Source organism: Phyllobates terribilis, unplaced genomic scaffold (assembly GCF_046119375.1).
Source record: "Phyllobates terribilis strain yellow unplaced genomic scaffold, ASM4611937v1 Scaffold_4__5_contigs__length_816908805, whole genome shotgun sequence".
NCBI lineage: Eukaryota > Metazoa > Chordata > Amphibia > Anura > Dendrobatidae > Phyllobates > Phyllobates terribilis.
The window spans coordinates 15,606,992-15,679,080 of NW_027362764.1; positions in this window are offsets into that span (position 1 = coordinate 15,606,992).

The following is a 72,089-nucleotide window of genomic DNA, read 5'->3' on the forward strand; positions in this document are numbered from 1 at the left end:
AACCCCAACGGCCCGGTCCTGGTCCGCGGACCGGCGGTTGGGGACCTCTGCTCTATAGGGTGTAAATCAGGGGATTGGCTCGGCCATTGCAACAGGTGAACATTTTTAATTTCTAACCAATTCTTGACTACATTGAATATCGCTTAGGATCATTGTCTTTCTGGAATCTCCATCCCCTGCCTACTTTGGTTTTACCATGTGGCAGTATTACATTCTCCAGTATATCCTTGTACATGGCAGCATTCATATTTCGATCAATCCTATGCAGAGGGTCAATGGCAGATACAGAAAAGCAACCCCAAACCATGACATTGCCTCCACCATGCTTCACTGTAGGTGTGTGGTACGTTTTCAAACTGGGCGGTATATATAGTGCTGCCACCACTACCAAACAGACTGACATTGGATTCATCCGTCCACAACACCTTACACCAATCTGTCTCTTTCCATTGTTCTTTGGCAAAGTCAAGTCGGACCTTCCGGTTCCTTACAGAGATGAAAGGCTTCTTGACTGGACCTCGTGCATTCAGCCCTCCTGGTCTCAGCCGTCACCACAGTTTGGCGACTCACTTTGACCCCATATTCTTCCTTCATTTCATGTGAAATATGTCCAGCACTTCTATGGACGTCAGATACCAGACAGAAGTAATCACACACAAAAAATGCAAAACTTTTGGTCTCCACTGTATATAACTGTTCATTGCACAGGTTATGACATTGACTTGCTGGGAAGTTCCAGTAATTCGGGGACTCTTTCCTGTTATATTAATTTATTTTAAAAAAACAATGTAGGAAGGATAAGACCCGGACGACTTTGTGCTTCTATCGCTTTCCTCGTTCACCTCTGTAGTTTACAAGGAGACACGTCCCGCTAATGATCCGCCGGGATGTGGTGGAGGCTCATAAATAACGACATATTGTATCATCCGCCTATTACACGACCATTACTGCCTCATCGAGCCGACGCTGCAGAACCAGAGGAGACGTATTACAGACTGCCCCGTCCTCTGTGTGCACATTGTGCAATGTCGTGTCCAGAGGTTACAAGGGGCGATCGTACCTGCCATATAAAGGAACAGTATGTGCAGCTAGCTGCAGTACCAGACCCAGGCACAGGGGAGGCGCTCTTTCTCCATTAAATCAGCCATGATTTCTAAATCCAAAAAAATCCCTTAACTCTTTCCTAACATCCATTGCACATGTACGTCGGATATATCCTGTGTCAATGTATATAGTGGAGCTGAACTTGCAGCTTACATATGTGGTGCCAGCGCCGGCCTCCAACAGCAGCAATTACAGTAAGATTATGATATCCCACCCTAAATACATAGGAATTAGCATGGAGCTGGTCCCCCTAGTGGTGACTGCACACAGAATCTTATCATGTATCTCTGTACACAGGGAGCTCCCCCTAGTGGTGGCTGCACACAGAATCTTATCATGTATCTCTGTACACAGGGAGCTCCCCCTAGTGGTGGCTGCAGACAGGATCTTATCATGTATCTCTGTATACAGGGAGCTCCCCCTAGTGGTGGCTGCAGACAGAATCTTATCATGTATCTCTGTATACAGGGAGCTCCCCCTAGTGGTGGCTGCAGACAGGATCTTATCATCTATCTCTGTATACAGGGAGCTCCCCCTAGTGGTGACTGCAGACAGAATCTTATCATGTATCTCTGTATACAGGGAGCTCCCCCTAGTGGTGGCTGTAGACAGAATCTTATCATGTATCTCTGTATACAGGGAGCTCCCCTAGTGGTGACTGCAGACAGAATCTTATCATGTATCTCTGTATACAAGGAGCTCCCCCTACTGGTGACTGCACACAGAATCTTATCATGTATCTCTGTATACAGGGTGATCCCCCTAGTGGTGGCTGCAGACAGAATCTTATCATGTATCTCTGTATATAGGGAGCTCCCCCTAGTGGTGACTGCAGACAGGATCTTATCATGTATCTCTGTATACAGGGAGCTCCCCCTAGTGGTGGCTGCAGACAGGATCTTCTCATGTATCTCTGTATACAGGGAGCTCTCCCTAGTGGTGACTACAGACAGGATCTTATCATGTATCTCTGTATACAAGGAGCTCCCCCTAGTGGTGACTGCACACAGAATCTTATCATGTATCTCTGTATACAGGGTGATCCCCCTAGTGGTGGCTGCAGACAGAATCTTATCATGTATCTCTGTATATAGGGAGCTCCCCCTAGTGGTGACTGCAGACAGGATCTTATCATGTATCTCTGTATACAGGGAGCTCCCCCTAGTGGTGGCTGCAGACAGGATCTTCTCATGTATCTCTGTATACAGGGAGCTCCCCCTAGTGGTGACTGCAGACAGAATCTTATCATGTATCTCTGTATACAGGGAGCTCCCCCTAGTGGTGGCTGCAGACAGAATCTTATCATGTATCTCTGTATACAGGGAGCTCCCCCTAGTGGTGACTGCAGACACGATCTTATCATGTGTCTCTGTATACAGGGAGCTCCCCCTAGTGGTGGCTGCAGACAGGATCTTATCATGTATCTTTTGTATACAGAGAGCTCCCCCTAGTGGTGGCTGCAGACAGAATATTATCATGTATCTCTGTATACAGGGAGCTCCCCCTAGTGGTGGCTGCAGACAGAATCTTATCATATATCTCTGTATACAGGGAGCTCCCCCTAGTGGTGGCTGCAGACAGAATCTTATCATGTATCTCAGTATACAGGGAGCTCCCCCTAGTGGTGGCTGCAGACAGAATCTTATCATATATCTCTGTATACAGGGAGCTCCCCCTAGTGGTGGCTGCAGACAGAATCTTATCATATATCTCTATATACAGGGAGCTCCCCCTAGTGGAGGCTGCAGAAGGACATTATTTATATTTCTAATAAATTATTTAAGCATATGTATTCACTTTAATGTCTAAACTGACTTTGTCTTTAAGTGTTAATATTCTTTGCATTATTACTATAATCCTGTTTTTGCTTCCATCTTCTCGGATCAGACTTGTTGTCAGAAGCCAGCGCTCTCCAGTAATGTGATTAGACTTGGATTTCTGCTTTTATAGCTGATTCTCTAGAACAATTTCCTGCATCAAAAGTGAAATAAAGCCAAACAAATGTAGCAATGATAGTGTCTATCGAGTTATTGGCATCGCGTGATCGCGCTGCTCCTCCGGTCTTGGCGGCAGCGTTACCTCTCCTCATGTTAATGCCACTAATGACAGGAATAATACCAGGCGGCACCAGCAGCGACTAATGTCCCCGGATCAGGAATACATCACCTCAATCAATAAAATTGATTCTAATCGGTGGAAAACGAAATGAAATGGACACATTACTGCATCAGCGCATCATTGTGTGTTTGTAGCATTGGGTTCTTAATTGGAAAGTGCTGACAATGCAAAAATAAAGTTTGTTATTATTTTTTGGGGTGGGGAGGGGGGCAGAATACAATGTTTTCTTTACAACAGAAAAATGCAGCACCCCGATACTTTTCTTCTGTCCTGCTCCTCACTCGCGGCTTCCTTCCATAGTTCAGTGTTATCCTCCGGCAGGAAGAAGATTCTCTATCAGGTTCCGTACATAGAAATCATGGAGCCCCATAGCAGAAGTCCTAATTGGGTACGCAAGCCCCCCCCCCAAAAAAAAGTAGTAGATGGGGTCACGGTGCACATTCATAGTCACAGAAGGTCTCCCAACTTTTAAAGACAGAGAGACAGATAAGAATTGCAGCACTTACAAAATAATTTTGTCCCTAGTGAAGCCCCTTAGTTTTCTCACCCACTGCGATAAATGCCATTTCAGTGCCGGTATTGCGGGATCGGCCACTATTAGCCATAAACCACTGATTGCAACATGAATGGACATTATACAGCGGTACTGAGACATGTAACTGTGCATCCAACACTGGAGTGAGATAAAACACTTAATAGAAGCATGAGAAGTATGGAGAAGCTTATACAGCAGCACTGAGACATGTATCTGTGCATCCAACACTGGAGTGAGATAAAACACTTAATAGAAGCATGAGAAGTATGGAGAAGCTTATACAGCAGTACTGAGACATGTATCTGTGCATCCAACACTGGAGTGAGATAAAACACTTAATAGAAGCATGAGAAGTATGGAGAAGCTTATACAGCAGTACTGAGACATGTATCTGTGCATCCAACACTGGAGTGAGATAAAACACTTAATAGAAGCATGAGAAGTATGGAGAAGCTTATACAGCAGCACTGAGACATGTATCTGTGCATCCAACACTGGAGTGAGATAAAACACTTAATAGAAGCATGAGAAGTATGGAGAAGCTTATACAGCGGTACTGAGACATGTATCTGTGCATCCAACACTGGAGTGAGATAAAACACTTAATAGAAGCATGAGAAGTATGGAGAAGCTTATACAGCAGCACTGAGACATGTATCTGTGCATCCAACACTGGAGTGAGATAAAACACTTAATAGAAGCATGAGAAGTATGGAGAAGCTTATACAGCAGCACTGAGACATGTATCTGTGCATCTAACACTGGAGTGAGATAAAACACTTAATAGAAGCATGAGAAGTATGGAGAAGCTTATACAGCAGCACTGAGACATGTATCTGTGCATCCAACACTGGAGTGAGATAAAACACTTAATAGAAGCATGAGAAGTATGGAGAAGCTTATACAGCAGCACTGAGACATGTATCTGTGCATCCAACACTGGAGTGAGATAAAACACTTAATAGAAGCATAAGAAGTATGGAGAAGCTTATACAGCAGTACTGAGACATGTATCTGTGCATCCAACACTGGAGTGAGATAAAACACTTAATAGAAGCATGAGAAGTATGGAGAAGCTTATACAGCAGCACTGAGACATGTATCTGTGCATCCAACACTGGAGTGAGATAAAACACTTAATAGAAGCATGAGAAGTATGGAGAAGCTTATACAGCAGCACTGAGACATGTATCTGTGCATCCAAAACTGGAGTGAGATAAAACACTTAATAGAAGTATGAGAAGTATGGAGAAGCTCATACAGCGGTACTGAGACATGTATCTGTGCATCCAACACTGGAGTGAGATAAAACACTTAATAGAAGCATGAGAAGTATGGAGAAGCTTATACAGCAGTACTGAGACATGTATCTGTGCATCCAACACTGGAGTGAGATAAAACACTTAATAGAAGCATGAGAAGTATGGAGAAGCTTATACAGCAGTACTGAGACATGTATATGTGCATCCAACACTGGAGTGAGATAAAACACTTAATAGTGGCATGAGAAGTATGGAGAAGCTTATACAGCAGTACTGAGACATGTATATGTGCATCCAACACTGGAGTGAGATAAAACACTTAATAGTAGCATGAGAAGTATGGAGAAGCTTATACAGCAGTACTGAGACATGTATATGTGCATCCAACACTGGAGTGAGATAAAACACTTAATAGAAGCATGAGAAGTATGGAGAAGCTTAAACAGCAGTACTGAGACATGTATATGTGCATCCAACACTGGAGTGAGATAAAACACTTAATAGTAGCATGAGAAGTATGGAGAAGCTTATACAGCAGTACTGAGACATGTATCTGTGCATCCAACACTGGAGTGAGATAAAACACTTAATAGAAGCATGAGAAGTATGGAGAAGCTTATACAGCAGTACTGAGAAATGTATATGTGCATCCAACACTGGAGTGAGATAAAACACTTAATAGAAGCATGAGAAGTATGGAGAAGCTTATGCAGCAGCACTGAGACATGTATCTGTGCATCCAACACTGGAGTGAGATAAAACACTTAATAGAAGCATGAGAAGTATGGAGAAGCTTATACAGCGGTACTGAGACATGTATCTGTGCATCCAACACTGGAGTGAGATAAAACACTTAATAGAAGCGTGAGAAGTATGGAGAAGCTTATACAGCGGTACTGAGACATGTATCTGTGCATCCAACACTGGAGTGAGATAAAACACTTAATAGAAGCATGAGAAATATGGAGAAGCTTATACAGCAGTACTGAGACATGTATCTGTGCATCCAACACTGGAGTGAGATAAAACACTTAATAGGAACGTGAGAAGTATGGAGAAGCTTACACAGCAGTACTGAGACATGTATCTCTGCATCCAACACTGGAGTGAGATAAAACACTTAACAGAAGCATGAGAAGTATGGAGAAGCTTATACAGCAGTACTGAGACATGTATCTCTACATCCAACACTGGAGTGAGATAAAACACTTAATAGAAGCATGAGAAGTATGGAGAAACTTATACAGCAGTACTGAGACATGTATCTGTGCATCCAACACTGCAGTGAGATAAAACACTTAATAGAAGCATGAGAAGTATGGAGAAGCTTATACAGCAGTACTGAGACATGTATCTGTGCATCCAACACTGCAGTGAGATAAAACACTTAATAGAAGCATGAGAAGTATGGAGAAGCTTATACAGCAGCACTGAGACATGTATCTGTGCATCCAACACTGCAGTGAGATAAAACACTTAATAGAAGCATGAGAAGTATGGAGAAACTTATACAGCAGTACTGAGACATGTATCTGTGCATCCAACACTGCAGTGAGATAAAACACTTAATAGAAGCATGAGAAGTATGGAGAAGCTTATACAGCAGTACTGAGACATGTATCTGTGCATCCAACACTGCAGTGAGATAAAACACTTAATAGAAGCATGAGAAGTATGGAGAAGCTTATACAGCAGCACTGAGACATGTATCTGTGCATCCAACACTGGAGTGAGATAAAACACTTAATAGAAGCATGAGAAGTATGGAGAAGCTTATACAGCAGTACTGAGCAGTGCAGCTGTGAATCCAGAACTGTTGTAAGATAAAATTACTGTATAGAATCTGCTGCATGATCTGTGTCTCTATGCTTCTGTCAGCACCTCTCCCTGCTTCTCCATCCTCCTCCTTCACGTCTCCATAGACTTTAAAAGAAGCAGTAACCTGATACTTCAGGCCATTTTGCTAAGACTAGGCAGGAATTTAGAAGAGGAAGAGAACAGGCTCATACATTTATGGACATCTCTGGTGATTTCTTTCCTGTGTGGATTGGATGGGTTGTTACTAACATCTGGGGAGAATTTCATGTCAATAGCACCTTTAGAAATAGATTTACTTAGAAAATTGGTGACTTGCTCAATACTTATTTCACCCGCTGTATATTTCTTCCGTTTGTTTGCACTATTGACTTTTGCAAACTTTCTTGAAATGACAGTGACCATTTATTGCAGCGCTCAATGCCAGTCTGGTGCACCGAAAGCCACAGAGAAAGTGTTGTGTATTTGTAGCTGATGTCCTCAAAAGAAAACCAAAAAAAAAGTTTTATATCAAATGTCTTTCCCCAGAGAAGTAAAGTCTTAAGGATGATATGCCAGCTTTACCCAATCATATAAATTGCCTATTAAACATTCTATGTTAACTTTTCAGAGAGAGAACACAAGGTCACAACTTGCAGCTTAAGGAAAAAAATAAATGTAAATTCAAATTAGCAAAATGGTCACTGTCCTCTCAACAAACTTTACATAAATCAATAGTGCATGTGAATATAAGAAATTTTGTAATAGTTTATATAAAAACTATGCTTCTTTAATCAATTATGAGTTACTTTTTCCCTACCCCCACATCAAACTGAGAGCTATCAGTTTATAGTTATTGAAGTCTATGGAGAGTGGAGGGGACGCATGTCTGCCCTGCCGCTGTGTAAGGGTTTTATCTCACAACAGTCCCAGATTCACAGCTACATTGCTGAGTCCTGTTGTATTATGTCCTCTATGCTGCAGCTTTCTAGTAAGTGTTTATATTACCCAGAGATGGATTCACAGATACACTGCTCTGTACTGCTTCAGTTACTGCATTCCAGTAAGTGGTTTAACCTACATCAGCTGTATATTGTCCTCCATGCTAATACTACTATATATAATAACGAAAGGGATCTAAACCTCCTCCAAGAGCATCATCCAGGACAATGTGGAGATGATGCCTTTCCCCCATGATGGAGACTAGGTCACAAGGTAAAAATGAGAAGTAAGTGGTCGGGGAACAAAACATTGACATTTTGGGTCCAGGAAACTCATCAGAATCCCATTGAGAACCTGCAGTGAATCCTCAAAAATCAACAAACAAAACCCAGAAATTGTGATAATTGGAGGGGATCACTCACAATGTGTGGGGGCTTCTCATCTATGGAGGGGGTCACTCGCAATGTGTGGGGGCTTCTCATCTATGGAGGGGGTCACTCGCAATGTGTGGGGGCTTCTCATCTATGGAGGGGGTCACTCACAATGTGCGGGGGCTTCTCATCTATTGAGGGGGTCACTCACAATGTGCGGGGGCTTCTCATCTATGGAGGAGATCACTCACAATGTGCGGGGGCTTCTCATCCATGGAGGAGATCACTCACAATGTGCGGGGGCTTCTCATCAATGGAGGGGGTCACTCACAATGTGCGGGGGCTTCTCATTCATGGAAGGGATCACTCACAATGTGTGGGGGCTTCTCATCCATGGAGGGGTCAATCACAATGTGCGGGGGCGTCTCATCCATGGAGGGGTCAATCACAATGTGTGGGGGCTTCTCATCCATGGAGGGGGTCACTCACAATGTGCAGGGGCTTCTCATCTATGGAGGGGGTCACTCACAATGTGCGGGGGCTTCTCATCTATGGAGGGGGTCACTCGCAATGTGTGGGGGCTTCTCATCTATGGAGGGGGTCACTCACAATGTGCGGGGGCTTCCCATCTATTGAGGGGGTCACTCACAATGTGCGGGGGCTTCTCATCTATGGAGGAGATCACTCACAATGTGCGGGGGCTTCTCATCCATGGAGGAGATCACTCACAATGTGCAGGGGCTTCTCATCAATGGAGGGGGTCACTCACAATGTGCGGGGGCTTCTCATTCATGGAAGGGATCACTCACAATATGTGGGGGCTTCTCATCCATGGAGGGGTCAATCACAATGTGCGGGGGCGTCTCATCCATGGAGGGGATCACTCACAATGTGCAGAGGCTTCTCATCCATGGAGGGGGTCACTCACAATGTGCAGGGGCTTCTCATCCATGGAGGGGTCACTCACAATGTGTGGAGGCTTCTCATCCATGGAGAGGGTCACTCACAATGTGTGGGGGCTTCTCATCCATGGAGGGGGTCACTCACAATGTGTGGAGGCTTCTCATCCATGGAGGAGGTCACTCACAATGTGTGGGGGCTTCTCATCCATGGAGGGGTCAATCACAATGTGCGGGGGCTTCTCTTCCATGGAGGGGATCACTCACAATGTGTGGGGGCTTCTCATCCATGGAGGGGTCAATCACAATGTGCGTGGGCTTCTCTTCCATGGAGGGGATCACTCACAATGTGCAGGGAGCTTCTCATCCATGGAGTGGTCAATCACAATGTGCGGGGGCTTCTCTTCCATGGAGGGGATCACTCACAATGTGTGGGGGCTTCTAATACATGGAGGGGGTGACTCACAATGTGTGGGGGCTTCTCATCCATGGAGGGGATCACTCACAATGTGCGGGGGTTCTCATTCATGGAGGGCATCACTCACAATGTGTTGGGACTTCTCATCCATCTAGGGGATCACTCACAATGTGCGGGGGCTTCTCATTCCTGGAGGGCATCACTCACAATGTGTGGGGGCTTCTCATCCATGGAGGGGCTGCCTCACAATGTGCAGGAGCTTCTCATCCATGGAGGGGATCACTCACAATGTGCAGGGGCTTCTCATCCATGGAGGGGGTCACTCACAATGTGCAGGGGCTTCTCATCCATGGAGGGGGTCAATCACAATGTGCAGGGGCTTCTCTTCCATGGAGGGGATGACTCACAATGTGTGGAGGCTTGTCTTCCATGGAGGGGGATCACTCACAATGTGTGGGGGCTTCTCTTCCATGGAAGGGATCACTCACAATGTGTGGGGGCTTCTCTTCCATGGAGGGGAATCACTCACAATGTGTGGGGGCTTCTCATCCATGGAGGGGATCACTCACAATGTGTGGGGGCTTCTGTGACATGCAGAAATAGTGCTGTTGCTTTAAAAGCATTCAGCAACTATTAGAAGTAACACAAGCACAGGAGACAGGAAGTGTTGTGCTCCAGAAGCATCAAGCAACTAGAGGGGTTAACACAGTCACAGGAGACAGGAAGTGTTTTAGCAGAATCCCAGGGGGGATTGTGGGGAAGTTGTTTACTGTCTGGCTAGAGCCCAAGAGAAAGGTGGCTTATGATCTGTATCTCACAGAAGGCAAGGGAACAGAATTCAGGTCAGTAGGGAATCTATACAAAGGTCAATTAGACTCCCTGAGCTGCCAGGAAGATAAGGACTGGAAGGCAGCCTGTCATAGAGATCACCTCCCTCATCTCCCTTCCCCCCTCCATCTCCATGCAGGATAAAAAATGTGGTGTACTATTGAATCCTTGTGAAGGAAAAGCCTGTGGTTGTGTATGCATTAAAACTGTGCTGTACTGTGCTATCGGATAATAGACTGTGTACTGCTGTGCTACAAAGGAGACTGTACTGTTATTACTGGAGCCTGTTGCTCAAAGAGACATTTGCATTGCACTGGCCGTGCCTCATTAAATGTTACTGTTCTACCTTTTGTGAAGACTCTTGTCAGATGTGTCTGGTCAGCAACTGAATCTATCGTGTGCCTGAGAGAAGCTGCAGCCTATGGTCGCCCTGAGTAAGGGTTCCCCCAGGATTCCAACGAATTCATGTAACCGGTCTCGTCCCCTATCTGAACTTAGGTGGCGTGCGTGTAACACTTCTCATCCATGGAGGGGATTGCTCACAATTATACCTAAGAACGCGGCCATGAACAAAGAATAAGATCTAAACCTCCTCCAAGAAAAACTTCTCCCATCATCCAGGACAATGTGGAGATGAGTTCTCCTCCATGATAGAGACCAGGTCACAAGGAAAAGTGAGAACTCAGTGTCTCGAGGGAATAAAACATTCACATTTTGGATCCAGGAAACTCCCCAGATATGAATCCCAGTGAGAACTTGCAGTGAATCCCCAAAAAGCCACAAACCCAGATTTTGTGATAACTCCGAGCTGTGATGAGACAAGAACGGGCGGACATCAGTCAGGATCTGCCCAGAAGCCGATATCCATCTCCTGGGGGAAGAGTAGAAATGTGCAGAATAAGGGGCATAAGTGTGGAGAATAAGGGGGCAGAAGTGTGGAGAATAAGGGGGCAGAAGTGTGGAGAATAAGGGGCAGAAGTGTGGAGAATAAGGGGCAGAAGTCTGGAGAATAAGGGGCAGAAGTGTGGAGAATAAGGGGAAGAAGTCTGGGAATAAGGGGGCAGAAGTCTGGAGAATAAGGGGGCAGAAGTCTGGAGAATAAGGGGGCAGAAGTGTGGAGAATAAGGGGCAGAAGTCTGGAGAATAAGGGGCAGAAGTCTGGAGAATAAGGGGGCAGAAGTCTGGGGAATAAGGGGGCAGAAATGTGGAGAATAAGGGGCAGAAGTGTGGAGAATAAGGGGCAGAAGTGTGGAGGCTAAGGGACAGAAGTATGGAGAATAAGGGGCAGAAGTGCGGAGAATAAGGGGCAGAAGTGTGGAGAATAAGGGGACAGAAGTGTGAAGAATAAGGGGGCAGAAGTGTAGAGAATAAGGGGCAGAAGTGTGGAGAATAAGGGGCAGGAGTGTGGAGAATAAGGGGCAGAAGTGTGGAGAATAAGGGGCAGAAGTGTGGAGAATAAGGGGCAGAAGTCTGGAGAATATGGGGGCAGAAGTGTGGAGAATAAGGGGCAGAAGTGTGGAGAATAAGGGGCAGAAGTGTGGAGAATAAGGGGCAGAAGTCTGGAGAATAAGGGGGCAGAAGTCTGGGGAATAAGGGGGCAGAAATGTGGAGAATAAGGGGCAGTAGTCTGGAGAATAAGGGGCAGAAGTGTGGAGAATAAGGGGGCAGAAGTGTGAAGAATAAGGGGGCAGAAGTGTGGAGAATAAGGGGCAGAAGTGTGGAGAATAAGGGGCAGGAGTGTGGAGAATAAGGGGCAGAAGTGTGGAGAATAAGGGGCAGAAGTGTGGAGAATAAGGTGGCAGAAGTGTGAAGAATAAGGGGGCAGAAGTGTGGAGAATAAGGGGCAGAAGTCTGGAGAATGAGGGGCAGGAGTGTGGAGAATAAGGGGAAGAAGTCTGGAGAATAAGGGGCAGAAATGTGGAGAATAAGGGGCAGAAGTGTGGAGAATAAGGGGCAGAAGTCTGGAGAATAAGGGGCAGGAGTGTGGAGAATAAGGGGCAGAAGTGTGGAGAATAAGGGGCAGAAGTGTGGAGAATAAGGGGCAGAAATCTGGAGAATAAGGGGACAGAAGTGTGGAGAATAAGGAGCAGAAGTATGGAGAATTAGGGGGCAGAAGTCTGGAGAATAAGGGGGAAGAAGTGTGGAGAATAAGGGGCAGAAGTGTGGAGAATAAGGGGCAGAAGTCTGGAGAATAAGGGGCAGAAGTGTGGAGAATAAGGGGAAGAAGTCTGGGAATAAGGGGGCAGAAGTCTGGAGAATAAGGGGGCAGAAGTCTGGAGAAAAAGGGGGCAGAAGTGTGGAGAATAAGGGGCAGAAGTCTGGAGAATAAGGGGCAGAAGTGTGGAGAATAAGGGGGCAGAAGTCTGGGGAATAAGGGGGCAGAAATGTGGAGAATAAGGGGCAGAAGTCTGGAGAATAAGGGGCAGAAGTGTGGAGGCTAAGGGACAGAAGTATGGAGAATAAGGGGCAGAAGTGCGGAGAATAAGGGGCAGAAGTGTGGAGAATAAGGGGGCAGAAGTGTGAAGAATAAGGGGGCAGAAGTGTGGAGAATAAGGGGCAGAAGTGTGGAGAATAAGGGGCAGGAGTGTGGAGAATAAGGGGCAGAAGTGTGGAGAATAAGGGGCAGAAGTGTGGAGAATAAGGGGCAGAAGTCTGGAGAATAAGGGGCAGAAGTGTGGAGAATAAGGGGCAGAAGTCTGGAGAATAAGGGGGCAGAAGTCTGGGGAATAAGGGGGCAGAAATGTGGAGAATAAGGGGCAGAAGTCTGAAGAATAAGGGGCAGAAGTCTGGAGGCTAAGGGACAGAAATATGGAGAATAAAGGGCAGAAGTGCGGAGAATAAGGGGCAGAAGTGTGGAGAATAAGGGGGCAGAAGTGTGAAGAATAAGGGGGCAGAAGTGTGGAGAATAAGGGGCAGAAGTGTGGAGAATAAGGGGCAGGAGTGTGGAGAATAAGGGGCAGAAGTGTGGAGAATAAGGGGCAGAAGTGTGGAGAAAAAGGTGGCAGAAGTATGGAGAATAAGGAGGCAGAAGTGTGGAGAATAAGGGGCAGAAGTGTGGAGAATAAAGGGCAGAAGTGTGGAGACTAAGGGGCAGAAGTATGGAGAATAAGGGGCAGAAGTGTGGAGAATAAGGGGCTGAAATGTGGAGAATAAGGGGCAGAAGTGTGGAGAATTAGGGACAGAAGTATGGAGAATAAGGGACAGAAGTGCGGAGAATAAGGGGCAGAAGTGTGGAGAATAAGGGGCAGAAGTGTGGAGAATAAGGGGGCAGAAGTGTGGAGAATAAGGGGCAGAAGTCTGGAGAATAAGGGGCAGAAGTGTGGAGGATAAGGGGCAGAAATGTGGAGAATAAGGGGGCAGAAGTGTTGAGAATAAGGGTAGAAGTGTTGAGAATAAGGGGGCAGAAGTGTTGAGAATAAGGGGCAGAAGTGTTGAGAATAAGGGGCAGAAGTGTGGAGAATAAAGGGGCAGTAGTGTAGAGAATAAGGGGGCAGAAGTCTGGAGAATAAGGGGCAGAAGTGTGGAGAATAAGGGGCAGAAGTGTGGAGAATAAGGGGCAGAAGTGTGGAGAATAAGGGGGCAGAAGTGTGGAGAATAAAGGGGCAGTAGTGTGGAGAATAAGGGGCAGAAGTGTGGAGAATAAGGGGCAGGAGTGTGGAGAATAAGGGGGCAGAAGTGTGGAGAATAAGAGGCAGAAGGGCAAGTGGTCCGTGATGTAACACCCACATAATTTTTTTAAAGTGTGTTTATGATGCCCGTAAAAAAAATTTTTATACAGTATGTTCATGTATACCCCCCAGGGGTAAATGTTTGTCAGCCCATGCACTTAGTGCATGGGCATTACAAGTATAGGAGGCCCGCTCCTTTCTAATGGGAACATTTTTTTATGAGGCCCTCCTCCACGTCTCTTCCAAGGGGCATTGAAGTGCCTCCAAATTTTTTGCAGCCCTCTGAATAGGCCAACACTATGGGAGACCCTCTCCTTTCTAATGAGAACATGTAGTACCTTGTTACTGTGGCCCTCCTTTATGTGTCTTTAAATTCTTAGTGGGGTTTTTCCTAAAATTGGTCAGCCGTTGGACTCACTGCATACCCTATAACTGTATAGAAGACCCTCTCCTTTCTAATGGGAACATGTCATACCTTGTTACTGTTGCCCTGCTCTATGTGTCTTCAAATTCTTAGTGGGGTTTTTCCCAAATTTTGGCAGCCCTTACAGTCACAGCATGAGCATTACCACCTGCTCCTTTATAATGGGAACATTTTTTTTACTGAGACCCTCCTCTATGTCTCTTCAAAGGGGTATTGGGTTGCATCCAAATTTTTGGCAGCCCTTGCAGTCACTGGATACTCAATAACAGTATAGGAGATCCACTTGTTAATAATGGGAACAACAAAGCATAGCCGGCTGATGGCTCTCTAACAATAGCGGGGGCCGACTGCTGGCCTTTTAAGAATAGTAAGGGCCATCTGATGTCCGTATAAAAATAGGCTTTATGACTTTCAGAGTCCCTCCATCATAAATGAAACAGGATGTGTCTGATGATGTGTCACACACCACATTGCCAGATAAGGTTGTAAAATGTTAAAATGACATTTCCCGGTGAATGCATTTGTCTTAAAAAATAACGTAAAAAAAAACAAACAATAGGATCTTTCTTTAGTATAAAAAACAGCGTCACCAATTTAACCTCAATGTAATTACATTGTTCAGCTCCTGCACATCCTCCTCCATCTCCGAAATGACTACATCAGTCACAAGCTGACAGCACTGCAGCACTGCCTTGGCCAAGCGGCAACAGGCTGTGCTGAAGATAACATGCTTAATGCTTAATTGACAAACCGCCCAGCACTGCAGAGTTGTTGAAAACTGTAACACAGCAGCCTGATCTGTGGCTCTCACCGCTGAACATACAGCCAGGCATGGTCGTGTGTGACAATGGGTGGAACCTGGTGACGGAGAAATGACAGCCGGAGTAGGTACGCTTACCCTCCATGTCAGTCCTTTCACCGAGCTAAAGAATATGGCTGTGGTGAAATACAACTCCCACTGAGAAGCTGTTTCAGATTGAAAAACATTGTGCCCACCAGAGGATTTGATTCTGAGGGCTAACCTTTCTCACCTGCTCAAGAGCCCCATAGCAGCTGCAAAGTTAGCGCTATCATGAACTCTCCTGAGGTAGAAGCCAAGGCACACCAGAAGATTCTCTGGTGGGACCGTCCAACCCTGCCGAGAAGCAGTCCTGGCTAAGAAAAGTGTGTGGAAAGGTTCCCAGACACTCTATTTTTACTGAGGAGGAAACCCACGCAAACATGGGGAGAACATACAAAGTCCTAGCAGATGTTGTCCTTGCTGGGATTTGAACCCAGGATCCCAGCGCTGCAAGTCTTCAGTGCTAACCACCGATCCAATGTGCTGCCGTTCACCCTCTAATATCTAACAGGCTGCAGAAACTTGCACCTACTGCCACTCTATCTTCAGCTCCTTTGTGAGAAAATGTATTTGGGCAGCCACTCAGTCTACCAAATAAAATTCCTGAGAAGGAAATTGGGGATGGCTTCGCTACTGGTACTGGGGGCAGTGCTAATACCATGGCGTCGTACCATAGTTTTCTGGAAATATTCCAGGCTGGTAGGAGGCAAACAGATTCCCACAGAAAAGTACCAGCGGTAATGTTCAGGCCACATTTCAAGTGCAAGCAGCTTTAGAGGACTTCCTGTGAGAAATGACACGCAGGGTAGATACGGTTTACCTCTATACCAGTCCTTTCACCGAGCTAAATACAACTCTCAGCAAAAAAAGTTGTGGACTGGCTCCATACCGTCCCTGGCCACATTCACCTGTCCACGTGTTTGTGGTTAGGCGGTCCTTCCCAGTAAGTGCACTGGGGAGGGCACGGGTAATGTTGTGGGACCCGTGTTGTGGAAGGCGGAGGCGATACCAGGAAATATAGTGGCAGCTGGGGACCGAGTATGGACACCCGGCCGCCGCCGGCATGAGGTTGTGAAAAGCTTCCGCCTCCACGAGCTTAAAAGGCCACATTTCAAGTGCAAGCAGCTGTCAAAAATTTGGCAGTATAGTATTGCAGCCTGTGGGCGGGTGGGTGGCTGGCTGCATACTTGTGCTTGCATTCCAAGGAATGGGGTAGGGACAACTGAGCGCTGCACTGGGACAAGGACGTGGACGGTGAATGTTGCAAGTCTGCAACCACAGGTGCATGGCAGGAGGCATCTTCGCATGCGCCAAGGATCACTTATGATGGGCACACTTTTAGGCAGTGACCAGGGAGTCAGAGATGCTTCCAGAGGTCTTCCCCATGCTGTTCCCATGTCTTTTCAGCGCTGTATGCATGTGTCTGATGATGTGTCCCCACATGGCCAGATAAGGTTGTAAAATGTTAAAATTACATTTCCTGGTGAATGCATTTGTCTTGGTTGAAAGCAATGCAAAAGTGCAAAAACGCATCAAAAACGCTATGTGTGAACATAGCCGAAGTTGTGGAGGAGTATTTTTGTTTTTGGTTTTTTATTTTGCCTTATATACAAGTAATAACCCTGGAAAGAATGTTCTTTAACATATTTCCCAGGAAAATCCATTTTGGTTTCGTTTTTATATGTTTTATTGTGAGTCCGTAAAAGTGTCGTAATACTCTGACAACGTTGCTGACAACAGTGATCTGGGAGTCAGAAATGCTTCCAGGGGTCTTCCCCTTGCTGTTTCCATGTAATTTCAGCACTGTTCCCATCGATTTGGGCAATTTTTAGGCCCTCTGCAGACCGCCGGGGGAAGCCGCCTGAAAAATGCTCGAGTTTCCCATAGACTTACATTGGGCTAGTTACTTGGTCCGAGCTCCCGAGTATTCCAATGTGCTTGACCCGAGCAAAGAGCACCCGAGCAGTTTAGTGCTCGCTCATCACAAATAGGGAGACATTTAGGTTGCTGTATGTATAGGGAGACATTTAGTTTGCTGTAGGTATTGTGAGACATTTAGGTTGCTGTATGTATCGTGAGACATTTAGGTTGCTGTATGTATAGGGAGACATTTAGGTTGCTGTATGTATTCTGAGACATTTAGATTGCTGTATGTATAGGGAGACATTTAGGTTGCTGTATGTATAGGGAGACATTTAGGTTGCTGTATGTATTGTGAGACATTTAGGTTGCTGTATGTATAGGGAGACATTTAGGTTGCTGTATGTATAGTGAGACATTTAGGTTGCTGTATGTATAAGGAGACATTTAGGCTGCTGTATGTATAGGGAGACATTTAGGTTGCTGAATGTATAATGAGACATTTAGATTGCTGTATGTATAGGGAGACATTTAGGTTGCTGTATGTATAATGAGACATTTAGGTTGCTGTATGTATAGTGAGACATTTAGGTTGCTGTATGTATCGTGAGACATTTAGGTTGCTGTATGTATCGTGAGACATTTAGGTTGCTGTATGTATAGTGAGACATTTATGTTGCTGTATGTATAATGAGACATTTAGGTTGCTGTATGTATAGTGAGACATTTAGGTTGCTGTATGTATAGTGAGACATTTAGGTTGCTGTATGTATAGTGAGACATTTAGGTTGCTGTATGTATTGTGAGACATTTAGGTTGCTGTATGTGTAGGGAGACATTTAGGATGCTGTATGTATAATGAGACATTTAGGTTGCTGTATGTATAGTGAGACATTTAGTTTGCTGTATGTATAATGAGACATTTAGGTTGCTGTATGTATAGTGAGACATTTAGGTTGCTGTATGTATCGTGAGACATTTAGGTTGCTGTATGTATAATGAGACATTTAGGTTGCTGTATGTATAGTGAGACATTTAGGTTGCTGTATGTATCGTGAGACATTTAGGTTGCTGTATGTATCGTGAGACATTTAGGTTGCTGTATGTATAGTGAGACATTTATGTTGCTGTATGTATAATGAGACATTTAGGTTGCTGTATGTATAGTGAGACATTTAGGTTGCTGTATGTATAGTGAGACATTTAGGTTGCTGTATGTATAGTGAGACATTTAGGTTGCTGTATGTATTGTGAGACATTTAGGTTGCTGTATGTGTAGGGAGACATTTAGGATGCTGTATGTATAAGGAGACATTTAGGTTGCTGTATGTATAGTGAGACATTTAGTTTGCTGTATGTATAATGAGACATTTAGGTTGCTGTAGGTATAGTGAGACATTTATGTTGCTCTATGTATAGGGAGACATTTAGGTTGCTGTATGTATAGTGAGACATTTAGGTTGCTGTATGTATAATGAGACATTTAGGATGCTGTATGTATAGTGAGACATTTATGTTGCTCTATGTATAGGGAGACATTTAGGTTGCTGTATGTATAGTGAGACATTTAGGTTGCTGTATGTATAATGAGACATTTAGGTTGCTGTATGTATAGTGAGACATTTAGTTTGCTGTATGTGTAGGGAGACATTTAGGTTGCTGTATGTATAGGGAGACATTTAGGTTGCTGTATGTATAATGAGACATTTAGGTTGCTGTATGTATAGTGCGACATTTAGGTTGCTGTATGTATTGTGAGACATTTAGGTTGCTGTATGTATAGGGAGACATTTAGGTTGCTTTATGTATAGTGAGACATTTAGGATGCTGTATGTATAGGGAGACATTTAGGTTGCTGTATGTATAGGGAGACATTTAGGTTGCTGTATGTATAGTGAGACATTTAGTTTGCTGTATGTATAATGAGACATTTAGGTTGCTGTATGTATAATGAGACATTTAGGTTGCTGTATGTGTAGGGAGACATTTAGGTTGCTGTATGTATAGGGAGACATTTAGGTTGCTGTATGTATAATGAGACATTTAGGTTGCTGTATGTGTAGTGCGACATTTAGGTTGCTGTATGTATTGTGAGACATTTAGGTTGCTGTATGGATAGGGAGACATTTAGGTTGCTTTATGTATAGTGAGACATTTAGGATGCTGTATGTATAGGGAGACATTTAGGTTGCTGTATGTATAGGGAGACATTTAGGTTGCTGTATGTATAGTGAGACATTTAGTTTGCTGTATGTATAATGAGACATTTAGGTTGCTGTATGTATAATGAGACATTTAGGTTGCTGTATGTGTAGGGAGACATTTAGGTTGCTGTATGTATAGGGAGACATTTAGGTTGCTGTATGTATAATGAGACATTTAGGTTGCTGTATGTATAGTGCGACATTTAGGTTGCTGTATGTATTGTGAGACATTTAGGTTGCTGTAGGTATAGGGAGACATTTAGGTTGCTTTATGTATAGTGAGACATTTAGGTTGCTGTATGTATAGGGAGACATTTAGGTTGCTGTATGTATAGGGAGACATTTAGGTTGCTGTATGTATAGGGAGACATTTAGGTTGCTGTATGTATTGTGAGACATTTAGTTTGCTGTATGTATAGTGAGACATTTAGGATGCTGTATGTATAGGGAAACATTTAGGATGCTGTATGTATAGGGAGACATTTAGGGTGCTGTATGTATAGTGAGGCATTTAGGTTGCTGTATGTATAGTGAGACATTTAGGTTGCTGTATGTATAGTGAGACATTTAGGTTGCTGTATGTATTGTGAGACATTTAGGTTGCTGTATGTATTGTGAGACATTTAGGTTGCTGTATGTATAGTGAGACATTTAGGTTGCTGTATGTGTAGGGAGACATTTAGGTTGCTGTATGTATAGAGAGACATTTAGGTTGCTGTATGTATAATGAGACATTAAGGTTGCTGTATGTATAGTGAGACATTTAGTTTGCTGTATGTGTAGGGAGACATTTAGGTTGCTGTATGTATAGTGAGACATTTAGTTTGCTGTATGTGTAGGGAGACATTTAGGTTCCTATATGTGTAGGGAGACATTTAGGTTGCTGTATGTGTAGGGAGACATTTAGGATGCTGTATGTATAGTGAGACATTTAGTTTGCTGTATGTATAGTGAGACATTTAGATTGCTGTATGTTTAGTGAGACATTTAGGTTGCTATATGTATAATGAGACATTTAGGTTGCTGTATGTACAGTGAGACATTTAGGTTGCTGTATGTGTAGGGAGACATTTAGGATGCTGTATGTATAATGAGACATTTGGGTTGCTGTATGTACAGTGAGACATTTAGTTTGCTGTATGTGTAGAGAGACATTTAGGTTGCTGTATGTATAGTGAGACATTTAGTTTGCTGTATGTGTAGGGAGACATTTAGGATGCTGTATGTACAGTGAGACATTTAGTTTGCTGTATGTGTAGGGAGACATTTAGGTTGCTGTATGTATAGTGAGACATTTAGGTTGCTGTATGTGTAGTGAGACATTTAGGTTGCTGTATGTATAATGAGACATTTAGGTTGCTATATGTATAATGAGACATTTAGTTTGCTGTATGTATAGGGAGACATTTAGATTGCTGTATGTATAGTGAGACATTTAGGTTGCTGTATGTACAGTGAGACATTTAGTTTGCTATATGTGTAGGGAGACATTTAGGATGCTGTATGTATAATGAGACATTTAAGTTGCTGTATGTATAGTGCGACATTTAGGTTGCTGTATGTACAGTGAGACATTTAGGTTGCTGTATGTATAGTGAGACATTTAAGTTGCTGTATGTATAATGAGACATTTAGGTTGCTGTATGTATAGTGAGACATTTAGGTTGCTGTATGTATAATGAGACATTTAGGTTGCTCTATGTACAGTGAGACATTTAGGTTGCTGTATGTATTGTGAGACATTTATGTTGCTGTATGTATAGTGAGACATTTAGGTTGCTGTATGTATAATGAGACATTTAGGTTGCTGTATGTACAGTGAGACATTTAGGTTGCTGTAGGTATAGTGAGACATTTAGGTTGCTGTATGTATAGTGAGACATTTAGGTTCCTGTATGTATAATGAGACATTTAGGTTGCTGTATGTATAGGGAGACATTTAGGTTGCTGTATGTATTGTGAGACATTTAGGTTGCTGTATGTATTGTGAGACATTTAGGTTGCTGTATGTATAGGGAGACATTTAGGTTGCTGTATGTATTGTGAGACATTTAGGTTGCTGTATGTATTGTGAGACATTTAGGTTGCTGTATGTATAGGGAGACATTTAGGTTGCTGTATGTATTGTGAGACATTTAGGTTGCTGTATGTATTGTGAGACATTTAGGTTGCTGTATGTATAGGGAGACATTTAGGTTGCTGTATGTATTGTGAGACATTTAGGTTGCTGTATGTATAGAGAGACATTTAGGTTGCTGTATGTATAGTGAGACATTTAGGTTGCTGTATGTATAGGGAGACATTTAGGTTGCTGTATGTATTGTGAGACATTTAGGTTGCTGTATGTATAGTGAGACATTTAGGTTGCTGTATGTATAGTGAGACATTTAGGTTGCTGTATGTGTAGGGAGACATTTAGGATGCTGTATGTATAATGAGACATTTGGGTTGCTGTATGTACAGTGAGACATTTAGTTTGCTGTATGTGTAGAGAGACATTTAGGTTGCTGTATGTATAGTGAGACATTTAGTTTGCTGTATGTGTAGGGAGACATTTAGGTTGCTTTATGTATAGTGAGACATTTAGGTTGCTGTATGTGTAGTGAGACATTTAGGTTGCTGTATGTATAATGAGACATTTAGGTTGCTGTATGTATAGTGAGACATTTAGTTTGCTGTATGTGTAGGGAGACATTTAGGTTGCTGTATGTATAGTGAGACATTTAGGTTGCTGTATGTGTAGTGAGACATTTAGGTTGCTGTATGTATAATGAGACATTTAGGTTGCTGTATGTATAGTGAGACATTTAGTTTGCTGTATGTGTAGGGAGACATTTAGGTTGCTGTATGTATTGTGAGACATTTAGGTTGGTGTATGTACAATGAGACATTTAGGTTGCTGTATGTATAGAGAGACATTTAGGTTTCTGTATGTATAATGAGACATTTAGTTTGCTGTATGTATAGGGAGACATTTAGATTGCTGTATGTATAGTGAGACATTTAGGTTGCTGTATGTACAGTGAGACATTTAGTTTGCTATATGTGTAGGGAGACATTTAGGATGCTGTATGTATAAAGAGACATTTAAGTTGCTGTATGTATAGTGCGACATTTAGGTTGCTGTATGTACAGTGAGACATTTAGGTTGCTGTATGTATAGTGAGACATTTAAGTTGCTGTATGTATAATGAGACATTTAGGTTGCTGTATGTATAGTGAGACATTTAGGTTGCTGTATGTATAATGAGACATTTAGGTTGCTCTATGTACAGTGAGACATTTAGGTTGCTGTATGTATAGTGAGACATTTAGGTTGCTGTATGTATAGTGAGACATTTATGTTGCTGTATGTATAGTGAGACATTTAGGTTGCTGTATGTATAATGAGACATTTAGGTTGCTGTATGTACAGTGAGACATTTAGGTTGCTGTATGTATAGTGAGACATTTATGTTGCTGTATGTATAGTGAGACATTTAGGTTGCTGTATGTATAATGAGACATTTAGGTTGCTGTATGTATAATGAGACATTTAGGTTGCTGTTTGTACAGTGAGACATTTAGGTTGCTGTAGGTATAGTGAGACATTTAGGTTGCTGTATGTATAGTGAGACATTTAGGTTCCTGTATGTATAATGAGACATTTAGGTTGCTGTATGTATAGGGAGACATTTAGGTTGCTGTATGTATTGTGAGACATTTAGGTTGCTGTATGTATTGTGAGACATTTAGGTTGCTGTATGTATAGGGAGACATTTAGGTTGCTGTATGTATAGAGAGACATTTAGTTTGCTGTATGTATACGGAGACATTTAGGTTGCTGTATGTATAATGAGACATTTAGGTTGCTGTATGTATAGTGAGACATTTAGGTTGCTGTATGTATTGTGAGACATTTAGGTTGCTGTATGTATAATGAGACATTTAGGTTGCTGTATGTATAGTGAGACATTTAGGTTGCTGTATGTATAGTGAGACATTTAGGTTGCTGTATGTATAGGGAGACATTTAGGTTGCTGTATGTATAGGGAGACATTTAGGTTGCTGTATGTATAGAGAGACATTTAGTTTGCTGTATGTATACGGAGACATTTAGGTTGCTGTATGTATAATGAGACATTTAGGTTGCTGTATGTATAATGAGACATTTAGGTTGCTGTATGTATAGTGAGACATTTAGTTTGCTGTATGTGTAGGGAGACATTTAGGTTGCTGTATGTATAGGGAGACATTTAGGTTGCTGTATGTATAATGAGACATTTAGGTTGCTGTATGTATAGTGAGACATTTAGTTTGCTGTATGTATAATGAGACATTTAGGTTGCTATATGTATAGTGAGACATTTAGGATGCTGTATGTATAATGAGACATTTAGGTTGCTGTATGTATAGTGAGACATTTAGGTTGCTTTACGTATTGTGAGACATTTAGGTTGCTGTATGTATTGTGAGACATTTAGGTTGCTGTATGTATAGTGAGACATTTAGGTTGCTGTATGTATAGTGAGACATTTAGGTTGCTGTATGTATAGTGAGACATTTAGTTTGCTGTATGTATAGTGAGACATTTAGGTTGCTGTATGTATAGTGAGACATTTAGGTTGCTCTATGTATTGTGAGACATTTAGGTTGCTGTATGTATAGTGAGACATTTAGGTTGCTGTATGTATAATGAGATATTTAGGTTCCTGTATGTATAGTGAGACATTTAGGTTGCTGTATATGTATAGAGAGACACTTAGGTTGCTGTATGTATAGAGAGACATTTAGGATGCTGTATGTATAGTGAGACATTTAGGTTGCTGTATGTATAGTGAGACATTTAGGTTGCTGTATGTATAGGGAGACATTTAGGTTGCTGTATGTATAATGAGACATTTAGGTTGGTGTATGTATAGTGAGACATTTAGGTTGCTGTATGTATTGTGAGACATTTAGGTTGCTGTATGTATAGGGAGACATTTAGATTGCTGTATGTATTGTGAGACATTTAGGTTGGTGTATGTATAGTGAGACATTTAGGTTACTGTATGTATAGTGAGACATTTAGGTTGCTGTATGTATAAGGAGACATTTAGGTTGCTGTATGTATAGGGAGACATTTAGGTTGCTGTATGTATAATGAGACATTTAGGTTGGTGTATGTATAGTGAGACATTTAGGTTGCTGTATGTATTGTGAGACATTTAGGTTGCTGTATGTATAAGGAGACATTTAGGTTGCTGCATGTATAAGGAGACATTTAGGTTGCTGTATGTATAGGGAGACATTTAGGTTGCTGTATATATAAGGAGACATTTAGGTTGCTGTATGTATAATGAGACATTTAGGTTGCTGTATGTATAGTGAGACATTTAGGTTGCTGTATGTATAGGGAGACATTTGGGTTGCTGTATGTATAGGGAGACATTTAGGTTGCTGTATGTATAATGAGACATTTAGGTTGCTGTATGTATAGGGAGACATTTAGGTTGCTGTATGTATAATGAGACATTTAGGTTGCTGTATGTATTGTGAGACATTTAGGTTGCTATATGTATAATGAGACATTTAGGTTACTGTATGTATAGTGAGACATTTAGGTTGCTGTATGTATAGGGAGACATTTAGGTTGCTGTATGTATAATGAGACATTTAGGTTGCTGTATGTATTGTGAGACATTTAGGTTGCTGTATGTATAATGAGACATTTAGGTTACTGTATGTATAGTGAGACATTTAGGTTGCTGTATGTATAGGGAGACATTTAGGTTGCTGTATGTATAATGAGACATTTAGGTTGCTGTATGTATAGGGAGACATTTAGGTTGCTGTATGTATAGGGAGACATTTAGGTTGCTGTATGCATAGAGAGACATTTAGGTTGCTGTATGTTTAATGAGACATTTAGGTTGCTGTTTGTATTTTGAAACATTTAGTTTGCTGTATGTATAGTGAGACATTTAGGTTGCTGTATGTATAGTGAGACATTTAGGTTGCTGTATGTATAGTGAGACATTTAGTTTGCTGAATGTATAATGAGACATTTAGGTTGCTATATGTATAAAGAGACATTTAGGTTGCTGTATGTATAGTGAGACATTTAGTTTGCTGCATGTGTAGGGAGACATTTAGGTTGCTGTATGTATAATGAGACATTTAGGTTGCTGTATGTATAATGAGACATTTAGTTTGCTGTATGTATAGTGAGACATTTAGGTTGCTGTATGTATAGTGAGACATTTAGGTTGCTGTATGTATAGGGAGACATTTAGGTTACTGTATGTATAATGAGACATTTAGGTTCCTGTATGTATAATGAGACATTTAGGTTGCTGTATGTATAGTGAGACATTTAGGTTGCTGTATGTATAATGAGACATTTAGGTTGCTGTATGTATCGTGAGACATTTAGGTTGCTGAATGTATAGTGAGACATTTAGTTTGCTGCATGTGTAGGGAGACATTTAGGTTGCTGTATGTATAATGAGACATTTAGTTTGCTGTATGTATAGTGAGACATTTAGGTTGCTGTATGTATAGTGAGACATTTAGGTTGCTGTATGTATAGGGAGACATTTAGGTTACTGTATGTATAGTGAGACATTTAGTTTGCTGTATGTATAGGGAGACATTTAGGTTACTGTATGTATAGGGAGACATTTAGTTTGCTGTATGTATAATGAGACATTTAGGTTGCTGTATGTATAGTGAGACATTTAGTTTGCTGTATGTATAGGGAGACATTTAGGTTACTGTATGTATAATGAGACATTTAGGTTGCTGAATGTATAATGAGACATGTAGTTTGCTGTATGTATAATGAGACATTTAGGTTGCTGTATGTATTGTGAGACATTTAGGTTGCTGTATGTATAGTGAGACATTTAGTTTGCTGTATGTATAATGAGACATTTAGGTTGCTGTATGTATTGTGAGACATTTAGGTTGCTGTATGTATAGTGAGACATTTAGGTTGCTGTATGTATTGTGAGACATTTAGGTTTCTGTATGTATAGGGAGACATTTAGGTTGCTGTATGTATAATGAGACATTTAGGTTGCTGTATGTATAGGGAGACATTTAGGTTACTGTATGTATAATGAGACATTTAGGTTGCTGAATATATAGTGAGACATTTAGTTTGCTGTATGTATAGGGAGACATTTAGTTTGCTGTATGTATAATGATACATTTAGGTTGCTGTATGTATAATGAGACATTTAGGTTGCTGTATGTATAATGAGTCATTTAGGTTGCTGTATGTATAGTGAGACATTTAGGTTGCTGTATGTATAGTGATACATTTAGGTTGCTGTATGTATAATGAGACATTTAGTTTGCTGTATGTATAGTGAGACATTTAGGTTGCTGTATGTATAATGAGACATTTAGTTTTGCTGTATGTATAGGGAGACATTTAGGTTGCTGTATGTATAATGAGACATTTAGGTTGCTGTATGTATAGGGAGACATTTAGGTTGCTGTGTGTATAATGAGACATTTAGGTTGCTGTATGTATAGTGAGACATTTAGTTTGCTGTATGTATAATGAGACATTTAGGTTGCTGTATATATAGAGAGACATATAGGTTGCTGTATGTATAGGGAGACATTTAGGTTGCTGTATGTATAGGGAGACATTTAGGTTGCTGTATGTATAGTGAGACATTTAGGTTGCTGTATATGTATAGAGAGACATTTAGGTTGCTGTATGTATAGTGAGACATTTAGGTTGCTGTATGTATTGTGAGTCATTTAGGTTGCTGTATGTATAATGAGACATTTAGGTTCCTGTATATGTATAGAGAGACATTTAGGTTGCTGTATGTATAGTGAGACATTTAGGTTGCTGTATGTATAGAGAGACATTTAGGTTGCTGTATGTATAATGAGACATTTAGGTTGCTGTACATGTATAGAGAGACATTTAGGTTGCTGTATGTATAATGAGACATTTAGGTTGCTGTATGTATAGGGAGACATTTAGTTTGCTGTATGTATAATGAGACATTTAGGTTGCTGTATGTATAATGAGACATTTAGTTTGCTGTATGTATAATGAGACAATTAGGTTGCTGTATGTATAGTGATACATTTAGGTTGCTGTATGTATAATGAGACATTTAGTTTGCTGTATGTATAGGGAGACATTTAGGTTGCTGTATGTATAATGAGACATTTAGGTTGCTGTATGTATAGGGAGACATTTAGGTTGCTGTGTGTATAATGAGACATTTAGGTTGCAGTATGTATAGTGAGACATTAAGATTGCTGTATGTATAATGAGACATTTAGGTTGCTGTATATATAGAGAGACATATAGGTTGCTGTATGTATAGGGAGACATTTAGGTTGCTGTATGTATAGGGAAACATTTAGGTTGCTGTATGTATAGTGAGACATTTAGGTTGCTGTATATGTATAGAGAGACATTTAGGTTGCTGTATGTATTGTGAGACATTTAGGTTGCTGTATGTATAATGAGACATTTAGGTTCCGGTATATGTATAGAGAGACATTTAGGTTGCTGTATGTATAATGAGACATTTAGGTTCCGGTATATGTATAGAGAGACATTTAGGTTGCTGTACATGTATAGAGAGACATTTAGGTTGCTGTATGTATTGTGAGACATTTAGGTTGCTGTATGTATAGAGAGACATTTAGGTTGCTGTATGTATAGGGAAACATTTAGGTTGTTGTATGTATAATGAGACATTTAGGTTGCTGTATGTATAATCAGACATTTAGGTTCCTATATGTATAGAGAGACATTTAGTTTGCTGTATGAATAGAGAGACATTTAGGTTGCTGTATGTATAGAGAGACATTTAGGTTGCTGTATGTATAATGAGACATTTAGGTTACTGTATGTATAGTGAGACATTTAGGTTGCTGTATGTATAGTGAGACATTTAGTTTGCTGTATGTGTAGGGAGACATTTAGGTTTCTGTATGTATAGTGAGACATTTAGGTTCCTGTATATGTATAGAGAGACATTTAGGTTGCTGTATGTATAGTGAGACATTTAGGTTGCTGTATGTATAATGAGACATTTAGGTTGCTGTATGTATAGTGAGACATTTAGTTTGCTGCATGTGTAGGGAGACATTTAGGCTGCTGTATGTATAGAGAGACATTTAGGTTGCTGTATGTATAGGGAGACATTTAGTTTGCTGTATGTATAGTGAGACATTTAGGTTGCTGTATGTATAATGAGACATTTAGGTTGCTGTATGTATAATGAGACATTTAGGTTGCTGTATGTATAATGAGACATTTAGGTTGCTGTATGTATAGTGAGACATTTAGTTTGCTGGATGTATAGTGAGACATTTAGGTTGCTGTATGTATAGTGAGACATTTAGGTTGCTGTATGTATAATGAGACATTTAGGTTGCTGTATGTATAATGAGACATTTAGGTTGCTGTATGTATAGTGAGACATTTAGTTTGCTGGATGTATAGTGAGACATTTAGGTTGCTGTATGTATAGAGAGACATTTAGGTTGCTGTATGTATAGGGAGACATTTAGTTTGCTGTATGTATAGTGAGACATTTAGGTTGCTGTATGTATAGGGAGACATTTAGGTTGCTGTATGTATAGGGAGACATTTAATTTGCTGTATGTATAGAGAGACATTTAGGTTGCTGTATGTATAGAGAGACATTTAGGTTGCTGTATGTATAGGGAGACATTTAGGTTGCTGTATGTATAGTGAGACATTTAGGTTGCTGTATGTATAGGGAGACATTTAGGTTGCTGTATGTATAATGAGACATTTAGGTTGCTGTATGTATAGTGAGACATTTAGGTTACTGTATGTATAATGAGACATTTAGGTTACTGTATGTATAGTGAGACATTTAGGTTGCTGTATGTATAGTAAGACATTTAGGTTGCTGTATGTATAGGGAGACATTTAGGTTGCTGTATGTATAGGGAGACATTTAGGTTGCTGTATGTATAATGAGACATTTAGGTTGCTGTATGTATAGTGAGACATTTAGGTTGCTGTATGTATAGGGAGACATTTAGGTTGCTGTATGTATAATGAGACATTTAGGTTGCTGTATGTATAGGGAGACATTTAGGTTGCTGTATGTATAGGGAGACATTTAGGTTGCTGTATGTATAATGAGACATTTAGGTTGCTGTATGTTTAATGAGACATTTAGGTTGCTGTTTGTATTTTGAAACATTTAGTTTGCTGTATGTATAGTGAGACATTTAGGTTGCTGTATGTATAGTGAGACATTTAGGTTGCTGTATGTATAGGGAGACATTTAGGTTGCTGTATGTATAGTGAGACATTTAGTTTGCTGAATGTATAATGAGACATTTAGGTTGCTATATGTATAAAGAGACATTTAGGTTGCTGTATGTATAGTGAGACATTTAGTTTGCTGCATGTGTAGGGAGACATTTAGGTTGCTGTATGTATAATGAGACATTTAGGTTGCTGTATGTATAATGAGACATTTAGTTTGCTGTATGTATAGTGAGACATTTAGGTTGCTGTATGTATAGTGAGACATTTAGGTTGCTGTATGTATAGGGAGACATTTAGGTTACTGTATGTATAATGAGACATTTAGGTTGCTGTATGTATAATGAGACATTTAGGTTGCTGTATGTATAGTGAGACATTTAGGTTGCTGTATGTATAATGAGACATTTAGGTTGCTGTATGTATCGTGAGACATTTAGGTTGCTGAATGTATAGTGAGACATTTAGTTTGCTGCATGTGTAGGGAGACATTTAGGTTGCTGTATGTATAATGAGACATTTAGTTTGCTGTATGTATAGTGAGACATTTAGGTTGCTGTATGTATAGTGAGACATTTAGGTTGCTGTATGTATAGTGAGACATTTAGGTTGCTGTATGTATAGGGAGACATTTAGGTTACTGTATGTATAGGGAGACATTTAGGTTACTGTATGTATAATGAGACATTTAGGTTGCTGAATGTATAGTGAGACATGTAGTTTGCTGTATGTATAATGAGACATTTAGGTTGCTGTATGTATTGTGAGACATTTAGGTTGCTGTATGTATAGTGAGACATTTAGTTTGCTGTATGTATAATGAGACATTTAGGTTGCTGTATGTATTGTGAGACATTTAGGTTGCTGTATGTATAGTGAGACATTTAGGTTGCTGTATGTATTGTGAGACATTTAGGTTTCTGTATGTATAGGGAGACATTTAGGTTGCTGTATGTATAATGAGACATTTAGGTTGCTGTATGTATAGGGAGACATTTAGGTTACTGTATGTATAATGAGACATTTAGGTTGCTGAATATACAGTGAGACATTTAGTTTGCTGTATGTATAGGGAGACATTTAGGTTGCTGTATGTATAATGAGACATTTAGGTTCCTGTATGTATAGTGAGACATTTAGTTTGCTGTATGTATGGGGAGACATTTAGGTTGCTGTATGTATAGTGAGACATTTAGGTTGCTGTATGTATAATGAGACATTTAGGTTGCTGTATGTATAGGGAGACATTTAGTTTGCTGTATGTATAATGATACATTTAGGTTGCTGTATGTATAATGAGACATTTAGGTTGCTGTATGTATAATGAGTCATTTAGGTTGCTGTATGTATAGTGAGACATTTAGGTTGCTGTATGTATAGTGATACATTTAGGTTGCTGTATGTATAATGAGACATTTAGTTTGCTGTATGTATAGTGAGACATTTAGGTTGCTGTATGTATAATGAGACATTTAGTTTTGCTGTATGTATAGGGAGACATTTAGGTTGCTGTATGTATAATGAGACATTTAGGTTGCTGTATGTATAGGGAGACATTTAGGTTGCTGTGTGTATAATGAGACATTTAGGTTGCTGTATGTATAGTGAGACATTTAGTTTGCTGTATGTATAATGAGACATTTAGGTTGCTGTATATATAGAGAGACATATAGGTTGCTGTATGTATAGGGAGACATTTAGGTTGCTGTATGTATAGGGAGACATTTAGGTTGCTGTATGTATAGTGAGACATTTAGGTTGCTGTATATGTATAGAGAGACATTTAGGTTGCTGTATGTATAGTGAGACATTTAGGTTGCTGTATGTATTGTGAGTCATTTAGGTTGATGTATGTATAATGAGACATTTAGGTTCCTGTATATGTATAGAGAGACATTTAGGTTGCTGTATGTATAGTGAGACATTTAGGTTGCTGTATGTATAGAGAGACATTTAGGTTGCTGTATGTATAATGAGACATTTAGGTTGCTGTACATGTATAGAGAGACATTTAGGTTGCTGTATGTATAATGAGACATTTAGGTTGCTGTATGTATAGGGAGACATTTAGGTTGCTGTATGTATAATGAGACATTTAGGTTGCTGTATGTATAATGAGACATTTAGTTTGCTGTATGTATAATGAGACAATTAGGTTGCTGTATGTATAGTGATACATTTAGGTTGCTGTATGTATAATGAGACATTTAGTTTGCTGTATGTATAGGGAGACATTTAGGTTGCTGTATGTATAATGAGACATTTAGGTTGCTGTATGTATAGGGAGACATTTAGGTTGCTGTGTGTATAATGAGACATTTAGGTTGCAGTATGTATAGTGAGACATTAAGATTGCTGTATGTATAATGAGACATTTAGGTTGCTGTATATATAGAGAGACATATAGGTTGCTGTATGTATAGGGAGACATTTAGGTTGCTGTATGTATAGGGAAACATTTAGGTTGCTGTATGTATAGTGAGACATTTAGGTTGCTGTATATGTATAGAGAGACATTTAGGTTGCTGTATGTATTGTGAGACATTTAGGTTGCTGTATGTATAATGAGACATTTAGGTTCCGGTATATGTATAGAGAGACATTTAGGTTGCTGTACATGTATAGAGAGACATTTAGGTTGCTGTATGTATTGTGAGACATTTAGGTTGCTGTATGTATAGAGAGACATTTAGGTTGCTGTATGTATAGGGAAACATTTAGGTTGTTGTATGTATAATGAGACATTTAGGTTGCTGTATGTATAATCAGACATTTAGGTTCCTATATGTATAGAGAGACATTTAGTTTGCTGTATGAATAGAGAGACATTTAGGTTGCTGTATGTATAGAGAGACATTTAGGTTGCTGTATGTATAATGAGACATTTAGGTTACTGTATGTATAGTGAGACATTTAGGTTGCTGTATGTATAGTGAGACATTTAGTTTGCTGTATGTGTAGGGAGACATTTAGGTTTCTGTATGTATAGTGAGACATTTAGGTTGCTGTATGTATAGAGAGACATATAGGTTGCTGTATGTATAATGAGACATTTAGGTTCCTGTATATGTATAGAGAGACATTTAGGTTGCTGTATGTATAGTGAGACATTTAGGTTGCTGTATGTATAATGAGACATTTAGGTTGCTGTATGTATAGTGAGACATTTAGTTTGCTGCATGTGTAGGGAGACATTTAGGCTGCTGTATGTATAAAGAGACATTTAGGTTGCTGTATGTATAGGGAGACATTTAGTTTGCTGTATGTATAGTGAGACATTTAGGTTGCTGTATGTATAATGAGACATTTAGGTTGCTGTATGTATAATGAGACATTTAGGTTGCTGTATGTATAATGAGACATTTAGGTTGCTGTATGTATAGTGAGACATTTAGGTTGCTGTATGTATAGTGAGACATTTAGGTTGCTGTATGTATAATGAGACATTTAGTTTGCTGTATGTATAATGAGACATTTAGGTTGCTGTATGTATAGTGAGACATTTAGTTTGCTGGATGTATAGTGAGACATTTAGGTTGCTGTATGTATAGAGAGACATTTAGGTTGCTGTATGTATAGGGAGACATTTAGTTTGCTGTATGTATAGTGAGACATTTAGGTTGCTGTATGTATAGGGAGACATTTAGGTTGCTGTATGTATAGGGAGACATTTAATTTGCTGTATGTATAGAGAGACATTTAGGTTGCTGTATGTATAGAGAGACATTTAGGTTGCTGTATGTATAGGGAGACATTTAGGTTGCTGTATGTATAGTGAGACATTTAGGTTGCTGTATGTATAGGGAGACATTTAGGTTGCTGTATGTATAATGAGACATTTAGGTTGCTGTATGTATAGTGAGACATTTAGGTTACTGTATGTATAATGAGACATTTAGGTTACTGTATGTATAGTGAGACATTTAGGTTGCTGTATGTATAGTAAGACATTTAGGTTGCTGTATGTATAGGGAGACATTTAGGTTGCTGTATGTATAGGGAGACATTTAGGTTGCTGTATGTATAATGAGACATTTAGGTTGCTGTATGTATAGTGAGACATTTAGGTTGCTGTATGTATAGGGAGACATTTAGGTTGCTGTATGTATAATGAGACATTTAGGTTGCTGTATGTATTGTGAGACATTTAGGTTGCTGTATGTATAATGAGACATTTAGGTTGCTGTATGTATAATGAGACATTTAGGTTTCTGTATGTATAGTGAGACATTTAGGTTGCTGTATGTATAGAGAGACATTTAGGTTGCTGTATGTATAGGGAGACATTTAGTTTGCTGTATGTATAGTGAGACATTTAGGTTGCTGTATGTATAGGGAGACATTTAGGTTGCTGTATGTATAGGGAGACATTTAGTTTGCTGTATGTATAATGAGACATTTAGGTTCCTGTATATGTATAGAGAGACATTTAGGTTGCTGTATGTATAGGGAGACATTTAGGTTGCTGTATGTATAGTGAGACATTTAGGTTGCTGTATGTATAGGGAGACATTTAGGTTGCTGTATGTATAGTGAGACATTTAGGTTGCTGTATGTATAGTGAGACATTTAGGTTACTGTATGTATAATGAGACATTTAGGTTGCTGTATGTATAGTGAGACATTTAGTTTGCTGTATGTATAATGAGACATTTAGGTTGCTGTCTGTATAGTGAGACATTTAGGTTGCTGTATGTATAGGGAGACATTTAGGTTGCTGTATGTATAATGAGACATTTAGGTTGCTGTATGTATAGGGAGACATTTAGGTTACTGTATGTATAGGGAGACATTTAGGTTGCTGTATGTATAGGGAGACATTTAGGTTGCTGTATGTATAGGGAGACATTTAGGTTGCTGTATGTATAGGGAGACATTTAGGTTGCTGTATGTATAATGAGACATTTAGGTTGCTGTATGTATAGTGAGACATTTAGGTTACTGTATGTATAGGGAGACATTTAGGTTGCTGTATGTATAGGGAGACATTTAGGTTGCTCTATGTATTGTCAGACATTTAGGTTGCTGTATGTATTGTGAGACATTTAGGTTGCTGTATGTATAGGGAGACATTTAGGTTGCTGTATGTATAATGAGACATTTAGGTTGCTGTATGTATTGTGAGACATTTAGGTTGCTGTATGTATAATGAGACATTTAGGTTCCTGAATGTATAGTGAGACATTTAGGTTGCTGTATGTATAGGGAGACATTTAGGTTGCTGTATGTATAATGAGACATTTAGGTTGCTGTATGTATTGTGAGACATTTAGGTTGCTGTATGTATAATGAGACATTTAGGTTACTGTATGTATAGTGAGACATTTATGTTGCTGTATGTATAGGGAGACATTTAGGTTGCTGTATGTATAGAGAGACATTTAGGTTGCTGTATGTATAGGGAGACATTTAGGTTGCTTTTTGTATAGTGAGACATTCAGTTTGCTGTATGTATAATGAGACATTTAGGTTGCTGTATGTATAATGAGACATTTAGGTTACTCTATGTATAGTGAGACATTTAGGTTGCTGTATGTATAGTGAGACATTTAGGTTGCTGTATGTATAGGGAGACATTTAGGTTACTGTATGTATAATGAGACATTTAGGTTGCTGAATGTATAGTGAGACTTTTAGTTTGCTGTATGTATAGGGAGACATTTATGTTACTGTATGTATAGGGAGACATTTAGTTTGCTGTTTGTATAATGAGACATTTAGGTTGCTGTATGTATAATGAGACATTTAGGTTGCTGTATGTATAATGAGACATTTCGGTTACTGTATGTATAATGAGACATTTAGGTTGCTGTATGTATAGGGAGACATTTAGTTTGCTGTATGTATAATGAGACATTTAGGTTGCTGTATGTATAATGAGACATTTAGGTAGATGTATGTATAGTGAGACATTTAGGTTGCTGTATGTATAATGAGACATTTAGGTTGCTGTATGTATAATGAGACATTTAGGTTGCTGTATGTATAGTGAGACATTTAGGTTGCTGTATGTATAATGAGACATTTAGGTTGCTGTATGTATAATGAGACATTTAGGTAGATGTATGTATAGTGAGACATTTAGGTTACTGTATGTATAATGAGACATTTAGGTTGCTGTATGTATAATGAGACATTTAGGTAGATGTATGTATAGTGAGACATTTAGGTTACTGTATGTATAATGAGACATTTAGGTTGCTGTATGTATAGTGAGACATTTAGGTTGCTGTATGTATAGGGAGACATTTAGGTTGCTGTATGTATAGTGAGACATTTAGTTTGCTGTATGTATAATGAGACATTTAGGTTGCTGTATGTATAATGAGACATTTAGGTAGATGTATGTATAGTGAGACATTTAGGTTGCTGTATGTATAGTGAGACATTTAGGTTGCTGTATGTATAGTGAGACATTTAGTTTGCTGTATGTATAATGAGACATTTAGGTTGCTGTATGTATAATGAGACATTTAGGTAGATGTATGTATAGTGAGACATTTAGGTTACTGTATGTATAATGAGACATTTAGGTTGCTGTATGTATAGTGAGACATTTAGGTTGCTGTATGTATAGGGAGACATTTAGTTTGCTGTTTGTATAATGAGACATTTAGGTTGCTGTATGTATAATGAGACATTTAGGTTGCTGTATGTATAATGAGACATTTCGGTTACTGTATGTATAATGAGACATTTAGGTTGCTGTATGTATAGGGAGACATTTAGTTTGCTGTATGTATAATGAGACATTTAGGTTGCTGTATGTATAATGAGACATTTAGGTAGATGTATGTATAGTGAGACATTTAGGTTGCTGTATGTATAATGAGACATTTAGGTTGCTGTATGTATAATGAGACATTTAGGTTGCTGTATGTATAGTGAGACATTTAGGTTGCTGTATGTATAATGAGACATTTAGTTTGCTGTATGTATAGGGAGACATTTAGGTTGCTGTATGTATAATGAGACATTTAGGTTGCTGTATGTATAGGGAGACATTTAGGTTGCTCTGTGTATAATGAGACATTTAGGTTGCTGTATGTATAGTGAGACATTTAGTTTGCTGTATGTATAGGGAGACATTTAGGTTGCTGTATGTATAGTGAGACATTTAGGTTGCTGTATGTATAATGAGACATTTAGTTTGCTGTATGTATAGGGAGACATTTAGGTTGCTGTATGTATAATGAGACATTTAGGTTGCTGTATGTATAGGGAGACATTTAGGTTGCTGTGTGTATAATGAGACATTTAGGTTGCTGTATGTATAGTGAAACATTTAGTTTGCTGTATGTATAGGGAGACATTTAGGTTGCTGTATGTATAGTGAGACATTTAGGTTGCTGTATGTATAATGAGACATTTAGGTTGTTGTATGTATAATGAGACATTTAGGTTGCTGTATATATAGATAGACATTTAGGTTGCTGTATGTATAGGGAGACATTTAGGTTACTGTATGTATAGGGAGACATTTAGGTTGCTGTATGTATAGTGAGACATTTAGGTTGCTGTATGTATAATGAGACATTTAGGTTGTTGTATGTATAATGAGACATTTAGGTTGCTGTATGTATAATGAGACATTTAGGTTGCTGTATGTATAGGGAGACATTTAGGTTGCTGTATATATAGATAGACATTTAGGTTGCTGTATTTATAGGGAGACATTTAGGTTGCTGTATGTATAGGGAGACATTTAGGTTGCTATATGTATAGTGAGACATTTAGGTTGCTGTATGTATAGTGAGACATTTAGGTTGCTGTATGTATTGTGAGACATTTAGGTTGCTGTATGTATAATGAGACATTTAGGTTGCTGTATATGTATAGAGAGACATTTAGGTTGCTGTATGTATTGTGAGACATTTAAGTTGCTGTATGTATAATGAGACATTTAGGTTGCTGTATATGTATAGAGAGACATTTAGGTTGCTGTATGTATTGTGAGACATTTAGGTTGCTGTATGTATAGAGAGACATTTAGGTTGCTGTATGTATAGGGAGACATTTAGGTTGCTGTATGTATAATGAGACATTTAGGTTGCTGTATGTATAGAGAGACATTTAGGTTGCTGTATGTATTGTGAGACATTTAGGTTGCTGTATGTATAATGAGACATTTAGGTTGCTGTATATGTATAGAGAGACATTTAGGTTGCTGTATGTATTGTGAGACATTTAGGTTGCTGTATGTATAATGAGACATTTAGGTTGCTGTATGTATAGAGAGACATTTAGGTTGCTGTATGTATAATGAGACATTTAGGTTGCTGTATGTATTGTGAGACATTTAGGTTGCTGTATGTATAGTGAGACATTTAGGTTGCTGTATGTATAGGGAGACATTTAGGTTGCTGTATGTATAATGAGACATTTAGGTTGCTGTATGTATAGAGAGACATTTAGGTTGCTGTATGTATAGAGAGACATTTAGGTTGCTGTATGTATAATGAGACATTTAGGTTACTGTATGTATAGTGAGACATTTAGGTTGCTGTATGTATAATGAGACATTTAGGTTGCTGTATGTATAGTGAGACATTTAGTTTGCTGTATGTGTAGGGAGACATTTAGGTTGCTGTATGTATAGTGAGACATTTAGGTTGCTGTATGTATAGAGAGACATTTAGGTTGCTGTATGTATAATGAGACATTTAGGCTCCTGTATATGTATAGAGAGACATTTAGGTTACTGTATGTATTGTGAGACATTTAGGTTGCTGTATGTATTGTGAGACATTTAGGTTGCTGTATGTATAATGAGACATTTAGGTTGCTGAATGTATAGTGAGACATTTAGTTTGCTGCATGTGTAGGGAGACATTTAGGTTGCTGTATGTATAGGGAGACATTTAGTTTGCTGTATGTATAGTGAGACATTTAGGTTGCTGTATGTATAGGGAGACATTTAGGTTGCTGTATGTATAGGGAGACATTTAGTTTGCTGTATGTATAATGAGACATTTAGGTTCCTGTATATGTATAGAGAGACATTTAGGTTGCTGTATGTATAGGGAGACATTTAGGTTGCTGTATGTATAGGGAGACATTTAGGTTGCTGTATGTATAGTGAGACATTTAGGTTGCTGTATGTATAGTGAGACATTTAGGTTACTGTATGTATAATGAGACATTTAGGTTGCTGTATGTATAGTGAGACATTTAGTTTGCTGTATGTATAATGAGACATTTAGGTTGCTGTCTGTATAGTGAGACATTTAGGTTGCTGTATGTATAGAGAGACATTTAGGTTGCTATATGTATAGGGAGACATTTAGGTTGCTGTATGTATAATGAGACATTTAGGTTGCTGTATGTATAGGGAGACATTTAGGTTACTGTATGTATAGGGAGACATTTAGGTTGCTGTATGTATAGGGAGACATTTAGGTTGCTGTATGTATAGGGAGACATTTAGGTTGCTGTATGTATAGGGAGACATTTAGGTTGCTGTATGTATAATGAGACATTTAGGTTGCTGTATGTATAGTGAGACATTTAGGTTACTGTATGCATAGGGAGACATTTAGGTTGCTGTATGTATAGGGAGACATTTAGGTTGCTGTATGTATAATGAGACATTTAGGTTGCTGTATGTATTGTTGAGACATTTAGGTTGCTGTATGTATAGTGAGACATTTAGGTTACTGTATGTATTGTGAGACATTTAGGTTGCTGTATGTATTGTCAGACATTTAGGTTGCTGTATGTATTGTGAGACATTTAGGTTGCTGTATGTATAATGAGACATTTAGGTTACTGTATGTATTGTGAGACATTTAGGTTGCTGTATGTATAGTGAGACATTTAGTTTGCTGTATGTGTAGGGAGACATTTAGGTTGCTGTATGTGTAGGGAGACATTTAGGTTGCTGTATGTGTAGGGAGACATTTAGGTTGCTGTATGTATTGTGAGACATTTAGGCTGCTGTATGTATAATGAGACATTTAGGTTGCTGTATGTATAATGAGACATTTAGTTTGCTGTATGTATAATGAGACATTTAGTTTGCTGTATGTTTAGGGAAACATTTAGGTTGCTGTATGTATAGGGAGACATTTAGGATGCTGTATGTATAATGAGACATTTAGGTTGCTGTATGTATAATGAGACATTTAGTTTGCTGTATGTATAATGAGACATTTAGTTTGCTGTATGTGTAGGGAGACATTTAGGTTACTGTATGTATAGGGAGACATTTAGGTTGCTGTATGTATAGTGAGACATTTAGTTTGCTGTATGTGTAGGGAGACATTTAGGTTGCTGTATGTATAGAGAGACATTTAGGTTGCTGTTTATATAATGAGACATTTACGTTGCTGTATGTGTAGTGAGACATTTAGGTTGCTGTATGTATAGTGAGACATTTAGGTTGCTGTATGTATAGGGAGACATTTAGGTTGCTGTATGTATAGGGAGACATTTAGTTTGCTGTATGTATAATGAGACATTTAGTTTGCTGTATGTATAATGAGACATTTAGTTTGCTGTATGTGTAGGGAGACATTTAGGTTGTTGTATGTATAGGGAGACATTTAGGTTGCTGTATGTATAGGGAGACATTTAGGTTGCTGTATGTATAGTGAGACATTTAGGTCGCTGTATGTATATGGAGACATTTAGGTTGCTGTATGTATAGAGAGACATTTAGGTTGCTGTATGTATAGGGAGACATTTAGGTCACTGTTTGTATAGAGAGACATTTAGGTTGCTGTATGTATAGGGAGAGATTTAGGTCGCTGTATGTATAAGGAGACATTTAGGTTGCTGTATGTATAGTGAGATATTTAGGTTGCTGTATGTATAGGGAGACATTTAGGTTGCTGTATGTATAGTGAGCCATTTAGGTTGCTGTATGTATAGGGAGACATTTAGTTTGCTGTATGTATAATGAGACATTTAGGTTGCTGTATGTATAATGAGACATTTAGGTTGCTGTATGTATAATGAGACATTTAGTTTGCTGTATGTATAATGAGACATTTAGGTTGCTGTATGTATAGAGAGACATTTAGGTTGCTGTATGTATAGTGAGACATTTAGGTTGCTGTATGTATAATGAGACATTTAGGTTGCTGTATGTATAATGAGACATTTAGGTTGCTGTATGAATAATGAGACATTTAGTTTGCTGTATGTATAATGAGACATTTAGGTTGCTCCATGTATAGAGAGACATTTAGGTTGCTGTATGTATAATGAGACATTTAGGTTGCTGTATATGTATATTGAGACATTTAGGTTGCTGTATATGTATAGAGAGACATTTAGGTTGCTGTATGTATAATGAGACATTTAGGTTGCTGTATATGTATAATGAGACATTTAGGTTGCTGTATGCATAATGAGACATTTAGGTTGCTGTATATGTATAATGAGACATTTAGGTTGCTGTATGTATAATGAGACATTTAGGTTGCTGTATGTATAGGGAGACATTTAGGTTGCTGTATATGTATAGAGAGACATTTAGGTTGCTGTATGTATAGTGAGACATTTAGTTTGCTGTATGTATAGAGAGACATTTAGGTTGCTGTATGTATAGAGAGACATTTAGGTTGCTGTATGTATAATGAGACATTTAGGTTACTGTATGTATAGTGAGACATTTAGGTTACTGTACATGTATAGAGAGACATTTAGGTTGCTGTATGTATAGGGAGACATTTAGGTTGCTGTATGTATAGGGAGACATTTAGGTTGCTGTATGTATAATGAGACATTTACGTTCCTGTATGTATAGAGAGACATTTAGTTTGCTGTATGTATAGAGAGACATTTAGGTTGCTGTATGTATAATGAGACATTTAGGTTACTGTACATGTATAGAGAGACATTTAGGTTGCTGTATGTATAGAGAGACATTTAGGTTGCTGTATGTATAATGAGACATTTAGGTTACTGTATGTATAGTGAGACATTTAGGTTGCTGGATGTATAGTGAGACATTTAGTTTGCTGTATGTGTAGGGAGACATTTAGGTTTCTGTATGTATAGTGAGACATTTAGGTTGCTGTATGTATAGAGAGACATATAGGTTGCTGTATGTATAATGAGACATTTAGGTTCCTGTATATGTATAGAGAGACATTTAGGTTGCTGTATGTATAGGGAGACATTTAGGTTGCTGTATGTATAGTGAGACATTTAGGTTGCTGTATGTATAGGGAGACATTTAGGTTGCTGTATGTATAATGAGACATTTAGGTTGCTGTATGTATAGTGAGACATTTAGGTTACTGTATGTATAATGAGACATTTAGGTTACTGTATGTATAGTGAGACATTTAGGTTGCTGTATGTATAGTAAGACATTTAGGTTGCTGTATGTATAGGGAGACATTTAGGTTGCTGTATGTATAGGGAGACATTTAGGTTGCTGTATGTATAATGAGACATTTAGGTTGCTGTATGTATTGTGAGACATTTAGGTTGCTGTATGTATAATGAGACATTTAGGTTCCTGTATGTATAGTGAGACATTTAGGTTGCTGTATGTATTGTGAGACATTTAGGTTGCTGTATGTATAATGAGACATTTAGGTTACTGTATGTATAGTGAGACATTTAGGTTGCTGTATGTATAGGGAGACATTTAGGTTGCTGTATGTATAGAGAGACATTTAGGTTGCTGTATGTATAGGGAGACATTTAGGTTGCTTTATGTATAGTGAGACATTCAGTTTGCTGTATGTATAATGAGACATTTAGGTTGCTATATGTATAGAGAGACATTTAGATTGCTGTATGTATAGTGAGACATTTAGTTTGCTGCATGTGTAGGGAGACATTTAGGTTGCTGTATGTATAATGAGACATTTAGGTTGCTGTATGTATAATGAGACATTTAGGTTGCTGTATGTATAGTGAAACATTTAGGTTGCTGTATGTATAGTGAGACATTTAGGTTGCTGTATGTATAGGGAGACATTTAGGTTACTGTATGTATAATGAGACATTTAGGTTGCTGAATGTATAGTGAGACATTTAGTTTGCTGTATGTATAATGAGACATTTAGGTTGCTGTATGTATAGTGAGACATTTAGGTTGCTGTATGTATAGGGAGACATTTAGTTTGATGTTTGTATAATGAGACATTTAGGTTGCTGTATGTATAATGAGACATTTATGTTGCTGTATGTATAATGAGACATTTAGGTTACTGTATGTATAATGAGACATTTAGGTTGCTGTATGTATAATGAGACATTTAGGTTGCTGTATGTATAATGAGACATTTAGGTAGATGTATGCATAGTGAGACATTTAGGTTGCTGTATGTATAATGAGACATTTAGGTTGCTGTATGTATAATGAGACATTTAGGTTGCTGTATGTATAGTGAGACATTTAGGTTGCTGTATGTATAATGAGACATTTAGTTTGCTGTATGTATAGGGAGACATTTAGGTTGCTGTATGTATAATGAGACATTTAGGTTGCTGTATGTATAGGGAGACATTTAGATTGCTCTGTGTATAATGAGACATTTAGGTTACTGTATGTATAGGGAGACATTTAGGTTGCTGTATGTATAGTGAGACATTTAGGTTGCTGTATGTATAATGAGACATTTAGTTTGCTGTATGTATAGGGAGACATTTAGTTTGCTGTATGTATAATGAGACATTTAGGTTGCTGTATGTATAATGAGATATTTAGTTTGCTGTATGTATAGGGAGACATTTAGGTTGCTGTATGTATAGTGAGACATTTAGTTTGCTGTATGTAAAGGGAGACATTTAGGTTGCTGTATGTATAGGGAGACATTTAGGTTGCTGTATGTATAATGAGACATTTAGGTTGCTGTATGTATAGGGAGACATTTAGGTTGCTGTGTGTATAATGAGACATTTAGGTTGCTGTATGTATAGTGAGACATTTAGTTTGCTGTATGTATAGGGAGACATTTAGGTTGCTGTATGTATAATGAGACATTTAGGTTGTTGTATGTATAATGAGACATTTAGGTTGCTGTATGTATTGTGAGACATTTAGGTTGCTGTATGTATAATGAGACATTTAGGTTGCTGTATATGTATAGAGAGACATTTAGGTTGCTGTATGTATTGTGAGACATTTAGGTTGCTGTATGTATTGTGAGACATTTAGGTTGCTGTATGTATAGAGAGACATTTAGGTTGCTGTATGTATAGGGAGACATTTAGGTTGCTGTATGTATAATGAGACATTTAGGTTGCTGTATGTATAATGAGACATTTAGGTTCCTGTATGTATAGAGAGACATTTAGTTTGCTGTATGTATAGAGAGACATTTAGATTGCTGTATGTATAGAGAGACATTTAGGTTGCTGTATGTATAATGAGACATTTAGGTTACTGTATGTATAGTGAGACATTTAGGTTGCTGTATGTATAATGAGACATTTAGGTTGCTGTATGTATAGTGAGACATTTAGTTTGCTGTATGTGTAGGGAGACATTTAGGTTGCTGTATGTATAGTGAGACATTTAGGTTGCTGCATGTATAATGAGACATTTAGTTTGCTGTATGTATAGGGAGACATTTAGGTTGCTGTATGTATAATGAGACATTTAGGTTGCTGTATGTATAGGGAGACATTTAGATTGCTCTGTGTATAATGAGACATTTAGGTTGCTGTATGTATAGTGAGACATTTAGTTTGCTGTATGTATAGGGAGACATTTAGGTTGCTGTATGTATAGTGAGACATTTAGGTTGCTGTATGTATAATGAGACATTTAGTTTGCTGTATGTATAGGGAGACATTTAGGTTGCTGTATGTATAGTGAGACATTTAGGTTGCTGTATGTATAGGAAGACATTTAGTTTGCTGTATGTATAATGAGACATTTAGGTTGCTGTATGTATAATGAGATATTTAGTTTGCTGTATGTATAGGGAGACATTTAGGTTGCTGTATGTATAGTGAGACATTTAGTTTTCTGTATGTAAAGGGAGACATTTAGGTTGCTGTATGTATAGGGAGACATTTAGGTTGCTGTATGTATAATGAGACATTTAGGTTGCTGTATGTATAGGGAGACATTTAGGTTGCTGTGTGTATAATGAGACATTTAGGTTGCTGTATGTATAGTGAGACATTTAGTTTGCTGTATGTATAGGGAGACATTTAGGTTGCTGTATGTATAGTGAGACATTTAGGTTGCTGTATGTATAATGAGACATTTAGGTTGTTGTATGTATAATGAGACATTTAGGTTGCTGTATATATAGAGAGACATTTAGGTTGCTGTATTTATAGGGAGACATTTAGGTTGCTGTATGTATAGGGAGACCTTTAGGTTGCTATATGTATAGTGAGACTTTTAGGTTGCTGTATATGTATAGAGAGACATTTAGGTTGCTGTATGTATACTGAGACATTTAGGTTGCTGTATGTATTGTGAGACATTTAGGTTGCTGTATGTATAATGAGACATTTAGGTTGCTGTATATGTATAGAGAGACATTTAGGTTGCTGTATGTTTTGTGAGACATTTAGGTTGCTGTATGTATAATGAGACATTTAGGTTGCTGTATATGTATAGAGAGACATTTAGGTTGCTGTATGTATTGTGAGACATTTAGGTTGCTGTATGTATAGAGAGACATTTAGGTTGCTGTATGTATAGGGAGACATTTAGGTTGCTGTATGTATAATGAGACATTTAGGTTGCTGTATGTATAATGAGACATTTAGGTTCCTGTATGTATAGAGAGACATTTAGTTTGCTGTATGTATAGAGAGACATTTAGGTTGCTGTATGTATAGAGAGACATTTAGGTTGCTGTATGTATAATGAGACATTTAGGTTACTGTATGTATAGTGAGACATTTAGGTTGCTGTATGTATAATGAGACATTTAGGTTGCTGTATGTATAGTGAGACATTTAGTTTGCTGTATGTGTAGGGAGACATTTAGGTTGCTGTATATATAGTGAGACATTTAGGTTGCTGTATGTATAGAGAGACATTTAGGTTGCTGTATGTATAATGAGACATTTAGGCTCCTGTATATGTATAGAGAGACATTTAGGTTGCTGTTTGTATAGTGAGACATTTAGGTTGCTGTATGTATAATGAGACATTTAGGTTGCTGAATGTATAGGGAGACATTTAGTTTGCTGCATGTGTAGGGAGACATTTAGATTGCTGTATGTATAATGAGACATTTAGGTTGCTGTATGTATAATGAGACATTTAGGTTTCTGTATGTATAGTGAGACATTTAGGTTGCTGTATGTATAGAGAGACATTTAGGTTGCTGTATGTATAGGGAGACATTTAGTTTGCTGTATGTATAGTGAGATATTTAGGTTGCTGTATGTATAATGAGACATTTAGGTTCCTGTATATGTATAGAGAGACATTTAGGTTGCTGTATGTATAGGGAGACAGTTAGGTTGCTGTATGTATAGTGAGACATTTAGGTTGCTGTATGTATAGGGAGACATTTAGGTTGCTGTATGTATAGTGAGACATTTAGGTTGATGTATGTATAGTGAGACATTTAGGTTACTGTATGTATATTGAGACATTTAGGTTGCTGTATGTATAGTGAGACATTTAGTTTGCTGTATGTATAATGAGACATTTAGGTTGCTGTCTGTATAGTGAGACATTTAGGTTGATGTATGTATAGTGAGACATTTAGGTTACTCTATGTATAATGAGACATTTAGGTTGCTGTATGTATAGTGAGACATTTAGGTTGCTGTATGTATAGGGAGACATTTAGGTTGCTGTATGTATAGTGAGACATTTAGGTTGATGTATGTATAGTGAGACATTTAGGTTACTGTATGTATAATGAGACATTTAGGTTGCTGTATGTATAGAGAGACATTTAGGTTGCTGTATGTATAGGGAGACATTTAGGTTGCTGTATGTATAATGAGACATTTAGGTTGCTGTATGTATAGGGAGACATTTAGGTTACTGTATGTATAGGGAGACATTTAGGTTGCTGTATGTATAGGGAGACATTTAGGTTGCTGTATGTATAATGAGACATTTAGGTTGCTGTATGTATAGTGAGACATTTAGGTTACTGTATGTATAGGGAGACATTTAGGTTGCTGTATGTATAGGGAGACATTTAGGTTGCTGTATGTATAATGAGACATTTAGGTTGCTGTATGTATAGGGAGACATTTAGGTTGCTGTATGTATAGTGAGACATTTAGGTTGCTCTATGTATTGTCAGACATTTAGGTTGCTGTATGTATTGTGAGACATTTAGGTTGCTGTATGTATAGTGAGACATTTAGGTTGCTGTATGTATAATGGGACATTTAGGTTACTGTATGTATTGTGAGACATTTAGGTTGCTGTATGTATAGTGAGACATTTAGTTTGCTGTATGTGTAGGGAGACATTTAGGTTGCTGTATGTGTAGGGAGACATTTAGGTTGCTGTATGTGTAGGGAGACACTTAGGTTGCTGTATGTATTGTGAGACATTTAGGCTGCTGTATGTATAATGAGACATTTAGGTTGCTGTATGTATAATAAGACATTTAGTTTGCTGTATGTATAATGAGACATTTAGTTTGCTGTATGTTTAGGGAGACATTTAGGTTGCTGTATGTATAGGGAGACATTTAGGATGCTGTATGTATAATGAGACATTTAGGTTGCTGTATGTATAATGAGACATTTAGTTTGCTGTATGTATAATGAGACATTTAGTTTGCTGTATGTGTAGGGAGACATTTAGGTTACTGTATGTATAGGGAGACATTTAGGTTGCTGTATGTATAGTGAGACATTTAGTTTGCTGTATGTGTAGGGAGACATTTAGGTTGCTGTATGTATTGTGAGACATTTAGGTTGCTGTATGTGTAGTGAGACATTTAGGTTGCTGTATGTATAGTGAGACATTTAGGTTGCTGTATGTATAGGGAGACATTTAGGTTGCTGTATGTATAGGGAGACATTTAGTTTGCTGTATGTATAATGAGACATTTAGTTTGCTGTATGTATAATGAGACATTTAGTTTGCTGTATGTGTAGGGAGACATTTAGGTTGCTGTATGTATAGGGAGACATTTAGGTTGCTGTATGTATAGGGAGACATTTAGGTTGCTGTATGTATAGGGAGACATTTAGTTTGCTGTATGTATAATGAGACATTTAGTTTGCTGTATGTATAATGAGACATTTAGTTTGCTGTATGTGTAGGGAGACATTTAGGTTGCTGTATGTATAAGGAGACATTTAGGTTGCTGTATGTATAGGGAGACATTTAGGTCGCTGTTTGTATAGAGAGACATTTAGGTTGCTGTATGTATAGGGAGACATTTAGGTCGCTGTATGTATAAGGAGACATTTAGGTTGCTGTATGTATAGTGAGATATTTAGGTTGCTGTATGTATAGGGAGACATTTAGGTTGCTGTATGTATAGTGAGCCATTTAGGTTGCTGTATGTATAGGGAGACATTTAGTTTGCTGTATGTATAATGAGACATTTAGGTTGCTGTATGTATAATGAGACATTTAGGTTGCTGTATGTATAATGAGACATTTAGTTTGCTGTATGTATAATGAGACATTTAGGTTGCTGTATGTATAGTGAGACATTTAGGTTGCTGTATGTATAGTGAGACATTTAGGTTACTGTATGTATAATGAGACATTTAGGTTGCTGTATGTATAGTGAGACATTTAGTTTGCTGTATGTATAATGAGACATTTAGGTTGCTGTCTGTATAGTGAGACATTTAGGTTGCTGTATGTATAGAGAGACATTTAGGTTGCTGTATGTATAGGGAGACATTTAGGTTGCTGTATGTATAATGAGACATTTAGGTTGCTGTATGTATAGGGAGACATTTAGGTTACTGTATGTATAGGGAGACATTTAGGTTGCTGTATGTATAGGGAGACATTTAGGTTGCTGTATGTATAATGAGACATTTAGGTTGCTGTATGTATAGTGAGACATTTAGGTTACTGTATGTATAGAGAGACATTTAGGTTGCTGTATGTATAGGGAGACATTTAGGTTGCTGTATGTATAATGAGACATTTAGGTTGCTGTATGTATAGGGAGACATTTAGGTTGCTGTATGTATAGTGAGACATTTAGGTTTCTCTATGTATTGTCAGACATTTAGGTTGCTGTATGTATTGTGAGACATTTAGGTTGCTGTATGTATAGTGAGACATTTAGGTTGCTGTATGTATAATGAGACATTTAGGTTACTGTATGTATTGTGAGACATTTAGGTTGCTGTATGTGTAGGGAGACATTTAGGTTGCTGTATGTGTAGGGAGACATTTAGGTTGCTGTATGTATTGTGAGACATTTAGGCTGCTGTATGTATAATGAGACATTTAGGTTGCTGTATGTATAATAAGACATTTAGGTTGCTGTATGTATAATGAGACATTTAGTTTGCTGTATGTTTAGGGAGACATTTAGGTTGCTGTATGTATAGGGAGATATTTAGGATGCTGTATGTATAATGAGACATTTAGGTTGCTGTATGTATAATGAGACATTTAGTTTGCTGTATGTATAATGAGACATTTAGTTTGCTGTATGTGTAGGGAGACATTTAGGTTACTGTATGTATAGGGAGACATTTAGTTTGCTGTATGTGTAGGGAGACATTTAGGTTGCTGTATGTATAGAGAGACATTTAGGTTGCTGTATATATAATGAGACATTTAGGTTGCTGTATGTATAGGGAGACATTTAGGTTGCTGTATCTATAGGGAGACATTTAGGTTGCTGTATGTATAGGGAGACATTTAGTTTGCTGTATGTGTAATGAGACATTTAGTTTGCTGTATGTATAATGAGACATTTAGTTTGCTGTATGTATAGGGAGACATTTAGGTTGCTGTATGTATAGGGAGACATTTAGGTTGCTGTATGTATAGGGAGACATTTAGGTTGCTGTATGTATAGTGAGACATTTAGGTCGCTGTATGTATAAGGAGACATTTAGGTTGCTGTATGTATAGAGAGACATTTAGGTTGCTGTATGTATAGGGAGACATTTAGGTCGCTGTTTGTATAGAGAGACATTTAGGTTGCTGTATGTATAGGGAGACATTTAGGTCGCTGTATGTATAAGGAGACATTTAGGTTGCTGTATGTATAGTGAGATATTTAGGTTGCTGTATGTATAGGGAGACATTTAGGTTGCTGTATGTATAGTGAGCCATTTAGGTTGCTGTATGTATAGTGAGACATTTAGGTTGCTGTATGTATAGTGAGACATTTAGGTTACTGTATGTATAATGAGACATTTAGGTTGCTGTATGTATAGTGAGACATTTAGTTTGCTGTATGTATAATGAGACATTTAGGTTGCTGTCTGTATAGTGAGACATTTAGGTTGCTGTATGTATAGAGAGACATTTAGGTTGCTGTATGTATAGGGAGACATTTAGGTTGCTGTATGTATAATGAGACATTTAGGTTGCTGTATGTATAGGGAGACATTTAGGTTACTGTATGTATAGGGAGACATTTAGGTTGCTGTATGTATAGGGAGACATTTAGGTTGCTGTATGTATAATGAGACATTTAGGTTGCTGTATGTATAGTGAGACATTTAGGTTACTGTATGTATAGAGAGACATTTAGGTTGCTGTATGTATAGGGAGACATTTAGGTTGCTGTATGTATAATGAGACATTTAGGTTGCTGTATGTATAGGGAGACATTTAGGTTGCTGTATGTATAGTGAGACATTTAGGTTTCTCTATGTATTGTCAGACATTTAGGTTGCTGTATGTATTGTGAGACATTTAGGTTGCTCTATGTATAGTGAGACATTTAGGTTGCTGTATGTATAATGAGACATTTAGGTTACTGTATGTATTGTGAGACATTTAGGTTGCTGTATGTGTAGGGAGACATTTAGGTTGCTGTATGTGTAGGGAGACATTTAGGTTGCTGTATGTATTGTGAGACATTTAGGCTGCTGTATGTATAATGAGACATTTAGGTTGCTGTATGTATAATAAGACATTTAGGTTGCTGTATGTATAATGAGACATTTAGTTTGCTGTATGTTTAGGGAGACATTTAGGTTGCTGTATGTATAGGGAGATATTTAGGATGCTGTATGTATAATGAGACATTTAGGTTGCTGTATGTATAATGAGACATTTAGTTTGCTGTATGTATAATGAGACATTTAGTTTGCTGTATGTGTAGGGAGACATTTAGGTTACTGTATGTATAGGGAGACATTTAGTTTGCTGTATGTGTAGGGAGACATTTAGGTTGCTGTATGTATAGAGAGACATTTAGGTTGCTGTATATATAATGAGACATTTAGGTTGCTGTATGTATAGGGAGACATTTAGGTTGCTGTATCTATAGGGAGACATTTAGGTTGCTGTATGTATAGGGAGACATTTAGTTTGCTGTATGTGTAATGAGACATTTAGTTTGCTGTATGTATAATGAGACATTTAGTTTGCTGTATGTATAGGGAGACATTTAGGTTGCTGTATGTATAGGGAGACATTTAGGTTGCTGTATGTATAGGGAGACATTTAGGTTGCTGTATGTATAGTGAGACATTTAGGTCGCTGTATGTATAAGGAGACATTTAGGTTGCTGTATGTATAGAGAGACATTTAGGTTGCTGTATGTATAGGGAGACATTTAGGTCGCTGTTTGTATAGAGAGACATTTAGGTTGCTGTATGTATAGGGAGACATTTAGGTCGCTGTATGTATAAGGAGACATTTAGGTTGCTGTATGTATAGTGAGATATTTAGGTTGCTGTATGTATAGGGAGACATTTAGGTTGCTGTATGTATAGTGAGCCATTTAGGTTGCTGTATGTATAAGGAGACATTTAGTTTGCTGTATGTATAATGAGACATTTAGGTTGCTGTATGTATAATGAGACATTTAGTTTGCTGTATGTATAATGAGACATTTAGGTTGCTGTATGTATAGAGAGACATTTAGGTTGCTGTATGTATAGTGAGACATTTAGGTTGCTGTATGTATAATGAGACATTTAGGTTGCTGTATGTATAATGAGACATTTAGGTTGCTGTATGAATAATGAGACATTTAGTTTGCTGTATGTATAGTGAGACATTTAGGTTGCTGTATGTATCGTGAGACATTTAGGTTGCTGTATGTATAATGAGACATTTAGGTTGCTGTATGTATAATGAGACATTTAGGTTGCTGTATGTATAATGAGACATTTAGGTTGCTGTATGTATAGAGAGACATTTAGGTTGCTGTATGTGTAGTGAGACATTTAGGTTGCTGTATGTATAATGAGACATTTAGGTTGCTGTATGTATAATGAGACATTTCGGTTGCTGTATGAATAATGAGACATTTAGTTTGCTGTATGTATAATGAGACATTTAGGTTGCTGTATGTATAATGAGACATTTAGGTTGCTGCATGTATAGAGAGACATTTAGGTTGCTGTATGTATAATGAGACATTTAGGTTGCTGTATATGTATATTGAGACATTTAGGTTGCTCTATATGTATAGAGAGACATTTAGGTTGCTGTATGTATAGTGAGACATTTAGGTTGCTGTATGTATAGAGAGACATTTAGGTTGCTGTATGTATAGTGAGACATTTAGGTTGCTGTATGTATAATGATACATTTAGGTTGCTGTATGTATAATGAGACATTTAGGTTGCTGCATGTATAGAGAGACATTTAGGTTGCTGTATGTATAATGAGACATTTAGGTTGCTGTATATGTATATTGAGACATTTAGGTTGCTGTATGTATAGGGAGACATTTAGGTTGCTGTATGTATAGAGAGACATTTAGGTTGCTGTATGTATAATGAGACATTTAGGTTGCTGTATATGTATAATGAGACATTTAGGTTGCTGTATGTATAATGAGACATTTAGGTTGCTGTATATGTATAATGAGACATTTAGGATGCTGTATGTATAATGAGACATTTAGGTTACTGTTTGTATAATAAGACATTTAGGTTGCTGTATGTATAGTGAGACATTTAGGTTGCTGTATATGTATAGAGAGACATTTAGGTTGCTGTATGTATAGTGAGACATTTAGGTTGCTGTATGTATAGGGAGACATTTAGGTTGCTGTATGTATAGTGAGACATTTAGGTTGCTGTATGTATAATGAGACATTTAGGTTGCTGTATGAATAGTGAGACATTTAGGTTGCTGTATATGTATAGAGAGACATTTAGGTTGCTGTATGTATAGTGAGACATTTAGGTTGCTGTATGTGTAGGGAGACATTTAGGTTGCTGTATGTATAGTGAGACATTTAGGTTGCTGTATGTATTGTGAGACATTTAGGTTACTGTATGTATAGTGAGACATTTAGGTTGCTGTATGTATAATGAGACATTTAGGTTGCTGTATGTATAATTAGACATTGAGGTTGCTGTATATGTATAGAAAGACGTTTAGGTTGCTGTATGTATAGTGAGACATTTAGGTTGCTGTATGTATAATGAGACATTTAGGTTGCTGTATATGTATAGAGAGACGTTTAGGTTGCTGTATGTATAGTGAGACATTTAGGTTGTTGTATGTATAATGAGACATTTAGGTTACTGTATGTATAGTGAGACATTTAGTTTGTTGTATGTGTAGGGAGACATTTAGGTTGATGTATGTATAGTGAGACATTTAGGTTGCTGTATGTATAATGAGACATTTAGGTTGCTGTATGTATAATGAGACATTTAGGTTGCTGTATGTATAGGGAGACATTTAGTTTGCTGTTTGTATATTGAGACATTTAGGTTGCTGTATGTATAATGAGACATTTAGGTTGCTGTATGTATAATGAGACATTTAGATTACTGTATGTATAATGAGACATTTAGGTTGCTGTATGTATAGGGAGACATTTAGTTTGCTGTATGTATAATGAGACATTTAGGTTGCTGTATGTATAATGAGACATTTAGGTAGCTGTATGCATAGTGAGACATTTAGGTTGCTGTATGTATAATGAGACATTTAGGTTGCTGTATGTATAATGAGACATTTAGGTTGCTGTATGTATAATGAGACATTTAGGTTGCTGTATGTATAATGAGACATTTAGGTTGCTGTATGTATAATGAGACATTTAGGTTGCTGTATGTATAGAGAGACATTTAGGTTGCTGTATGTATAATGAGACATTTGGTTTGCTGTATGTATAGGGAGACATTTAGGTTGCTGTATGTATAATGAGACATTTAGGTTGCTGTATGTATAGAGAGACATTTAGGTTGCTGTATGTATAATGAGACATTTGGTTTGCTGTATGTATAGGGAGACATTTAGGTTGCTGTGTGTATAATGAGACATTTAGGTTGCTGTATGTATAGTGAGACATTTAGTTTCCTGTATGTATAGGGAGACATTTAGGTTGCTGTATGTATAGTGAGACATTTAGGTTGCTGTTTGTATAATGAAACATTTAGTTTGCTGTATGTATAGGGAGACATTTAGGTTGCTGTATGTATAATGAGACATTTAGGTTGCTGTATGTATAGGGAAACATTTAGGTTGCTGTGTGTATAATGAGACATTTAGGTTGCTGTATGTATAGTGAGACATTTAGTTTGCTGTATGTATAGGGAGACATTTAGGTTGCTGTATGTATAGTGAGACATTTAGGTTGCTGTATGTATAATGAGACATTTAGGTTGTTGTATGTATAATGAGACATTTAGGTTGCTGTATGTATAGAGAGACATTTAGGTTGCTGTATGTATAGGGAGACATTTAGGTTGCTGTATGTATAGTGAGACATTTAGGTTGCTGTATATGTATAGAGAGACATTTAGGTTGCTGTATGAATAGGGAGACATTTAGGTTGCTTTATGTATAGTGAGACATTTAGGTTGCTGTATGTATAATGAGACATTTAGGTTGCTGTATGAATAGTGAGACATTTAGGTTGCTGTATATGTATAGAGAGGCATTTAGGTTGCTGTATGTATAGTGAGACATTTAGGTTGCTGTATGTGTAGGGAGACATTTAGGTTGCTGTATGTATAGAGAGACATTTAGGTTACTGTATGTATAGTGAGACATTTAGGTTGCTGTATGTATAGAGAGACATTTAGTTTGCTGTGTGTATAGTGAGACATTTAGGTTGCTGTATGTATTGTGAGACATTTAGGTTACTGTATGTATAGTGAGACATTTAGGTTGCTGTATGTATAATGAGACATTTAGGTTGCTGTATGTATAATGAGACATTTAGGTTGCTGTATATGTATAGAAAGACGTTTAGGTTGCTGTATGTATAGTGAGACATTTAGGTTGCTGTATGTATAATGAGACATTTAGGTTGCTGTATATGTATAGAGAGACGTTTAGGTTGCTGTATGTATAGTGAGACATTTAGGTTGCTGTATGTATAATGAGACATTTAGGTTATTGTATGTATAGTGAGACATTTAGTTTGCTGTATGTGTAGGGAGACATTTAGGTTGATGTATGTATAGTGAGACATTTAGGTTGCTGTATATATAATGAGACATTTAGGTTGCTGTATGTATAATGAGACATTTAGGTTGCTGTATGTATAGGGAGACATTTAGTTTGCTGTTTGTATAATGAGACATTTAGGTTGCTGTATGTATAATGAGACATTTAGGTTACTGTATGTATAATGAGACATTTAGGTTGCTGTATGTATAGGGAGACATTTAGTTTGCTGTATGTATAATGAGACATTTAGGTTGCTGTATGTATAATGAGACATTTAGGTAGCTGTATGTATAGTGAGACATTTAGGTTTCTGTATGTATAATGAGACATTTAGGTTGCTGTATGTATAATGAGACATTTAGGTTGCTGTATGTATAATGAGACATTTAGGTTGCTGTATGTATAATGAGACATTTAGGTTGCTGTATGTATAATGAGACATTTAGGTTGCTGTATGTATAGAGAGACATTTAGGTTGCTGTATGTATAATGAGACATTTGGTTTGCTGTATGTATAGGGAGACATTTAGGTTGCTGTGTGTATAATGAGACATTTAGGTTGCTGTATGTATGGTGAGACATTTAGTTTGCTGTATGTATAGGGAGACATTTAGGCTGCTGTATGTATAGTGAGACATTTAGGTTGCTGTATGTATAATGAGACATTTAGTTTGCTGTATGTATAGGGAGACATTTAGGTTGCTGTATGTATAATGAAACGTTTAGGTTGCTGTATGTATAGGGAAACATTTAGGTTGCTGTGTGTATAATGAGACATTTAGGTTGCTGTATGTATAGTGAGACATTTAGTTTGCTGTATGTATAGGGAGATATTTAGGTTGCTGTATGTATAGTGAGACATTTAGGTTGCTGTATGTATAATGAGACATTTAGGTTGTTGTATGTATAATGAGACATTTAGGTTGCTGTATGTATAGAGAGACATTTAGGTTGCTGTATGTATAGGGAGACATTTAGGTTGCTGTATGTATAGGGAGACATTTAGGTTGCTGTATGTATAGTGAGACATTTAGGTTACTGTATGTATAATGAGACATTTAGGTTGCTGTATATGTATAGAGAGACATTTAGGTTGCTGTATGTATAGTGAGACATTTAGGTTACTGTATGTATAATGACACATTTAGGTTGCTGTATATGTATAGAGAGACATTTAGGTTGCTGTATGTATAGTGAGACATTTAGGTTGCTGTATGTATTGTGAGACATTTAGGTTGCTGTATGTATAATGAGACATTTAGGTTGCTGTATATGTATGGAGAGACATTTAGGTTGCTGTATGTATTGTGAGACATTTAGGCTGCTGTATGTATAGAGAGACATTTAGGTTGCTGTATGTATAGGGAGATATTTAGGTTGCTGTATGTATAATGAGACATTTAGGTTGCTGTATGTATAATGAGACATTTAGGTTGCTGTATATGTATAGAAAGACGTTTAGGTTGCTGTATGTATAGTGAGACATTTAGGTTGCTGTATGTATAATGAGACATTTAGGTTGCTGTATATGTATAGAGAGACGTTTAGGTTGCTGTATGTATAGTGAGACATTTAGGTTGCTGTATGTATAATGAGACATTTAGGTTATTGTATGTATAGTGAGACATTTAGTTTGCTGTATGTGTAGGGAGACATTTAGGTTGATGTATGTATAGTGAGACATTTAGGTTGCTGTATATATAATGAGACATTTAGGTTGCTGTATGTATAATGAGACATTTAGGTTGCTGTATGTATAGGGAGACATTTAGTTTGCTGTTTGTATAATGAGACATTTAGGTTGCTGTATGTATAATGAGACATTTAGGTTACTGTATGTATAATGAGACATTTAGGTTGCTGTATGTATAGGGAGACATTTAGTTTGCTGTATGTATAATGAGACATTTAGGTTGCTGTATGTATAATGAGACATTTAGGTAGCTGTATGTATAGTGAGACATTTAGGTTTCTGTATGTATAATGAGACATTTAGGTTGCTGTATGTATAATGAGACATTTAGGTTGCTGTATGTATAATGAGACATTTAGGTTGCTGTATGTATAATGAGACATTTAGGTTGCTGTATGTATAATGAGACATTTAGGTTGCTGTATGTATAGAGAGACATTTAGGTTGCTGTATGTATAATGAGACATTTGGTTTGCTGTATGTATAGGGAGACATTTAGGTTGCTGTGTGTATAATGAGACATTTAGGTTGCTGTATGTATGGTGAGACATTTAGTTTGCTGTATGTATAGGGAGACATTTAGGCTGCTGTATGTATAGTGAGACATTTAGGTTGCTGTATGTATAATGAGACATTTAGTTTGCTGTATGTATAGGGAGACATTTAGGTTGCTGTATGTATAATGAAACGTTTAGGTTGCTGTATGTATAGGGAAACATTTAGGTTGCTGTGTGTATAATGAGACATTTAGGTTGCTGTATGTATAGTGAGACATTTAGTTTGCTGTATGTATAGGGAGATATTTAGGTTGCTGTATGTATAGTGAGACATTTAGGTTGCTGTATGTATAATGAGACATTTAGGTTGTTGTATGTATAATGAGACATTTAGGTTGCTGTATGTATAGAGAGACATTTAGGTTGCTGTATGTATAGGGAGACATTTAGGTTGCTGTATGTATAGGGAGACATTTAGGTTGCTGTATGTATAGTGAGACATTTAGGTTACTGTATGTATAATGAGACATTTAGGTTGCTGTATATGTATAGAGAGACATTTAGGTTGCTGTATGTATAGTGAGACATTTAGGTTACTGTATGTATAATGACACATTTAGGTTGCTGTATATGTATAGAGAGACATTTAGGTTGCTGTATGTATAGTGAGACATTTAGGTTGCTGTATGTATTGTGAGACATTTAGGTTGCTGTATGTATAATGAGACATTTAGGTTGCTGTATATGTATGGAGAGACATTTAGGTTGCTGTATGTATTGTGAGACATTTAGGCTGCTGTATGTATAGAGAGACATTTAGGTTGCTGTATGTATAGGGAGATATTTAGGTTGCTGTATGTATAATGAGACATTTAGGTTGCTGTATGTATAATGAGACATTTAGGTTCCTGTATGTATAGAGAGACATTTAGTTTGCTGTATGTATAGAGAGACATTTAGGTTGCTGTACGTATAGAGAGACATTTAGGTTGCTGTATGTATAATGAGACATTTAGGTTACTGTATGTATAATGAGACATTTAGGTTGCTGTATGTATAGTGAGACATTTAGTTTGCTGTATGTGTAGGGAGACATTTAGGTTGCTGTATGTATAGTGAGACGTTTAGGTTGCTGTATGTATAGAGAGACATTTAGGTTGCTGTATGTATAATGAGACATTTAGGCTCCTGTATATGTATAGAGAGACATTTAGGTTGCTGTTTGTATAGTGAGACACTTAGGTTGCTGTATGTATAATGAGACATTTAGGTTGCTGAATGTATAGTGAGACATTTAGTTTGCTGCATGTGTAGGGAGACATTTAGGTTGCTGTATGTATAATGAGACATTTAGGTTGCTGTATGTATAATGAGACATTTAGGTTTCTGTATGTATAGTGAGACATTTAGGTTGCTGTATGTATAGAGAGACATTTAGGTTGCTGTATGTATAGGGAGACATTTAGTTTGCTGTATGTATAGTGAGACATTTAGGTTGCTGTATGTATAGGGAGACATTTAGGTTGCTGTATGTATAGGGAGACATTTATTTTGCTGTATGTATAATGAGACATTTAGGTTCCTGTATATGTATAGAGAGACATTTAGGTTGCTGTATGTATAGGGAGACATTTAGGTTGCTGTATGTATAGTGAGACATTTAGGTTGCTGTATGTATAGGGAGACATTTAGGTTGCTGTATGTATAATGAGACATTTAGGTTGCTGTATGTATAGTGAGACATTTAGGTTGCTGTATGTATAGTGAGACATTTAGTTTGCTGTATGTATAATGAGACATTTAGGTTGCTGTCTGTATAGTGAGACATTTAGGTTGCTGTATGTATAGGGAGACATTTAGTTTGCTGTATGTATAATGAGACATTTAGGTTGCTGTCTGTATAGTGAGACATTTAGGTTGCTGTATGTATAATGAGACATTTAGGTTGCTGTATGTATAGGGAGACATTTAGGTTACTGTATGTATAGGGAGACATTTAGGTTGCTGTATGTATAGGGAGACATTTAGGTTGCTGTATGTATAATGAGACATTTAGGTTGCTGTATGTATAGTGAGACAATTAGGTTACTGTATGTATAGGGAGACATTTAGGTTGCTGTATGTATAGGGAGACATTTAGGTTGCTGTATGTATTGTGAGACATTTAGGTTGCTGTATGTATAGTGAGACATTTAGGTTGCTGTATGTATTGTCAGACATTTAGGTTGCTGTATGTATTGTGAGACATTTAGGTTACTGTATGTATAGTGAGAAATTTAGGTTGCTGTATGTATTGTGAGACATTTAGGTTGCTGTATGTATAATGAGACATTTAGGTTCCTGTATATGTATAGAGAAACATTTAGGTTGCTGTATGTATAGTGAGACATTTAGGTTGCTGTATGTATAATGAGACATTTAGGTTGCTGTATGTATAATGAGACATTTAGGTTGCTGTATGTATAGGGAGACATTTAGGTTGCTGTATGTATAGTGAGACATTTAGGTTGCTCTATGTATTGTCAGACATTTAGGTTGCTGTATGTATTGTGAGACATTTAGGTTACTGTATGTATAGTGACACATTTAGGTTGCTGTATGTATTGTGAGACATTTAGGTTGCTGTATATGTATAGAGAGACATTTAGGTTGCTGTATGTATAATGAGACATTTAGGTTCCTGTATATGTATAGAGAAACATTTAGGTTGCTGTATGTATAGTGAGACATTTAGGTTGCTGTATGTATAATGAGACATTTAGGTTGCTGTATGTATAATGAGACATTTAGGTTGCTGTATGTATAGGGAGACATTTAGGTTGCTGTATGTATAGTGAGACATTTAGGTTGCTCTATGTATTGTCAGACATTTAGGTTGCTGTATGTATTGTGAGACATTTAGGTTACTGTATGTATAGTGACACATTTAGGTTGCTGTATGTATTGTGAGAAATTTAGGTTGCTGTATATGTATAGAGAGACATTTAGGTTGCTGTATGTATAATGAGACATTTAGGTTCCTGTATATGTATAGAGAAACATTTAGGTTGCTGTATGTATAGTGAGACATTTAGGTTGCTGTATGTATAATGAGACATTTAGGTTGCTGTATGTATAATGAGACATTTAGGTTGCTGTATGTATAGGGAGACATTTAGGTTGCTGTATGTATAGTGAGACATTTAGGTTGCTCTATGTATTGTCAGACATTTAGGTTGCTGTATGTATTGTGAGACATTTAGGTTACTGTATGTATAGTGACACATTTAGGTTGCTGTATGTATAATGAGACATTTAGGTTCCTGTATATGTATAGAGAGACATTTAGGTTGCTGTATGTATAGTGAGACATTTAGGTTGCTGTATGTATAATGAGACATTTAGGTTGCTGTATGTATAATGAGACATTTAGGTTGCTGTATGTATAGAGAGACATTTAGGTTGCTGTATGTATTGTGAGACATTTAGGTTGCTGTATGTATAGAGAGACATTTAGGTTGCTGTATGTATAATGAGACATTTAGGTTGCTGTATGTATAATGAGACATTTAGGTTCCTGTATGTATAGAGAGACATTTAGTTTGCTGTATGTATAGAGAGACATTTAGGTTGCTGTATGTATAGAGAGACATTTAGGTTGCTGTATGTATAATGAGACATTTAGGTTACTGTATGTATAGTGAGACATTTAGGTTGCTGTATGTATAATGAGACATTTAGGTTGCTGTATGTATAGTGAGACATTTAGTTTGCTGTATGTGTAGGGAGACATTTAGGTTGCTGTATGTATAGAGAGACATTTAGGTTGCTGTATGTATAATGAGACATTTAGGTTGCTGTATGTATAGTGAGACATTTAGTTTGCTGTATGCGTAGGGAGACATTTAGTTTGCTGTATGTATAGAGAGACATTTAGGTTGCTGTTTGTATAGTGAGACATTTAGGTTGCTGTATGTATAATGAGACATTTAGGTTGCTGAATGTATAGTGAGACATTTAGTTTGCTGCATGTGTAGGGAGACATTTAGGTTGCTGTATGTATAGGGAGACATTTAGGTTGCTGTATGTATAGGGAGATATTTAGGTTGCTGTATGTATAATGAGACATTTAGGTTGCTGTATGTATAGTGAGACATTTAGGTTACTGTATGTATAATGAGACATTTAGGTTGCTGTATGTATAGTGAGACATTTAGTTTGCTGTCTGTATAGTGAGACATTTAGGTTGCTGTATGTATAGAGAGACATTTAGGTTGCTGTATGTAAAGGGAGACATTTAGGTTGCTGTATGTATAATGAGACATTTAGGTTGCTGTATGTATAGGGAGACATTTAGGTTACTGTATGTATAGGGAGAAATTTAGGTTGCTGTATGTATAGGGAGACATTTAGGTTGCTGTATGTATAATGAGACATTTAGGTTGCTGTATGTATAGTGAGACATTTAGGTTACTGTATGTATAGGGAGACATTTAGGTTGCTGTATGTATAGGGAGACATTTAGGTTGCTGTATGTCTAATGAGACATTTAGGTTGCTGTATGTATAGGGAGACATTTAGGTTGCTGTATGTATAGTGAGACATTTAGGTTGCTCTATGTATTGTGAAACATTTAGGTTGCTGTATGTATAGTGAGACATTTAGTTTGCTGTATGTGTAGGGAGACATTTAGGTTGCTGTATGTGTAGGGAGACATTTAGGTTGCTGTATGTGTAGGGAGACATTTAGGTTGCTGTATGTATAATGAGACATTTAGGTTGCTGTATTTATAATGAGACATTTAGTTTGCTGTATGTATAATGAGACATTTAGGTTGCTCTATGTGTAGGGAGACATTTAGGTTGCTGTATGTATAGGGAGACATTTAGGTTGCTGTATGTATAGTGAGACATTTAGTTTGCTGTATGTGTAGGGAGACATTTAGGTTACTGTATGTATAGGGAGACATTTAGGTTGCTGTATGTATAGTGAGACATTTAGTTTGCTGTATATATAATGAGACATTTAGGTTGCTGTATGTATAGGGAGACATTTAGGTTGCTGTATGTATAGGGAGACATTTAGTTTGCTGTATGTATAATGAGACATTTAGTTTGCTGTATGTATAATGAGACATTTAGTTTCCTGTATGTGTAGGGAGACATTTAGGTTGCTGTATGTATAGGAAGACATTTAGGTTGCTGTATGTATAGAGAGACATTTAGGTTGCTGTATGTATAGTGAGACATTTAGGTTGCTGTATGTATAATGAGACATTTAGGTTGCTGTATGTATAATGAGACATTTAGGTTTTTGTATGAATAATGAGACATTTAGTTTGCTGTATGTATAATGAGACATTTAGGTTGCTGTCTGTATAGTGAGACATTTAGGTTGCTGTATGTATAGAGAGACATTTAGGTTGCTGTATGTATAGGGAGACATTTAGGTTGCTGTATGTATAATGAGACATTTAGGTTGCTGTATGTATAGGGAGACATTTAGGTTACTGTATGTATAGGGAGAAATTTAGGTTGCTGTATGTATAGGGAGACATTTAGGTTGCTGTATGTATAATGAGACATTTAGGTTGCTGTATGTATAGTGAGACATTTAGGTTACTGTATGTATAGGGAGACATTTAGGTTGCTGTATGTATAGGGAGACATTTAGGTTGCTGTATGTATAATGAGACATTTAGGTTGCTGTATGTATAGGGAGACATTTAGGTTGCTGTATGTATAGTGAGACATTTAGGTTGCTCTATGTATTGTCAGACATTTAGGTTGCTGTATGTATTGTGAGACCTTTAGGTTGCTGTATGTATAGTGAGACATTTAGGTTGCTGTATGTATAATGAGACATTTAGGTTACTGTATGTATTGTGAAACATTTAGGTTGCTGTATGTATAGTGAGACATTTAGTTTGCTGTATGTGTAGGGAGACATTTAGGTTGCTGTATGTGTAGGGAGACATTTAGGTTGCTGTATGTGTAGGGAGACATTTAGGTTGCTGTATGTATAATGAGACATTTAGTTTGCTGTATGTATAATGAGACATTTAGGTTGCTGTATGTGTAGGGAGACATTTAGGTTGCTGTATGTATAGGGAGACATTTAGGTTGCTGTATGTATAGTGAGACATTTAGTTTGCTGTATGTGTAGGGATACATTTAGGTTACTGTATGTATAGGGAGACATTTAGGTTGCTGTATGTATAGTGAGACATTTAGTTTGCTGTATATATAATGAGACATTTAGGTTGCTGTATGTATAGGGAGACATTTAGGTTGCTGTATGTATAGGGAGACATTTAGTTTGCTGTATGTATAATGAGACATTTAGTTTGCTGTATGTATAATGAGACATTTAGTTTCCTGTATGTGTAGGGAGACATTTAGGTTGCTGTATGTATAGGAAGACATTTAGGTTGCTGTATGTATAGGGAGACATTTAGGTTGCTGTATGTATAAGGAGACATTTAGCTTGCTGTATGTATAGTGAGACATTTAGGTCGCTGTATGTATAAGGAGACATTTAGGTTGCTGTATGTATAGAGAGACATTTAGGTTGTTGAAGGTATAGGGAGACATTTAGGTCGCTGTTTGTATAGAGAAACATTTAGGTTGCTGTATTTGTAGTGAGACATTTAGGTTGCTGTATGTATAGTGAGACATTTAGGTTGCTGTATGTATAGGGAGACATTTAGGTTGCTGTATGTATAGGGAGACATTTAGTTTGCTGTATGTATAATGAGACATTTAGTTTGCTGTATGTATTATGAGACATTTAGTTTGCTGTATGTGAAGGGAGACATTTAGGTTGCTGTATGTATAGGGAGACATTTAGGTTGCTGTATGTATAGGGAGACATTTAGGTTGCTGTATGTATAGTGAGACATTTAGGTTGCTGTATGTATAGTGAGACATTTAGGTTGCTGTATGTATAGTGAGACATTTAGGTCGCTGTATGTATAGGGAGACATTTAGGTTGCTGTATGTATAGTGAGACATTTAGGTTGCTGTATGTATAGGGAGACATTTAGGTTGCTGTATGTATAGGGAGACATTTAGGTTGCTGTATGTATAGGGAGACATTTAGGTTGCTGTATGTATAGGGAGACATTTAGGTTGCTGTATGTATAGTGAGACATTTAGGTCGCTGTATGTATAAGGAGACATTTAGGTTGCTGTATGTATAGTGAGACATTTAGGTCGCTGTATGTATAAGGAGACATTTAGGTTGCTGTATGTATAGTGAGACATTTAGGTTGCTGTATGTATAGGGAGACATTTAGGTTCCTGTATGTATAGAGAGACATTTAGGTTGCTGTATGTATAGGGAGACATTTAGGTCGCTGTTTGTATAGAGAGACATTTAGGTTGCTGTATGTATAGTGAGACATTTAGGTTGCTGTATGTATAGTGAGACATTTAGGTTGCTGTATGTATAATGAGACATTTAGGTTGCTGTATGTATAGTGAGACATTTAGGTTGCTGTATATGTATAGAGAGACATTTAGGTTGCTGTATGTATAGTGAGACATTTAGGTTGCTGTATGTGTAGGGAGACATTTAGGTTGCTGTATGTATTGTGAGACATTTAGGTTGCTGTATGTATAATGAGACATTTAGGTTGCTGTATGTATAATGAGACATTTAGGTTGCTGTATATGTATAGAGAGACGTTTAGGTTGCTGTATGTATAGTGAGACATTTAGGTTGCTGTATGTATAATGAGACATTTAGGTTGCTGTATATGTATAGAGAGACGTTTAGGTTGCTGTATGTATAGTGAAACATTTAGGTTGCTGTATGTATAATGAGACATTTAGGTTACTGTATGTATAGTGAGACATTTAGTTTGCTGTATGTGTAGGGATACATTTAGGTTGATGTATGTATAGTGAGACATTTAGGTTGCTGTATGTATAATGAGACATTTAGGTTGCTGTATGTATAGTGAGACATTTAGTTTGCTGTATGTGTAGGGAGACATTTAGGTTGCTGTATGTATAGTGAGACATTTAGGTTGCTGTATGTATAATGAGACATTTAGGTTGCTGTATATGTATAGAGAGACCTTTAGGTTGCTGTATGTATAGTGAAACATTTAGGTTGCTGTATGTATAATGAGACATTTAGGTTGCTGTATGTATAGTGAGACATTTAGTTTGCTGTATGTGTAGGGAGACATTTAGTTTGCTGTATGTGTAGGGAGACATTTAGGTTGATGTATGTATAGTGAGACATTTAGGTTGCTGTATGTATAATGAGACATTTAGGTTGCTGTATGTATAGTGAGACATTTAGTTTGCTGTATGTGTAGGGAGACATTTAGTTTGCTGTATGTGTAGGGAGACATTTAGGTTGCTGTATGTATAGTGAGACATTTAGGTTGCTGTAAGTATACTGAGACATTTAGGTTGCTGTATGTATAATGAGACATTTAGGTTGCTGTATGTATTGTGAGACATTTAGGTTGCTGTATGTATTGTGAGACATTTAGGTTACTGTATGTATAGTGAGACATTTAGGTTCCTCTATGTATAGGGAGACATTTAGGTTGCTGTATGTATAGTGAGACATTTAGGTTGCTGTATGTATAGAGAGACATTTAGGTTGCTGTATGTATAGTGAGACATTTAGGTTGCTGTATGTATAGTGCGACATTTAGGTTGCTGTATGTATAGTGAGACATTTAGGTTGCTGTATGTATAGTGAGACATTTAGGTTGCTGTATGTATTGTGAGACATTTAGGTTACTGTATGTATAGTGAGACATTTAGGTTGCTGTATGTATAGTGACACATTTAGGTTGCTGTATGTATTGTGAGACATTTAGGTTGCTGTATGTATTGTGAGACATTTAGGTTGCTGTATGTATAGTGAGACATTTAGGTTGCTGTACGTATAGTGACACATTTAGGTTGCTGTATGTATTGTGAGACATTTAGGTTGCTGTATGTATAGGGAGACATTTAGGTTGCTGTATGTATAGTGAGACATTTAGGTTGCTGTATGTATAGGGAGACATTTAGGTTGCTGTATGTATTGTGAGACATTTAGGATGCTGTATGTATAGTGAGACATTTAGGTTGCTGTATGAATAGTGAGACATTTAGGTTTCTGTATGTATAGGGAGACATTTAGGTTGCTGTATGTATAATGAGACATTTAGGTTGCTGTATGTATAGTGAGACATTTAGGTTGCTGTATGTATAGTGAGACATTTAGGTTGCTGTATGTATAGTGAGACATTTAGGTTGCTGTATGTATAATGAGACATTTAGGTTGCTGTATGTATAATGAGACATTTAGGATGCTGTGTGTATAGTGAGACATTTAGGTTGCTGTATGTATAGTGAGACATTTAGGTTTCTGTATGTATAGGGAGACATTTAGGTTGCTGTATGTATAATGAGACATTTAGGTTGCTGTATGTATAGGGAGACATTTAGGTTGCTGTATGTATAGGGAGACATTTAGTTTGCTGTATGTATAATGAGACATTTAGTTTGCTGTATGTATAATGAGACATTTAGGTTGCTGTATGTATAGTGAGACATTTAGGTCGCTGTATGTATAAGGAGACATTTAGGTTGCTGTATGTATAGAGAGACATTTAGGTTGCTGTATGTATAGGGAGACATTTAGGTCGCTGATTGTATAGAGAGACATTTAGGTTGTTGTATATATAATGAGACATTTAGGTTGCTGTATTTGTAGTGAGACATTTAGGTTGCTGTATGTATAGTGAGACATTTAGGTTGCTGTATGTATAGGGAGACATTTAGGTTGCTGTATGTATAGTGAGACATTTAGTTTGCTGTATGTATAGGGAAACATTTAGGTTGCTGTATGTATAATGAGACATTTAGTTTGCTGTATGTATTATGAGACATTTAGTTTGCTGTATGTGTAGGGAGACATTTAGGTTGCTGTATGTATAGGGAGACATTTAGGTTGCTGTATGTATAGGGAGACATTTAGGTTGCTGTATGTATAGTGAGACATTTAGGTCGCTGTATGTATATAGAGACATTTAGGTTGCTGTATGTATAGTGAGACATTTAGTTTGCTGTATGTATTATGAGACATTTAGTTTGCTGTATGTGTAGGGAGACATTTAGGTTGCTGTATGTATAGGGAGACATTTAGGTTGCTGTATGTATAGGGAGACATTTAGGTTGCTGTATGTATAGTGAGACATTTAGGATGCTGTGTGTATAGTGAGACATTTAGGTTGCTGTATGTATAGTGAGACATTTAGGTTGCTGTATGTATAGTGAGACATTTAGGTCGCTGTATATATAGGGAGACATTTAGGTTGCTGTATGTATAGTGAGACATTTAGGTTGCTGTATGTATAGGGAGACATTTAGGTTGCTGTATGTATAGTGAGACATTTAGGTTGCTGTTTGTATAGGGAGACATTTAGTTTGCTGTATGTATAGTGAGACATTTAGGTCGCTGTATGTATAGGGAGACATTTAGGTTGCTGTATGTATAGGGAGACATTTAGGTTGCTGTATGTATAGTGAGACATTTAGGTTGCTGTATGTATAGGGAGACATTTAGGTTGCTGTATGTATAGTGAGACATTTAGGTTGCTGTATGTATAGGGAGACATTTAGGTTGCTGTATGTATAGTGAGACATTTAGGTCGCTGTATGTATAGAGAGACATTTAGGTTGCTGTATGTATAGTGAGACATTTAGGTCGCTGTATGTATAGGGAGACATTTAGGTTGCTGTATGTATAGGGAGACATTTAGGTTGCTGTATGTATAGTGAGACATTTAGGTTGCTGTATGTATAGTGAGACATTTAGGTCGCTGTATGTATAGGGAGACATTTAGGTTGCTGTATGTATAGTGAGACATTTAGGTTGCTGTATGTATAGGGAGACATTTAGGTTGCTGTATGTATAGGGAGACATTTAGGTTGCTGTATGTATAGGGAGACATTTAGGTTGCTGTATGTATAGTGAGACATTTAGGTCGCTGTATGTATAAGGAGACATTTAGGTTGCTGTATGTATAGAGAGACATTTAGGTTGCTGTATGTATAGGGAGACATTTAGGTCGCTGTTTGTATAGAGAGACATTTAGGTTGCTGTATGTATAGGGAGACATTTAGGTCGCTGTATGTATAGGGAGACATTTGGGTTGCTGTATGTATAGTGAGACATTTAGGTTGATGTATGTATAGGGAGGCATTTAGGTTGCTGCATGTATAGTGAGACATTTAGGTTGCTGTATGTATAGAGAGACATTTAGGTTGCTGTATGTATAGAGAGACATTTAGGTTGCTGTATGTATAGGGAGACATTTGGGTTGCTGTATGTATAGTGAGACATTTAGGTTGATGTATGTATAGGGAGGCATTTAGGTTGCTGCATGTATAGTGAGACATTTAGGTTGCTGTATGTATAATGAGACATTTTGGTTGCTGTATGTATAATGAGACATTTAGGTTGCTGTATGTATAGGGAGACATTTAGTTTGCTGTATGTATAATGAGACATTTAGGTTGCTGTATGTATAATGAGACATTTAGGTTGCTGTATGTATAATGAGACATTTAGTTTGCTGTATGTATAATGAGACATTTAGGTTGCTGTATGTATAGGGAGACATTTAGTTTGCTGTATGTATAATGAGACATTTAAGTTGCTGTATGTATAATGAGACATTTAGGTTGCTGTATGTATAATGAGACATTTAGTTTGCTGTATGTATAATGAGACATTTAGGTTGCTGTATGTATAATGAGACATTTAGGTTGCTGTATGTATAGTGAGACATTTAGGTTGCTGTATGTATAATGAGACATTTAGGTTGCTGTATGTATAATGAGACATTTAGGTTTCTGTATGAATAATGAGACATTTAGTTTGCTGTATGTATAATGAGACATTTAGGTTGCTGTATGTATAGAGAGACATTTAGGTTGCTGTATGTATAATGAGACATTTAGGTTGCTGTATATGTATAATGAAACATTTAGGTTGCTGTATGTATAATGAGACATTTAGGTTGCTGTATATGTATAATGAGACATTTAGGTTGCTGTATGTATAATGAGACATTTAGGTTGCTGTATGTATAATGAGACATTTAGGTTACTGTTTGTATAATAAGACATTTAGGTTGCTGTATGTATAGTGAGACATTTAGGTTGCTGTATGTATAGTGAGACATTTAGGTTGCTGTATGTATAGGGAGACATTTAGGTTGCTGTATGTATAGTGAGACATTTAGGTTGCTGTATGTATAATGAGACATTTAGGTTGCTGTATGTATAGTGAGACATTTAGGTTGCTGTATATGTATAGAGAGACATTTAGGTTGCTGTATGTATAGTGAGACATTTAGGTTGCTGTATGTGTAGGGAGACATTTAGGTTGCTGTATGTATTGTGAGACATTTAGGTTACTGTATGTATAGTGAGACATTTAGGTTGCTGTATGTATAATGAGACATTTAGGTTGCTGTATGTATAATGAGACATTTAGGTTGCTGTATATGTATAGAGAGACGTTTAGGTTGCTGTATGTATAGGGAGACATTTAGGTTGCTGTATGTATAGGGAGACATTTAGGTTGCTGTATGTATAGGGAGACATTTAGGTTGCTGTATGTATAGTGAGACATTTAGGTTGCTGTATGTATAATGAGACATTTAGGTTGCTGTATATGTATAGAGAGACGTTTAGGTTGCTGTATGTATAGTGAAACATTTAGGTTGCTGTATGTATAATGAGACATTTAGGTTACTGTATGTATAGTGAGACATTTAGTTTGCTGTATGTGTAGGGAGACATTTAGGTTGATGTATGTATAGTGAGACATTTAGGTTGCTGTATGTATAATGAGACATTTAGGTTGCTGTATGTATAGTGAGACATTTAGTTTGCTGTATGTGTAGGTAGACATTTAGGTTGCTGTATGTATAGTGAGACATTTAGGTTGCTGTATGTATAATGAGACATTTAGGTTGCTGTATATGTATAGAGAGACGTTTAGGTTGCTGTATGTATAGTGAAACATTTAGGTTGCTGTATGTATAATGAGACATTTAGGTTACTGTATGTATAGTGAGACATTTAGTTTGCTGTATGTGTAGGGAGACATTTAGGTTGATGTATGTATAGTGAGACATTTAGGTTGCTGTATGTATAATGAGACATTTAGGTTGCTGTATGTATAGTGAGACATTTAGTTTGCTGTATGTGTAGGGAGACATTTAGTTTGCTGTATGTGTAGGGAGACATTTAGGTTGCTGTATGTATAGTGAGACATTTAGGTTGCTGTAAGTATAGTGAGACATTTAGGTTGCTGTATGTATAATGAGACATTTAGGTTGCTGTATGTATTGTGAGACATTTAGGTTGCTGTATGTATTGTGAGACATTTAGGTTACTGTATGTATAGTGAGACATTTAGGTTCCTGTATGTATAGGGAGACATTTAGGTTGCTGTATGTATAGTGAGACATTTAGGTTGCTGTATGTATAGAGAGACATTTAGGTTGCTGTATGTATAGTGAGACATTTAGGTTGCTGTATGTATAGTGAGACATTTAGGTTGCTGTATGTATTGTGAGACATTTAGGTTACTGTATGTATAGTGAGACATTTAGGTTGCTGTATGTATAGTGACATATTTAGGTTGCTGTATGTATTGTGAGACATTTAGGTTGCTGTATGTATAGGGAGACATTTAGGTCGCTGTTTGTATAGAGAGACATTTAGGTTGCTGTATGTATAGGGAGACATTTAGGTCGCTGTATGTATAAGGAGATATTTAGGTTGCTGTATGTATAGAGAGACATTTAGGTTGCTGTATGTATAGGGAGACATTTGGGTTGCTGTATGTATAGTGAGACATTTAGGTTGATGTATGTATAGGGAGGCATTTAGGTTGCTGCATGTATAGTGAGACATTTAGGTTGCTGTATGTATAATGAGACATTTTGGTTGCTGTATGTATAATGAGACATTTAGGTTGCTGTATGTATAGGGAGACATTTAGTTTGCTGTATGTATAATGAGACATTTAGGTTGCTGTATGTATAATGAGACATTTAGGTTGCTGTATGTATAATGAGACATTTAGTTTGCTGTATGTATAATGAGACATTTAGGTTGCTGTATGTATAGGGAGACATTTAGTTTGCTGTATGTATAATGAGACATTTAAGTTGCTGTATGTATAATGAGACATTTAGGTTGCTGTATGTATAATGAGACATTTAGTTTGCTGTATGTATAATGAGACATTTAGGTTGCTGTATGTATAATGAGACATTTAGGTTGCTGTATGTATAGTGAGACATTTAGGTTGCTGTATGTATAATGAGACATTTAGGTTGCTGTATGTATAATGAGACATTTAGGTTTCTGTATGAATAATGAGACATTTAGTTTGCTGTATGTATAATGAGACATTTAGGTTGCTGTATGTATAGAGAGACATTTAGGTTGCTGTATGTATAATGAGACATTTAGGTTGCTGTATATGTATAATGAAACATTTAGGTTGCTGTATGTATAATGAGACATTTAGGTTGCTGTATATGTATAATGAGACATTTAGGTTGCTGTATGTATAATGAGACATTTAGGTTGCTGTATGTATAATGAGACATTTAGGTTACTGTTTGTATAATAAGACATTTAGGTTGCTGTATGTATAGTGAGACATTTAGGTTGCTGTATGTATAGTGAGACATTTAGGTTGCTGTATGTATAGGGAGACATTTAGGTTGCTGTATGTATAGTGAGACATTTAGGTTGCTGTATGTATAATGAGACATTTAGGTTGCTGTATGTATAGTGAGACATTTAGGTTGCTGTATATGTATAGAGAGACATTTAGGTTGCTGTATGTATAGTGAGACATTTAGGTTGCTGTATGTGTAGGGAGACATTTAGGTTGCTGTATG